This window comes from Adiantum capillus-veneris, chromosome 22, assembly GCF_014529385.1.
Source record: "Adiantum capillus-veneris isolate H3 chromosome 22, ASM1452938v2, whole genome shotgun sequence".
In the NCBI taxonomy this organism is placed as follows: domain Eukaryota; kingdom Viridiplantae; phylum Streptophyta; class Polypodiopsida; order Polypodiales; family Pteridaceae; genus Adiantum; species Adiantum capillus-veneris.
This window is the reverse complement of record NC_140952.1, coordinates 30,626,742-30,698,830: the sequence shown is the minus strand read 5'-3', so window position 1 is coordinate 30,698,830 and position 72,089 is coordinate 30,626,742. Positions and strand designations below refer to the sequence as shown.

General features: G+C 44.3%; 1 protein-coding gene across 1 annotated transcript; it reads left to right on the top strand.

Annotated features, from left to right (window-relative positions):
• Positions 1-35,689: 35,689 nt before the first annotated feature.
• Positions 35,690-42,765, top strand: LOC147429104 (uncharacterized). Its single transcript, XM_086494981.1, has 11 exons — positions 35,690-35,838; positions 35,927-36,312; positions 36,525-37,014; positions 37,229-37,319; positions 37,507-37,672; positions 37,754-37,827; positions 37,940-37,996; positions 41,203-41,253; positions 41,303-41,616; positions 42,184-42,231; positions 42,323-42,765. The coding sequence occupies exons 1-11, from the start codon at positions 35,690-35,692 to the stop codon at positions 42,390-42,392; spliced, it is 1,896 nt and encodes a 631-aa protein (XP_086351107.1). The 3' UTR covers positions 42,393-42,765.
• Positions 42,766-72,089: the final 29,324 nt, after the last annotated feature.

Genomic DNA, 72,089 nt, shown 5'->3' with positions numbered 1-72,089 from the left:
CTCTGTACTGCTTTCAACATATGCGAAGAGAGGGCCTCAAGCTTCGGATGCAATCGCCTACACGTGCAACTTGAAAGGCATCTCGCATCATGCAAGATGTTGGTATGGGCGAGAGAGAGAGAGAGAGAGAGAGAGAGAGAGAGAGAGAGAGAGAGAGAGAGAGAGAGAGAGAGAGAGAGGGATTAAAAAAAATCTCACTTTGAAAAGCTCGCTCCAAGAACTTAGATTCTTAGTCTAGTACTCATAAGACAGATAGTGTAGACATTAATACACAAGAGTACTTCAAATCCTAATCGGTAGCTTAAGTAACTAATTTTCAATTACTATGGGATTGATGGAATGCAAGGTGTAATTAGTGAATCTACCTAATGCTGCTACAAGTGGTGTTTGTAGATGGCCTTGGAAACCCATTGCAGAAATCTAACTGCTTGGGATTTCTTTTGCCTCACACATGGGCTCATGACAAGAACTGCTCTCTCTAAATGCAAATGTAATGCAAACCATATGGTATGAGTGAAGACAGGGTGCAACCACACAAGATCTAGCATAGAAACATCAAAGTCCAAGCCACAATATGCACATCTACATTAGCAAGAATAGAAATTGAAAAGAAGACCTTGCAAAGCTTTGAGACAAGAGAAAGGGCAAAAAAATGTAGCCTTGACTCCTTACTTCCACTATGATGGCTTGTACCATGACTGGGTGCTCAAAGAGTGCAGGTCAATCAAAAGAAAAATTTTGTGTCTACCTTGCAATTTTTGACTAGCTTCTGATGTTTCGATGATTTGACCAATTTTTTGCAATGATTTTCTCATTTTGAGTTGCCGATTTTGGCTACAAAGTGTCATCGTGGTTGATGCTCCTCCCCTCCAAATGTGTCGTCAAAATGGTCAAAGTGCATGCTGAGGGCAGCAAGGCAAGTGTACCAAATTTTGTACAAATGTGTGCAAGTGAGGATGGTCTTACTCGATGTCGGGCAGTGTCTAATCCTTGTATAAATTTTGTCATTTTTGTGAAGCCAAAAGTGATTGTGCCTTATCCAATGAAAATGTGTAAATGCATAGGCTTTTGGTGCAAATGTGAGGACATGTGTGTGCAAATGCATGGTGTGGGTGCTTTTGTTAATTTGGAGATTGAATCAATCATACATTTCAACATATGTACAATGGCTTGTGGTAATCTTAGAATTGGGTATCACATACACATCATATATCAAATACTTGTATACTACTTGGGAATGCTCCCTTTTGATCAACTTTGAAAACCTTGGCAATTTCACAACAATGGGAAGCCCCTCTACTTCAAGGTGTAGCAGCTCAAGTGGTCGTAGGAGCAAGGGACAATTCTGGATTGAGGCTTACTACAAACAAAAATTCAAGACTACACCATGACACACATATAAGGTACAAGAGACCAAACAAAAAAGTCAATAATACTAATATCATCATCATTCTCCTCAGAGTACATCTTCATAATTAGATACAATTACACAAAACACAGAGAACATCTGGCTTTTTAGCTCCACATGGACATAACGGTATCAAAGGGTTGCACTATTTCCAATCAATACCCCTATCAATTCATACATGATTAAGGTTTTTGGTGGCCTAACATTTGGCACGCACAAAGGACCTGATCTCACATACAAAGAAACTAGTCCCCATGAGAAGAATCATGATGTGAAGGGAAAGAGGGAGGCAAGTTAGGTTGGCATATGGTCACAAGTCAACAAAGTATTGATTATTGGAAAACTGCCACCTTAACATGCTAGAAGCTTCATTCCACCAAGGTGGAGCTCGAGGATTATAAAAATTTAGAGAGTTAACACAATGATTGAGGCACAATGCAGTACGTTGGAAAAGAGCTTTATATTTCATCACACTCCTCTTCTACTGAGTCACTTCCTCCCATAGCTACTTCTTCTCCTCCTTGCTCAACATCAATTGGGGGTTTCCAACTCCACGTCCATCGTCTAAAGTTCCATTTACACATTCTACAACCGATTAGTATTCTTGGCATTAGATATAGAGTTTCTAAAAAATGCTTTATGCAAAATTGGGTTAGAACCATGAGCCTTTTGCTTATACCAATCGGTTGAAGCAAAAAACCCACCCGGTTGACCCTCCAGTGTGGGGGAGTGTGGAAACTCTGGGGAAAGGCTGGAGAGACGGTTGCCATTTCTTGATTTCTCCCTCCCAATGCACTTGGATGTCCTCCTTCAACAAGGACACTACTGCATCCAGATCATCTTCAGTAAGGGGAAGTAATTCAAAACTGGCATTCTGGTAAGCTAGTTTGAGAAAGTAGTCATGCCTTGCCAATTCCTCAAAAACACTTTGGGCAAACTTCGCTTGCCATTCCTCCATTGTAGTGTCCGTTTCCATAGCCTCATGAGAATGTTGTTGGGTTTGCTCCTTCCGCTAATATGAAGAAAAGGCATGAGACTCAGCTCAGTATTGTCACTTTTCCATCTCCTCCAATCTCTCCATCAACCACTAATAGCTATTGGTTCTATGCTGTTAGCTCATATATTTGCTACCTTTGTGTCAGTATGACCTGCAATTGTTGGTATTGGTCTTGCTAGTGCCAGTTGCTATAGAACATCAATTGAAGTCACTTCGTAACATGTTGATCTTGTAATGCAGTCCAGACTGTAACCCCAGATAACCCAAAAACTAACCCTAGCCGGTCAGAATCAATTATGACTCCACAAAAGTAGGTATGGGTCCCAAGACCTGTGTCTACTTTTGTGACTAGGCACTGCTACAATTGTAGTCTGTGTAGACATGATCATGGACATCGTGGAGACAACACTTATCGTTATCAACACCGTGACTATAGAAGTCACTACAATAATAGAAGACGAGATGTACACCGTCTGACTTGCAACACTGCTTGCTCCAGCAACTTGGTTTGCCGCCAAGGCTTGCAACTGCCGCTCCTATATTTCCTATTTCTATCTTTTGGTAGGGGGTTGTTGGATTCCATCTTTTAATTGGGAAGTGACTACTGATTGGAAAGTTGTGTCACCATCATAGGGTTCCTAGTGGATGCAACATCGGCAGATCTTGATGCACCACTAGAACCAAAAACAACTTAACTCCCCCTGTTAGGATGCTAAAAGCATAGAAATAACCGAACATCAAGAGCTGGCAATCACACATACATTGTCATAGGGACAAAAGTTCTAAGGGACGGGTCTTCACACCCTTGTTTATGAAACAATAACTACAAAATCTGCCTCACTTTGGTGTTCGCTACCTGTCCCCTGCCCATTGTACTAACCACACATCTAGCTTTCACAAACAGTTGCTTGGTCAAAATTTCTGCCCAATTTACACCTCCTAAAAGCTTTGCAATAGAAAGCATTGCATGAGACGCCCTAGAGATACACCCACACTCGATTGAGAGCCTAAAATTTTCTCTCTCCCCCCCCCTCTCTCTCTCTCTCCTGAATCTAGCGTGTGCCTATCATCGATGATCACCCATTGACTACACATGTGGAACCGACAAGCCCGGCCCATAACTCAATAGAAATAATAATAATAATAAGAATATGCTCAAAGTTAACAAAAGTAGAAACTATTCTATTGATCTTTTGTGGTTTTGGTTGTATGGATTTTTGCATGGGTTGTTGGCTCCCTACAAAGCCAAGGGAATTGTGACTCCTCTGGTTCCGAAGAAAAATTTTCCTTGCATGGGCTAGATTGTATCTTTCTTGTTTTCTTTTTTAGAATATCATTCCACATAACGTGGGAATTGCAAAAAACAAAAAAAGAAGTTGTATAAGGTTAATTTTAAACACTCATGATCGGTTCATAATTCATGTTTCACCCCCAAGAAAAAGATGTATCCAATGCTTTAATGCATGAGTAACATACAACAATTTGAAATCATGTATAACATAATTCACTTCATGTTTTCTTAATTTCTTACAATCGTATGCAACCACTTTCCGCTCTTGCACTTACACACACCCCAATTGCTCTCCACTAGCATCACATGGCACGTTTATTGATTTGCACCACTCAATTGATTCAATACCTCATCAATATGTGGAAGAGGGTACTTGTTCTTGATTGTGTTTTTGTTTAGGCCTCTGCAATAGTACAAAGTAAGTTTTATCTTTCTTTTATTTAAAAGGGACAAGACTACCCCAAGGAGAACAAATATATCATCCAAGAATACAAGAATGAAGACGTCAAGGTATGGATGAAAAATGCTACTCATGAGACACATAAAAGTGGTAGAAGCATTTGCAAGTCCAAAAGCAACCACAATGAATTCATAATGTTAGTACCAAGTTGAAATAGCAATTTTAGGAATGTCTTCAAGTTTAATTCTAATATAATGATGACTTGAACAAAGATCAATCTTGGAAAAAAAAGTTACACCGCTTAATTGACTCAACAGCTTGTTCTTGATGGTATTTTTGTTTAGCCCTCTATAATCAATACACAGTCTGTAAGTTCCACCTTTTTTTTCTTAAAAAAGGATAAGACTACCTCAAGGAGACATAGCTAGTTTAATGAACCCATTTTTTAAAAGATCATTGAGTCGTAATTTTAGTTTTGCTGCTGTTTTTTATGTTGAAGGTGTAAGGTGCTCTTGAGTAAGGTTCCGTTTCACAATAAAGATCTATTCGATACTCTATTGCTCGAGGTGGAGGCATACAAGGTAAATCATCTGAGAAGTCATCCAAAGAAAATTCTACATAGCTAGGATTCTTCTCTTGGCTCTCCTTGTTAGTCATTTTTTTGGCAAATACTAGGAAAGTTTCCCACCATTGTCTCACCCCTCTCATTAGTTTCATTCATAGAAATCAAATGTGATTTCCTTTTTGTTCTTCAATTTTAATTTTATGTTCCTCCCTTATCTTTAAAAATCAATTTCCCTTGTTCATAATCAATCAAAGTACAGCGATAAGATAACCAATTCATTCCCAATATGACATCACTCTCACCCATGTTAATTGGATAGAAATTCCCATAATGTTTTTTAGCTTTCACACAAAAAGGAAAATTTTAAAAATGACCTTGCATATAATGCTTCTTCCTGAATGCGAAATCAATCATTTTTTCAATATTCATTCATATTTGAATTTGAATTTTCAAGCAATTTTTGTGAACAAGGAACAATGTGTATCAAAACCATCTTCCCCAATATTCGTATGGTAGATGCTTTTAAGAAGTGTACCTAAGATGCCACACATTTCAAAGGAGGGTTAGGGTACTTATCTTCTTTGCATGCTTCCTCAATTGTAGTGGTAGCCATGAGGTCCATCCTTTCTTGTGCATGTGATCCATCCTTTTTAGGACACTCATACGTGCAATGTCCTTCCTCCTCACATCAAAAACATAATCCAAGCCATTGTGCACGCAATGAGCTCTGGATTGTTTTGCATCCAAAAGGTTTTCTTTTGTTTGAGTTATTGTTTCCTATAGTCCTCTGATTCATATTTTGCTTGTTTGATCGGTAGTCTTACTCAAATTTTGATTCACATTTTTATTTGTTTGTTGGAAAAATTCATGAGAGCATAATATTTTGCTTGTTTGTTTGATTTGTTCCAAGGTTGGTCCTACCTGGAGGAGGAAAATTTTCCCTTCTTTGCTGCGGCATATGGCCCATCAAAACAATTTAATTCTAGTTTCCATTGTTCACCTGAAACTTTGCCTTCTTTTTGTAGTTTTTGGCCTTTGCTATCGCATCCAAGAAATCCTTACCTTTTGCAACCTTCACTTGGTATTACAACTCTTTGTGCAATCCTCCAATAAATTTACTTTTGAGTGCATCTCCCTCCACTTCAGGTACATACTTGTGTAGCTTGAGTAATTTTCTTAGTATTTGTATATGAATAAAATATCATCGTCTTTTGGATGTTGCTTAAGGGCGTAGAAATCCATCTTCTTATCCATGTTATGATGAGGAGAGACAAACCGTTTTATTGCATTGAATTTGAAATCGTCCCACAAAATGAGGCCTACCTTCTTTCTTTGCTTTAGATACGACTTTCAACGTAGTTTTGCTATGCTACACAAATGCAACACAACAATTTTTGGCTTCTTTCGAGAAAGCATTCAATGTAAAATAATCGTTTAGCTCTTCGACTCACACTTTTAGGTTTGCTATCTTGTTGACTCCATCAAATTCATTCACCTTTGCCTTCTTGAAACCTTTCTTAAGATCTTCTTCTTCTTCTTCATCTCTTCTCCTTCATCTTCTTCCATTTCTATTACCACATCTCCACTTAGATCCACATTGAGATCATTGTTGAGTAGAGATATGGAGAGAGATTTGTGAGGGATCTTTTTTCTTGATTTTTACTTGCAGTAGAAAAAATTAAAAAAAGCTTGCTCAAATGCTCCCTCAGAAAGCTCCCTTAGGGAGAGAAATTTCTCCCTTCTCTCTCTCTCTCTCTCTCTCTCTCTCTCTCTCTCTCTCTCCTTTGCCCTCCATCTCTCTATCTATATATGTCTCTCTCTCTCTATCCCTCCCTCCCCTCCATCTCTCTCTCTCCATCCCCCCCCTCTCATATGTGTGTGTGTGTGTAATATATATATATATTTTTTTTTATTTATTTATTTATATGTACATATATATATGTGTGTGTGTGTATATATCTATATATATCCCTCTCTCTCTCTCTCTCCCTCTCTCTCTCTCTCTAGCTCATGTTCAAGTGATCTCGAGGGCTCACTTGAACATGAGCTATAGAGAGAGAGAGAGAGAGAGAGAGAGAGAGAGAGGGAGGGAGGGAGACATATTCATTATATATATATATATATATATGAGAGGGGGATAGAGAGAGATAGGGAGAGATAGAGAGATGGGGAAGAGAGAGTGAGATGAGAAAGATTCCTCCTAAAGCTCTCTCCACACAAGGGATATTTTTAGGGAGATTTTTTTAAATTTTTTACTGTAAGTAAAAATATAAAAAAAGATCCCTAAAAATCTCCCTCAAAAAGCTCTCTCGATTCCCATTCCCATTATTGCCTGCATCACCACCTTCTGCTCCATGATTTTTGAATCCATACGCAGATGATGACTCAAAATCTTATGGGAAATTAATGTGAAAGCATTTCTCTAATCACCAATGGTCTAACATCTAGCTATGGTGGATGGAGTCTTATCTTAACCACGGTGTGAAGGTTAGGGTTAGAGAAATGGAGATTAGGGCTAGGCTAGATCTTAGGACAAGAGCATAAATGTAGAGTATAGACACTATGATAAGTCTCAAAGTGCAGTTGGTTCATTAGGGAATAGGCTCTTAAATAAGCTCAGTGTTTTACAATCATTGGCTAGAGAAGTTGCATCTTCTATCTATTGGACTATGTCATCTTCTATCCTCTCCTAGGTGTCTAGGAGTATTTCCCACATGGTGTCACAAGCATGGTCTTACCCTAACAATCACCCTCTTAAGCCAAGCTTGTGGCAAAATACAAATGTTTTTTTGTCTTAAAATACTCCTAAACCTCAACTACCCTCATTCAACATAATGGTTCAATATGATTTATCATCGTGGTTCAATGCCTCATGATTCATTATTGTAGTTCTCTTCCAGATTTATCCCTATGGTTCACAAGTGAGACTTAAGATAGGTTCTCTATTGATCTAGCATATTACATCATTCATGTCATGGGTTTTTATTTCATTGATGAAGAAGGGTTGTCAACGTCATCTCCTTCATTGTTGATCTTCATGGCGTGATCTTCATTATGTGTGGTCATCATCTTTGTCTCTATTTGATGTTGAATTCCTTGATCTTCATTGATGTCATTGATCTCATTTTTTGAGGTTGCAACCTTCATGGCTCATGTTGTATAATAAGCATACATTGCAAGTGTGATGCTAAAGTGTGTGCACTCATGTGAAAGAGGTAGGGTGGTCTCATCAATCTTTTGATGGCAGTGTTTTAAACCCTTGTAAGGTGTTAACATAAATGCCTTCATGCATATATATTACATATATGTCATCTGTTAACTCAAACCCCTCCACAATTTGGACATACATTGTCCTTGCATTGTGAGAGAAAAAAGTGTGAATTGAAGAGTATTGAAAAGCCCTCGTGGAAGTAGTCTCCAAGACTGTTAATCCCCATTTGAACAAATGAATAAATTAGACAGATGACATTGATGGCAACATAAACATGGTTTGCAGGTGCCCGAGGCAACCAAATTGAGCCTAGTGTAAGTGAGGATGTGTTTGCATGTTGGCATGTATTGTGTGGGACAGTGAGCTGCATGGTAGATGTCGCACACAAGTGTTTGACACGGGGCTATTGCATATTGATGGTGTGAGCAGGGACCCGATAAATAAGAGCTTTGATACTGTATGATGGGGCTGATGTGAGATGTATTGGCGAGTACTTGAAGCCTTTTGGCTACCTAGTGTGTGTGGCTCGGTACTTCATGATGCGGGCACATGACGACAACTAAAGCATGATGGAGAAACTAGTGCCAGGTGGGGTGAATGAATAGTTGGCGGTGCTAATTTCAAGGCAATACATGGGAATTGCTCGTATAAAGGCGATGAAGCCTCAAAAACTCTAGGTCTCACAGTCTATTCTTTAACTCCGTGCATCTGTCTTTCAAATTCTTCTCATGGTGCTTTGAGAAAGAAAATTCCACAATTATTCTATAAACTGACAATGTGTCAGGTAGTAGCAACGAGGTGGTCTATCTCCTCTTTAAGTGACACGGGCATGGTAGGGAACATGAAGCTTCTTGAGACAAGCCCTTGGATCACAATCCATAGTTTAGGCCTTTACAAGGTGTATCTTCTACCCTTAGATTTGACCATTAGAAAAAGAGAGAAAAGAGAAAAGAAAAAAGAAAAAAGAAAAAAGAAAAATGAAAAAAAGTCTTTTTTTTCAAAACTCACAATATGTGAGTGAGTATTGAATTAAAAACCCAAAAAATACATCATCACAGGCCATGCTCATCCAAGCCATGGCACCCACCATAACCAAGAGATACATCCAAAAACAAAACCATATCATCATGAGACTAGCCCAAACAAGGGGGGCCAACCCCAACCACATAAGACCAACATCAAGAGACACATACTATAGCATGCCGAACAGGCGGGGCCCATTGTCCCCATCACTAGAAGACGTCTTGCTGGGAGCCACCATTACAACGCCGTTGTCACCGAACGCCGCATGCCCACCAAGAATCTCCATATATATTCGAGAAAAGTGAGCCGACACTGGAGCAAAAAGATACGTCACTACAGAGACTCCACCAGTCTCTCCTTCACCTGCCACGATCCAGAGAAACCCGAGAAGGGAGTACCAAAGGAGAGCGACTGCCCATTCTCTTCCCTGAGAGGAGGTGGGAGGGGCGGCCGCTCCCAAGATCCAAAAAAAACATAGGGTTTCGGCATGGGAGAGAAGCACCACCGTAGGTGGAGCTGCCCGACCCCTCACCTTAGAGAACGTTGTGCTCCATGGCCTCGCCACTGCGACTCACCCCCTCTAGCAAGACTCGAACGCCCCCCCGCCCTAATGCAAAACCACCCTCAACCTCCCCATCGTGTGGCCTCGTAGACTGCAAGGAGCAAGGCGAGGAGCCTTGCTCTGCAAAAAAAAGAAAACAAAAAGATTTAACCATCCTACAAAATCATCTCTTATATTTGTTCCCAAGCTAGGGAGCGGGGGGGGGGGGGGAGGGGGGGGCACTCGATCTTGATAAGCGGGGTGCATCTTTGTGTTCACTGCAGGGCACTGCAAAAGGGAGGAAAAGGGCTTCGGATTTGGTTAGTAACACTTCCAATCTGGAGAAGATTGTGAAGCCTTCTTACTTTGGAGCTCGCACAATGGTAAAGGAAATTTTGCATGGGCGATTGGGCTAAGCCAGAATAAACTTGAAGATGGGTATGTCGTGCATGCATAGTTCAGGCTGGATGCAACGCTTCAAAGCCTTCAGGCATGTTGTCCTCACTTGGTGGTGCTTTATTTTATGGGCCACCAAATGTCGGCTCAAGGTCTGTGGGAGTGGGCATCATCGCGGCGACTAAAGACTAATATGTGATTTGCTAGTTCACAGTAGTAGGAAAAGGATTCTATGTGGCAAGCTACGCTTCAGAGCAAACTGGCTAGGAACTGGTGATGAGAGGAGGCATATGGGGAGCTTCTTACGTTTCATATGCTATGCCATGGTCGCCTAAGTTAGCCCTAATGAAGACTTTATGGACTTCTGCCCGCTGTGGGTTATGTTCAAGGGTTTCCCTAATTGGCTTCATAACCATGTGGACTCCATAGTTTCTATGTTGGGCCGGGTGCTCTTCAATCCAAAATTGCAACGGTTAAGATCATGCTTGGACATAAAGGTGTGTATTTTGTGGAATATGAGTAAGCCAATTCCCAAGTATTTGGATTTGAGTATGGGTAGTTTTGGCGCTTTTCAACAAAGTAAGAGTTTTTCTCGTTTTCGAAAGCCCGCTACAAATGCCATAGAATTGGGCACTATACTAGGGATTTCCTTGAGGGTGAAGTTGCTTACAACCCGATGGTCAGGACAATTTGGACACGGGTTGCTAGGAAGGTCAGGCCTTCCGCAAGAGGAACGAGTTGCACCGATCGGACCTTCCAGTGGTGAGAGGAGCAATGAGATTGTGGGCTCATCAGCTTAGTTCCAAGAGAAACTAGAGTCTCTCGTGATTCTTGCTATAGAGATGCCGAGTGAAGCTAGTCACCCTAACTTGCATGCAAGTAAAGTTCAGGACCTAAAGCGAGATCTCATTGGTCATGTTGCTCATGTTTCGGGTGCTACAACCAGTATTGTTAGTTTGCTACAATATTGCTCATGTTTCGGGTGCTACAACCAGTATTGTTAGTTTGCTTAAACAGAAAAAAAAGAAAAAATGATTCTAGCTATCCCTTCTCTTGGTGTTAAGTTTCCAAGCATTGGCTTGGTGATCAAGGGATGTGTTGTGACAGGGCTATCTCCTTGGTGGCAACCCCAAGTCAGTTTTAGACTCTCTTTGCTGTTTGCGGTCATAGGGCGGCACCCTTTATCAACCGATGTATCTAGTAGTATGTGGTTGGAATGTTGGCAGACGTCATGGCTTGGGTGGAGCATAGCTTACCATGTAATTTTTGGTTTTCAATACATTTATCACTCACAATTTGTTAGTTTGGAAAGAAAAAAACTTCAAAACTCAAGTAATGAATGAATTTGATATGTATATGTAATACTACTTTATTGGCTCTCCTTCTATTTTATTCAATAACCAGGAATATGCCATCTCTTTATGAGGGTATTTTCCTCTTATAAACTCCTCTTGTATAAAAGGGAAGAGGACGACTATAGGATTTGAACCCACGCTAATAAACGATGATTGTTCCTACTCTAAGCCATCCAAGCAAATGCCTTGCTCGATCTTGTCTGCCCTGCATAAGTCTGAAGAAAAACCTACTCAAGCATCTCCCCCTTCGCACGAAGCCGGGGTTTGCCCTGCTCTTTTCGCCATCTCTTGGTAGTTGCCCTACGGAGCCCCCCCCCCCCCCAACCCCAAAAAAACCCACATTGCACCATTTGGCTACTCGTGGCACACGTGTTTTCATGGCTATGTTGCCACCTACGACCTCTCCAGACCTCTTGAGAGTAGTACCTTGCGAGATTTCGCTTAATAAGACTTTTTCAAAATGTGTCCTACCTACTACTCTATCTCGACATAAGGACATACACTTTATTTGGCACTCTTGAGCATTCCTTTTCTCTAACTTTTGCCCTTGACAAAAGTCAGAGAAAAGGGTGTTTTTAGGCATAAGTCAAAGAAAAGGAACGCCACGCCCTCCTTATTTCTAAGGATTCCTTTGATAAAACTCTCTTTAACTCACCCCTCTGAAGGGAATTTTTGTCAAGTTTCAAAACTATCCCCCTTTGAAACTCATCGTGTGAAGGTTCTCTTAGATAGGAATACCTAGATCATGCAGCCCGTCGTGTTGGTGGGTCGTGAACACCTTGTGTTAAGCAAATTGGTTCTCACCAAATCAGTGAGGATCGAGACATCCATGTCCAACGCGCTGTTCCAACAGGTTGCCTTAAACCCTACATCTCCCTTGGTCACAACTTAGGTTTCCAAAACCTAGGACTAAAAATTGAAAAGGTAAATTTTAAAATTTGTAGGTGAGATTACACCAAACCTAGGCGTTTATTGAGCACTAGGATTCACTCACAACTTTTACGAGTTTACTTCCCCATTGCCATGTGTAAACACATTGCAAAGGGGGGAAGTAAACTCGGGTACTTTCATGACGAGATCTATGGCGCTCTCTTATGTCAGGGCTCTAGGGTCGGTTCAAACTACCGGATGCATGGAGTGATTTCCAAACCATGTCCAGAATCCCGTAGTTCGTTGCGGACACTAATATCAAATGTAATTGCGAACAGGGCAACATCCAATCGAGCTTGGCCTGGTGGCTAGATCGTGAGCATACTTGGAGATAGGTCATGAGATCAACGCTTGGCCATATTTGATGTTGCAAAAGTGTGCGGATATGTGGATGTCCACAGGAATGAAGTCGCCCACTTTTGCATGGGTCTAGAAGAAGGCTTCACTTTTTCTCAACAGATCACTTTTAGCCACATCGACGAGCTCCTTTGAGCGGGTGGCATTGGGCGCGCAGTCTGACTGCTACCTTAGATTGATGGGGGCCTTTGAGTTTGATTTGTGTTAGATATAGTTGAGGAAGTTCCACCCCCCCCCCCCCCGCCGGCCGCCCCCTGCATTTCTTGTTGCCAAATACCCGAATCATGCAACTATTCGTGCTCGTGGGTCTTGAACACCTTGTGTGAAGTGATTTGGTTCTCGCCACATCAATGAGAATCGAGACAGCCGTGCTCGACATGCTGTTCAAGCCGGCAGGCTGAACCCTGCCTTAAACCCTACATCTCCTATGGTGACAACTTAGATTTAAAAGTTTCAAAATTTGTGAGATAAATCTAAGCTTAGTTTTTTCTCACGAGCTACAACTTAGTGTCAGCTTTTACCCGTCCCGAAAAAAGCGCCCTTTTGTCGTCTCTTGCGAACTCTCGTCGTCTTCTCTGAGTTCTCTAATAGGTACTTCCAAGTTCCAATGTGTGTTTGTTGTGTGCCGCACAGATGAGAGTCTCTCTCCACACACAATGTACGCACGCAGAGAGAGAGAGAGAGAGAGAGAGAGAGAGAGAGAGAGAGAGTTAGTCGTGTGTGTGTGGGTGACGCGTGCGTGTGTTTTGGGGGGGGGGGGGGGGGGGGGGTGTTGGGTTGCAATTTCATGGAGTTTTCTAAAAGGTACTTACAACGTGTGTTTGTTGTGTGGAGCACAGATGAGTCTCTCTCCTCACACAATGTACGCACACACATAGAGAGAGAGAGAGAGAGAGAGAGAGAGAGAGAGAGAGAGAGAGAGTCGTGTGTGTGCGCGCGCGCAGGGGAGGGGGGTGTCAATTTCATGGAGTTGCAATGTTGCATGCTTATATGTGTAGGTGTGCGTATGCATTTGACACTTCCACATTTCCATGCATGACAGTAGGTTGCAATGAGCAACAAGAAACCACGGATTGAGGTCTTTGAGCCGGAGGAGGATGTTGGTAGCAGCGTACCAATTGCGTACAGCAGTCCGGGATTAGTAAGTCAACATACTTATCCCATGCCTTTTGAGGAACAGCTACATGCTCGTATGCCATATATAGGACTACTGAACACATTCCCTGGTTAGGTCAGTGCCAAGGATGCAGCCAGCAGCACACCCATTCCGCAACTCAATGTCTCCGACCAGATCTTGGAGTACTGCAGTGTCTTTGTAATGTCCTGGCACATGCTCTGCACCCCTCTCATGCCCCGTAAACTGGGTGCTTTGTCCTTTCTTTGGCAAACGTGAGAACTGAAGCCAGTCGCCCAAGAGTGCGGACTGGACCCTCTGCCATGGGACATGAGACCGACTACCAACCAAGTGGTCTCTCTGAGTGCTAAACAAGGGGTTGTCTCAAGCGCTCCTCCGTGCAAGTGGGTTGGTGTTGTAGCTCCTCCCAAGGAGCGAAGCAGGCTCGCAGTAAATCGATCCTCCAATCTCTTGCTCAGACCAACTGTGCGCACCTCTATAAAAATTCACCTGACGGGAGGGATCCAATGGCCTATTGCATGAGGGACTCGAGCTCTAAGCCGTTGAAGTAACAACTCTTTTCAAGGCTCCTCCCCTGGAAGTAGTCCTCTGACAACAAACTTCCCAAGAAAGGCTCTGCTCTGCTGTGCTGGGTCTATGATCCCCAACCCCCCCTAAGAACATGGTAGAGTGATGACCTGTTAGACTACTTTGGCCTGGGCTAACTGAGTGTCGCGCCCTGACCAAAGAAAGTTCCTGATCAACCTCTCTAACTGGTTGATACAGGAGCTTGAGAAGATCCAGCAAGACATGATGTACCACATAGTAGCCAACTACACCTGGTTGACCACTACAACTCTGCCTACCAAAGAGAGCCATGCCGAACTCCAGTGCAGCAACTTCCTCCGAATGGACAGTCTACTGCTCAGGGAACAAGTCCAGACCAACGTGACAACCCAAGTAATGAACTACAACCCCTGGGGGAATCCACCGAAAACCCTCACCTGGTGACCAATCAGGCCTAGGAGCACTGTCAGCCAAGAAAGCTACTGTCTTCCTTTAGTTGATCAGTGCGCCTGATGCACAAAAAAAAAACCTCAAGACCCTCTTCACACTTGTGCAAATTGGCCTCCTGGCCCTCCAAGTACAAGGCTGAGTCATCATTAAACTCAGCGTCTAGAAGCTCATCTGCCCTAATAGGGAGCTCAAGACCACGCAAGCCAACCTTTTGAGAAGTCAAAAATCTGCTCGTCGCTTCAATATAGAACAGAGAGAGGAAGGAGGCAAGAGGGCAGCCCTGTCTGAGCGAACGTGTGAGCAAGAAATGCTCCCCTCTTCCCTCTGCCAATAGCACTTGACTATGTGCACACCTGTAGAGAGCTGACACACCCTTGATCCAAGCATCTATGAAGCCCATCCTGCATAGAGTGCCCTCTAGGAAGTCCCGGTCAACTCTGTCGTAGGCCTTCTCAAAATCGAGAAGGAGTATCACCAAATCCTCTCCTCAAGGGCAGACGCCTCTGAGAAAGTGAAGATGTTATCAAGGATACTACGCTCCTTGACAAAACCTGTATGGGTCCCATGTATAATGCTCCCTAGTAGTGGTTGGATTCTCAAGCTCAAAGCCTTCGCTAGAATTTTGTAGGATGAGTTGAGGATGGTAATGGGTCGCCACTGTCGAATCTCATCCAAGAAGTCGCCCTTCTTGGGAATTAGGTAGATCAAGCCCTCACTCACGCTGTTAGGCATCTCGCCAATGTGCAGAACGTACTGGAATGCGCTGCAAAGATCTGAACCAAGCACGTCTCAATACTCCAAGAAAAAACTGGGAGTCAAGCCATCCTCCCCTGGACAGCTACCTCAAGGGAGTACTCTGAGGGCCTCATGAAGCTCTTCTAGCTGGAGGGGAAGTTCAAGTAGTAGTCTCCCCTGGACAGCTACCTTGGAGGAGTGTTCATAGGGCCTCATGGAGCTCCTCTAGTTGGTGGGGAAGCTCAAGTCGCTGTTTCATCTCCTCGGTAACAAGGCAAGCCATCTGCATCCAAACTTGCTCTCTGCATGCATCGTGGCGCTCTGACTGAGGCTCGGTTGACAACAATCGCAGTAGACGTCAGTAGCAACTACACGCATATCCTTAGGCTCTAAAGCAACTGATCCGTCAGGTCTTCTCAATTGACTAACAATGGTGTGCGCATGGCGTGGCTCCACTGTCTCAAAAAACACCCTAGTAATTGTGTCACCCACCTAGGTCCACTAGGATGCCTGTCGATGGAAGGCAAACCCATGACGCCGATCCTCAATGCTAGTCAACTCCAGCCTATCCTGTTGCATTTGCTCCTCCAACCAAGGACTGTCTGGATGCTGCTCCTGCATCCTTTGTAAGGAGACAATGCCCCATCCAAGACGCTTCTCCTCCTCTTTGGGTGCAGCCAAGCGAGCTGCAGGCTCCTGAAGGAAGAAGCGACTAAGCTCTGCAAGTCTAGAGGCCACTCTATCAGCAGGGATGTACTGCGTGTGCGTGTCCAAACTCTCTGTCCAAAGTGCCTCCACTCGCTTTCTAAGCTCCGGATTCAGCAAGATCCTCTCGGGGATGCATAACATCACACCCCCCTCCTCTATCACAGTGAGAATCACTGGCTCGTGGTCAGAAAAGTTAGTCCCTGTCAGGATGCAAATAGAGCGCCCCATGTCACAAATGTGGTCACTGGCATAAAAGCGATCTTTCCGAGATAGATTCACTCCTCCTACCCTACGGTCGGAGCGAGAGAAAGACAGGCTGTTTGGGAGTCTCACAAAACCTGAGTGCTGCCAAACTTCAGAAACCTCATAGTCATACAAGCTGCCAACTCAGCCCCGTGCACCGTAGCATGGCCACCTCCAATCCTGTTCGAGGGGTCCTGCAACATGTTGAAGTCCCCCTCAACACACCATTGCTCTGCATGCGGTAAAGACTCAACAACATGAGACCAAAACTCTAAGGTGCTGCGGAAGTGAATGTTGAACTTTGCTCAAGATGAGTGCTCAGAACTGTGCTCAAGGATTCCTTTTACTTACGGAAGAGAGCCTTCCGTTCCTTTAGTGAGAGAGTGCAATGATCACAAACAAGGTGGTAAACACTGTGAATGAAGGTGCTGATATTGAGAGATAGAGAGAGAAGACCAGAATGTTGTCAAACCCTCCTCCAAAGGCCCTACTCTCTATGGCGAGAGCGGCCTACTATTGATTGCACAAATCTCTACAATGCAATGGACTTGCCGACGATGTCGACGACGAGACAGGCTAAAATCTGAAAACGCTAATGGCTGAAATCTTCAAATCTTTTATCTGCCTAATTCTGACTCTATGTCGATGGCGGCGATGCAACGACGACGCACTGAAAACGCAGATGCTGAAATCTGCGTTTTCCGGGCTGAATCTGCAAACTACGTTGGACTTGACCGTGCGGCGAGGATCTGCGGCGAGAGGGTAAGATCTGCGAGGTTCGGGGGTTGTTTTGCGGGATCTGGCTGCTGAAAACTGAAAACGTTGGTGCTAATCTGAGTCTTGTCGCGATGAATCTGCAAAACGCTGGGAGGTCATGCTGATGCAAAAACGCTAGGGCTGATTCTCGTCCTGTTGTGGAAACGCTAGTGATGTGCTGTGTCTGCCAATGCCGGGGCTGATCTGCAATGCAAAAACGCCAGGCTTGGGGGTGGTTGAAAAACGCTAGGTCTGCTTGGGGGGGTTGGGTTGAGAAGGTGCCTGTTGAACCTTGGTTCCTGCTGCCTCTGCTGCCAGAAAGTGCTTGTGCTAGGGTTTCTTATATACTGGCTTGCTAAATTGCCCTACCGAGTTCCCAACAAAAGTCACTTAAAAATAATAAGTGAAAATTGGTTGAAATAGGAAAAATAGGTCTATGCATTGTAAAAATGCTCCTGATGGGTTCTGACTAAAATCTGATGATCATACTGTGTGCAACCAGAGGATATGCATCTACTCTAAGTGTCTGGATATGCAAGGTCTGCGAACAGACTCACGAAAGTGCCCGATCACTTCCTATTCCTAAGTTCACTGAACTGAACTGAACCCTAGTGTAAGGTGCAGCGGAATGACTGTTGAACTTTGCTCAAGATGAGTGCTCCGAACTGTGCTCAAGGTTCACTTATGGAAGGGAGAGCCTTCCGTTCTTAGTGAGAGAGTGCGATGGACACCAACAAAGTGAATGGACACTGTGAGTGAAAGTGCATGAGACTGAGAGATAGAGAGAGAAGAGAATACGACACCAGACAAGTTGTCAAACCCTCCTCCGAAGGCCCCACTCTCTATGGCGAGAGCGGTCTACTATTGATTGCACAATCTCTACAATGCTTGGACTTGCCGACGATGTCGACGACGATGAGGACGACGACGAGACGGGCTGAAATCTGAAACTGCTAATGGCTGAAATCTGCAAATCTTTATCTGCTGAATTCCGACTCTATGTCGGTGACGATGGTACGACGACGACGCGCTGAAAACGCAGATGCTGAAACTGCGTTTTTCGGGCTGAAACTGTAAACTTTGCTGGATCTGACCGTGTGGCGAGGATCTGCTGCGGGAAGGTGAGATCTGTGGGGTTCCTGACTTGTTCTGTGGGTGCTAAAGGCTGAAAACTGAAAATGCTGGTCCTATGGCGGATTCTGTCACGATGATCTGCAAAAACGCTGAGGTTGTGGTGCAAGCCAAAAACGCTAGGGCTGAAAATTGACCTTGCGGGGAAATCTGCTAACGCTAGGGCTGATCTGCTGTCTACTGTCGCCGTGAATCTGCAAATGCAAAAACGCTGGCTGATCTGATGCAAAAACGCTAGGCCTTCTGTTGAGAGAAAATGCCAGAGTTGTCGTGGGGGTCGATCTTGCTGAGAAGTTGCGTGTTTAGCAAGGTGCTATTGTTGCCTCTTCTGCCAGAAAGTGCTAGCGCTAGGTTTTTATTTATACAAACTTAGCCAAATTGCCCTACCTACTTTCCAACAAAAGTCACTATAAAATAATAAGTGAAAAATGTCAAAAATAGGGCAAATAGGCCTATGCATTGTAAAAATGCTACTGATGGGATCTGAGTGGAATCTGATGGTCATGCTTTGTGCAACCAAAGGATATGCATCTAATCTAAGTGTCTGGACATGCACGATCTGCGAACAGACTCACAAAAGTGCTAGATCACTTCCTATTCTAGACTGACTTGACTGAACTGAACCCTGGTCATGCTATAGCTTGTCCACAGATACATAGGGTTCGATATGTCACGTGACACCTAGTCATGAAGTAGCTTGTCCACGTACACATAGGGTTAGATGTGCACATGACATCCCCTCCTTTTCAAAGTGAGGTACTGGTACCAAACTGTATGGCGTCGAGGGAGATTGCCAACAACGTTTGGAATCCTGGAAAGGACTCTTTGCCAGCCCACTCTAATGCGTGGGTCATGCGATACTTGAACTTCATAAAGGTCTACAATGCTTGCTTCTTTGGGCCATGCCGAAAGCGACACAAAGTCTTCTGAGGCTCCTTCAATGCTTCAACTTCGTCTATAGTCATGCGTCTATCTTCTTCAAAAATCTCCGAAGATGAAAATTCCTAAAACCACTTCCAACACAAAAATATGAACATACCCATTTCATGTAAAGTGACTGGAAAAGTACTATTCCTTCGAAAAAAACTGTGCATACAATGCAGATGAAGAAAGTGATGGAGTGCCAAACCGTTCATCAAACACACGCAAACAATGGGGTCGATGTAAGGTGCAGCGGAAGTGAATGTTGAACTTTGCTCAAGATGAGTGCTCCGAACTGTGCTCAAGGTTCCTTTTACTTACGGAAGGGAGAGCCTTTCGTTATTTAATGAGAGTGCAAGTGATCACAAACAAAGTGGATAAACACTGTGAATGAAGGTGCTGAGACTGAGAGATAGAGAGAGAAGAATACGACACCAGAATGTTGTCAAACCCTCCTCCGAAGGCCCCACTCTCTATGGCGAGAGCGGTCTACTTTTTGATTGCACAATTCTCTACAATGCAATGGACTTGCCGACTATGTCGACGACGATGAGGACGACGACGACGAGACGGGCTGAAATCTGAAAATGCTAATGGCTGAAATCTGCAAATATTTATCTGCTGAATTCTAACTCTATGTCGATGACGACGATGCAACAACGACGCGCTGAAAACACAGATGCTGAAATCTGCGTTTTCCGGGCTGAAACTGCAAACTTCGTGGGATCTGACCGTGTGCGGCGAGGAACTGCTGCGGGAAGGTGAGATTTGCGAGGTTTGGGGGTGCTACCGCCGCAGAGTCTGAATGCTGAAAACTGAAAACGCTGAGTCTACTATGGTTCTATCGCGAAGATCTGCAAAAACGTTAGGTCTCTTGCAGATGCAAAAACGCTAGGCTGATTTGGGATCCTGCTGCAAAAAACGCTGAGTCCCTTGCTGTGCAATCTGCTAACGCTAGGGCTGATCTGTCTTCTGCTGGTTCTGCTACCGCCGGTTTGGATCTGCAAAAGCAAAACGCTGGTTGATCTTTGGTCCTTGGTTGAAAACGCTAGGTTTACCGCCAATGGGGGGTCTTGTTGAGAAGGTGCCTGTTGAACATCGTGTTCCTCCTGCCTCTTCTGCCAGAAAGTGCTAGCGCTAGGTTTCTACTTGCCAAGTCAAATTGCCCTACCCAGTTCCCAACAAAAGTCACTTAAAAATAATAAGTGAAAAATGTCAAAAATAGGGAAAATAGGTCTATGCACTATAAAAATGCTCATGATGGAATCTAACTGAAATCTAATGGTCATGTTGTGTGCAACCAGAGGATATGCATTTACTCTAAGTGCCTGGGCATGCACAGTCTGCGAACAGACTCACAAAAGTGCCAGATCACTTCCTATTCTAGACTGACTGAACTGAACTGAATCCTTGTTATGAAGTAGCTTGTCCATGTACACATAGGGTTAGATGTGCACCTGACAGTCGAATCTTGACTTTCTGATCTAAATCAATCAACTGTGGCAAATCACAATGGAAATGCCGATGCTTGATGCTCAATCCTTCTTGTGCTCTTTCGGATATTGTGTCATGCCAAGGAAGAGACATGGAATGTGAATTCCTTGGGTGCAAACATTTCATTTTTTCATGAGTAATCCGTATACATCTGTGCTCATTCATGAGTGAATCATGCTCATCGTACAATATGTCATGCCTATGAAAAGGGATCACATAAGGACGGCGACTAAAATACAGGAAAGCATCACGAATGAAACACTCGAACAATGCGTGCTGACTAATCATTCGAACACATAGTACTTCCTGTGGGGGTTCTTGGAACCTCGACTCGAGAGCCAAGATCGGTTTGTCGTGATCTATCAAATCTGTAATGAGGTTAGCTTCACTAGACAAAGTATCAACTAAACCATCATCCTTGTGAACAATCACAACATTATCCTGCAAATCATCATGCTTGTGAATAATCACATCTTGACCATGCAAATTATCATGCTTATCATTATCATGCAAATCATGGGTGTCATGCTTTGGAGAAGACAAGACTGAGAGAGTCTCCTTCTCCCGAATCTCTTTAAGTTGCACCTGCACATTAGAAAAAAGTAAGACTAATGCGGCTTTTCTTTCGTTGTGCTCACGCTGCATTTCGGCTCTTCTTTCTTTGGCCTCCAAGCGTGCTTGCTTGCGCTCATGCTCTATGGATGCCCTTCTTTCTTCGCATTCACGTACTATGGCTGCCATTCTTTCTTGGTACTTACGATCAATTGCTGCCTTTCTTTCTGCTGTTCTTTCTTCACGTTCTAACTTCCTATCCATCATCATCTTGTCGAAAACCTCCATAGGAGTTAGTGCAATCCTTGGCGTAGATGGAAAAGGGGGAGGGTCGGAAAAACCTCCTGGTGGGAAAAACTCTTCTTCGCTACTCCCATGCTCACCACCTCCATGCGAAGTATCCATTCCACTTCGGGTGATGACCATCCACTGAAGAGGAGATCAATCTCTCCTCCCACAAGGCAACGCTGAAGCTCCTGCCGCAATCGGCCCCGCTGTCGCTGAAACTGGGGCCCACCTAATCCCTGGACGTTCCATGAGACGATCCTCATGGGGAGCGAGAGAGAATAGATGCTGCCGCAGCAGCAAGACGGGCTATCTTCGAGGCAGGCTTGGATGGGGGGTAATCCGCATCCGAGCGTCCTCTAGATAGGCGAGCCTGTAGTGAGTGCCTGGCCCAAGCCCAAGCAGAGCGAGCCGAGCGTAAAGCAACCTCCTCTGTCCAGGAGTCCTCATGTATGTATACATAGCAAGGCAAACATTGTGTATCAGCAAAAAAGTACACCACAATGTGCCTACATCCTGCTGAGTCTGGGGGTGTCACCGCAAACTTGGACAGTGGCCACAAAGTCTGCAGCAAATCTGTAACTCCAAGTTCTCCCATGTGGTGAGAGAACTCGAGAACCTGTGTATGGATCATAGCACTCTCTCACTTAAGGAACGGAAGGCTCTCCCTTCCGTAAGTAAAAGGAACCCTTGAGCACAATTCGGAGCACTCATCTTGAGCAAAGTTCAACATTCACTTCCGCTGCACCTTACAGATTTTCTTGTGCAAGGCAGGGCATAGTGGGTTACAATGCAATTTCAAGGTAATCTTGGAGGTCGGGATTTACTTCAGGCCTGACTCCTCTCCGATGTGGGCAAGATCACCGATGTCCAGATCCTTGGGACAGGGTATTACTAGATAGAGTTCGAGTCTCCAGAGTCCAGAGATGACGGCCAAGGTGATATCAATGAGCCCACTCGGCATCCGAGCAGCTCGAGCTTACTTCAGACAATGGCATCATGGTTTTGATCCCACTACAAATGTGCTTGAGGAGGAGGCCAACTTGCCTATTTCGATCTGCTTCCCAGGTCTAAGGAGAGAGTCTCCCCTTACTTCCCATGATTGGTTCCATGTTCGGGACGGTTCTGGAGTCACCGTGCACTGCAGCCTCAATTGTGGCTGCAAGTTTGCCTACTGTGCGGGTTCTTGTTCGAGACACACTCCCTCCCGAAGATGATACTGTTGCCTCGGGTGAGTGGAGTTTGGATTAGGTAGACTGTGGAGTATTCAATGTGACGCCGCCGGATGCAGTAGGTTGCAGGCACATTGTAGTGCATTTGTTTGCTGACACCTAGAGCCCCCCTTGCTATGTATTTGTACATAAGGATTCTTGGATAGAGGATGTAGCCCTACGGGCTGCACGCTCAGTATGGGCCTCAGTAGGACAGTCATTTCAGACACACTTGTCTAGACGTCGTTCGGATGCGGATTACTCCCCATCCAAACCGGCTTCAAAGATAGCGAGGTTGGCTGATGTGGCAGCATCTATCTTTTCTCACTGACCCCATGAGGATCGTCTCATGGAATGTACAAGGATTAGGAGGGCCCAGTTTCAGCGTCAGAGGGGTCGGTTGCGTCAAGAGCTTCAGCGATGCCTTGTGGGAGGTGAGATTGATAATCTTATGCTACAGGAGCATCATCGATGTGAGAGCCGCATTAGACGTTGTGGTCAGATTTTGCATGGTCGCTATGAGACGTTTTGGTTAGCTGCATTTGGACCTGAAGGTATCAAGGGAGGGGAATGTATGACTATTGCGGATTCTTTAGAGCAGGCCATTGTGGATAGAGGTATTATTGTGTCAGGCAGAGCTCAGTGGATTACTATGCAGGTTCACGGATGCCTCATGGGTTTCCTGAACATATATGCGCCCAATGTGGTAAGTGCACGAGCAGAGTTTTTGTTACGTGCACATCTAACCCTATGTGTATATGGACAAGCTACTTCATGACTAGGGTTCAGTTCAATTCAGTCAGCTTAGGAATAGGAAGGGATCTGGCACTTTTGTGAGTGTTCGCAGACCGTGCATGTCCAAACACTTAGAATAGATGCATATCCTCTGGTTGCTCACAGCATGATGATCAGATTTCAGTCAGTAAGCCAATTTTCGCTTATTATTTTTAAGTGACTTTTGTTGGGAACTGGGTAGGGCAATTTAGCAAGCCAGTATATAGGAAACCCTAGCGCTAGCACTTTCTGGCAGAAGAGGCAATAGGAATCAAGGTTCAACAGGCACCAACTCAACAAGACCCCCACCCCCAGCAGACCTAGCATTTTGCAACTTGCAGACCTAGCATTTTTCAGCCACCTCCAAGCATGGCGTTTTTGCATTGCAAATCAGCCCCAGCATTGGTAGACACAGTAAATCACTAGCGTTTCCACAGCAGGACAAGAATCAGCCCTAGCGTTTTTGCATCAGCATGACCTCCTAGCGTTTTGCAGATTCATCGCGACAAGATTCAAATTAGCAACAGCGTTTTCAGTTTTCAGTAGTCAGATCCAGCAAAACAACCCCCAAACCTCGCAGATCTTACCTTCCCGTCGCAGATCCTCGTCGCACGATCAGATCCAGCGTAGTTTGCAAATTCAGCCCAGAATGCAAATTTCAGCATCTGCATTTTCAGCTCGTTGTCGTTGCATCGTCGCCATTGACATTGTCATCAACATAGAGGCAAAATTCAGCAGATAAAAGATTTGCAGATTTCAGCCCGTCTCATCGTCGACACCATCGGCAAGTCCATTGCATTGTAGAGATTTGTGCAATCAATGGTAGACCGCTCTCACCATAGAGAGTGGGGCCTTCGGAGGAGGGTTTGACAACATTCTGGTGTCGTATTCTTCTCTATCTCTCAGTCTCAGCACCTTTATTCACAGTGTTTACCACTTTGTTTGTGATCATTGCACTCTCTCACTAAAGGAACGGAAGGATCTCCCTTCTGTAAGAAAAAGGAATCCTTGAGCACAGTTCGGAGCACTCATCTTGAGCAAAGTTCAACATTCACTTCCGCAGCACTTAACATTGGTATCAGAGCTTTGGCAGTGTTCTGTATCACTCAAGGAAAGAACCACATAATTTTTTTTGCTTGTTGCAGTCGAACGTAACCCAAGTCCACTTGGGCGTGTCGATTCGTAATCGTGTTTTTGAAGGGTGACAAGAAACCCAAGAAAGAAGGACTTGTCCAGCCTCCCCTTGTTTCTCTTTTCACTCATTGAGAGCGGAACGTGCACTTAGCGGCCGGCCAATCGACGTGAGGTGGGAAAAAGCAACCTTGGTGTGAGCGCAAGGCTGTCAAGGGGTGCACCTGCGGGAAAGAGAAGAGCTTGGATAAGAGAAGATCTTTCTCTAACACAGATTGCAAGCGAAAGAAGAACCTCAGGAACCTCAAGAACTCAAGAACCTCAAGAACCCAAGACCCACAAGACCCCAAGTTCCTCATGAACTTAAGAACCCACGCTCCAGGAGCACCATTTGTCTGAGAGCCGCATTCGGCGCTGTGGTCAGATTTTGCGTGGACGTTATGATACCTTTTGGTCAGCTACTTTTGGACCTGGAGGCATCCAGGGTGGGGTATGTATGACTATTGCGGACTCATTGTAGCAGGCCATTGTGGGTAGAGGGATTATTGTGCCAGGCAGGGCTCAGTGGATTACTTTGCAGATTCAGGGTGGCCTTGTGGGCTTCCCGAACATCTATGCGCCCAATGTGGCGAGTGCTCGTGCAGAGTTTTGGTCACAGATTGTTGAGTCTTTGCCACAGGTTGACCATTGGTGTGTAGGAGGGGACTTCAACATGTTGGAGGACCCTTCTGACAGGATCGGAGGCAGCCATGCTATTGTACATGGAGTCGAGTTAGCAGCTTGGGAGAGGTTGTGTATGACCTTGAGGGTCTCGGATACATGGCAGCATTCTGGCTTTGTGAGGCCTCCAGAGAGTCTTGCCTTCTCTAGATCAGACCGCAGAGTGGGAGGAGTGAATCTATCGCGGATAGATCGCTTCTACACTAGTGACCACTTCAGTGACTTGGGGGGATCAGTGGGCATCCTAGCAGGGACATCCTTCTCGGACCATGCACCAGTGATCCTCACAGTGGCAGACAGACAGAGGAGTGGGAGCACGATGCTTCGCATCCCAGAGCGGGTCTTGTTGGACACAGCACTCAGAGAGAGGGTAGAGGCTCTTTGGACAGAGGGCATGGACAGCCAGGCTCTACCGGCAGACAGAGTGGCCTTAGGCCTAGCTCAGCTTAGCCACTTTTTTCTCCAGGAGTCTTTGGCTCGACGGGCCGCAACGAGAGAGGAGGAGCAGTGTCTCAGACGAGGCATTGCTTCACTACAGAGGAGAGTTTGCCTTTCACCGACAGGCATCTCAGTGGACTCAGGTAGGTGACAGAGTGACAGGTGCCTTTTTTGAGACAGTAGGACCTCGGCACTCGCATGCCAAGGTCACTCAGCTGAGGAGACCCGATGGGTCGGTTGCTTGTGAGTCTGAGGATATGCGTGCAGTTGCTACTGACTTTTACCGTGAGCTACTGACGGCTGAGCCCCAGTCAGAGAGACAGGATGCATACAGGGAGCAGGTTTGGGCGCAGATGCCTTGTCTTGTGACTGAGGAGATGCGCCAGAGGCTGGAGATACCTCTTCAGCTTGAGGAGCTGCATACGGCTCTTAGGGCCCTTCCTCGTGGTAGCTGTCCAGGTGAGGATGGGCTGACTCCCAGCTTCTTCTTGGAGTACTGGGACTTGCTTGGCCCAGATCTTTGTAGTGCCTTTCAGTACATTCTGCACACAGGAGTGATGCCGGATAGCATGAGTGAGGGCCTGATTTACCTCATTCCAAAGGAGGGTGGCTCCTTGGATGAGATTCGAAAGTGGCGCCCCATCACCATCCTCAACTCAGCCTACAAAATTCTTGCCAAGGCTCTGAGTTTGAGGATTCAGCCACTTTTGGAGAGCCTTATACATGGGACTCAGACAGGTTTTGTCAAGGAACGCAGTATCCTTGACAACATCTTCACTTTCTGGGAGGCTTCTGCCCTGGCACGTCTCCGTGGGGAGGACCTTGTGATTCTTCTTCTCGATTTTGAGAAGGCATACGACAGAGTTGACTGGGACTTTCTAGAGGGCACGCTTCGCAGGATGGGCTTTTCAAATGCTTGGATCAGAGGGGTGTCAGCTTTGTACAGACAGGCTCACAGTCAGGTGCTTTTGGCAGGAGGTAGAGGTGAGCGCTTCATGCTCACACGATCGGTCAGACAGGGTTGTCCTCTTGCCTCCTTTCTCTTTCTGTTCTATGCGGAGACGATGAGCAGATTTTTGGTGTCACAACAGGTTGGTTTGAGGGGCTTAGCACTCCCGATACGGGGAGATGAGCTTCTGGACACTGAGTTTGCCGACGACTCAGCCTTGTACTTAGAGGGCTAGGAGGCCAATTTACACAGGTGTGGGCAGGCTCTTGAGACCTTCTGCTGTGCATCGGGCGCATTGATCAACTGGAGAAAGACAGCGGCTTTCTCGGTTGGCAGTGCTCCTGTGCCAGAGTGGATGCCAGGAGAGGGTTTCAGGTGGATTCCCCCAGGGACTGCAGTTCGATACTTGGGTTGTCAGGTTGGTTTGGATTTGTCCCCCGAGCAGCAGATTGCTCCTCTTCTCCTGTACATCAGGAGAAAGCTGTTACACTGGAGTTCAGCACGACTTTCGCTGGCTGGTAGAGTAGTAGTTGCCAACCAGGTGTTGTTGGCAACTATGTGGTACATCACTTCTTGCTGGATCTTCTCAAGTTCTTGTATCAGCCAGGTAGAGAGGCTGATCAGGAACTTCCTTTGGTCAGGTCGCGACACTCAGGTTGCCCGAGCCAAGGTGGCTTGGTCGGTCATCACACTTCCTTGTTCTCAGGGAGGGCTTGGGATCATTGATCCAGCACAGCAGAGCAGAGCCCTTCTTGGGAAGTTCGTCGTCAGAGGACTTCTTCCAGGCGAGGAGCCCTGGAAAGAGTTCTTGCTGCAGAGGCTTCGTGCCAGGGTGCCTCAGTCAGGAGGCCCTTGGCAACCTTCGACGAGATGGATCTTTACAGAGTTACGCCGAGTTGGTTTGAGCAGGAGACTGGAGGACCGATTCGCTGTGAGTTTGCTTTGCTCTTGGGAGCTCTTACGGCGTGGCCTAGAGTAGAGACAACCGACATGCACGGAGGAGCGCCTACGACAACCCCTCGTCTGGAACCCCATGGTTAGCACTCAGAGAGGCCACTTGGTTGGGAGTAGGCCTCATGTTTCATGGGGTCCCATGGCAGCAGGTCCAACGCGCTCTCTAGGTGACTGGCTAGAGTTCACAGGTTTGTCAGAGGAGGTGCAGGGTGTCCAGCTACAGGGCATGAGAGGGGTTCAGAGCATGTGTCAGGACATCTCAGAGTCAGTTCCAGCTGAGTGGCTCACGCCTCTCGAGCCAGTAGCACCCCGATGGATGGGAGCCTTCACACGACTGGAGGTTCTCATCTCAGTCAGGACTTGTTCAGAGACTGTCCCAGCCCTGTTCTTTGAGCTACAGGGTGGGGGACGTTTACAGCGAGTTACAGTAGAGGCCCCGCAGGTAGCAGAGTGCTGTTTCCAGAGGATCCGAGTTGTGGGCATCTGTGGGAGGACTTGCGTCATAGACCCTGACCCAGCAGCTCTCGAGACAGGACACTGGAGGCTATGGGCTTGGGAGTGTTGTCCACTGGCACGAGTACAGTGGGATCCTGGTGAGTGGCTATGGAGGGACCCCTTCTCTTCTGCAGACCGCCCAGGAGTCCCTTTCTTCCAGTACACTGTTCGGCTTGGACGTCATATACTTGTAGCGCAGAGAGAGGCCCGCCCCGCTACAACACGTCATTGGCAGGAGGAGGGTCTCACAGTTGAGTTCTTGGCAGCTTTTTGGCAGAGGCTGTGGGACTCCAGACAGCCGAGGCGCGTCACTTTGTTCCAGTGGTTGGTTGCACACAGAGCCACAGCAGTAGGGAGCTGGCTTGTGCATAGTGGTCTCTCGGCCGCATGTACAGCCTGTGACCAGTTGGTGGAGAGTCAGCGACACTGTCTTTGGGACTGTCCTTCGGCCCGGCAGGTGTGGCTACGAGTTCTTCGGCTGATGCCTGCCCTCTCCGCGGCTCGACAGTACACTTGGGGGGCAGCGGCTTGGTCCACCCTCACGGGCCCGGCACTACAGTTTGAGCTATCTTTCACCAGCAGGATGATAGTGATACAGGGGGGGCGACCTGCACTCCAGCCTGCTACAGACCTTACTCCACAGGAGTGGTGCAATGAGAGAGAGGAGTGCTGGGAGCTCATCAGCGACCTAGCTCTTTGGTTCATCTGGCGGGCCCGTTGTTTCTGCATCTTTGAGGCTCGCCCTGTGCCACCAGCAGAGACTGTTCGTGACTTTTGGCTAGAGCTGATCCATACTCTCAGAGGACAGCTTGAGGGACTACAGGGCAGCTCCGACCGCATGTGGGAGCGCCGCGAGGCTTTCCTTCGACTCTGGCGCCCTGGGCCTTTCTACACCATGGTCCAGGGGGTGCTTAGATGGCACTACTGTCCACCTGTGTGGCTCTTCCCTCCTCCCATTTCTTGATTTAGCCCCATTGTATATATGCTGTTTTTTCATTGGGAGAGTCTCCCCATCATGCGTGTTGTAGCCCTCTCTTGCAGAGGTGGATGTAGCCCTATGGGCAGTTTTCATTAACTAATAGAAGGATCTTTTTCTTGAAAAAAAAAAAAAAGCATCATTTTTCATCAAGATACCATTTTGGGTCACTTTCCATGCAATTTTGCAATGGTATTTGTTACCTGCTATTTTTGGCAGTTTTTGCCCGCATCACTCTTTATAGGTGAGTGTGCCACCATGAAACACTTGGACTATGTACATTGTCAAACCAAATTAAGCATCTTATCAAGTGGAAAAGCACGCAAATGCGTCACATCCAGGGCCACGACTCCCCGGATAGGTATGTACATTATAGCGACCGCAGTAGCCGCTTCAACATATATCACAATATATACATGATTGATTTTATTTGCATACATCGAGAAAAAGAGTGAGGCGAATGTTTTTATTTCACACTATGTACGTGCTATGGCACGACATCCACCCCCTCTGAACCTGCACAGCCTGCGGTATGTGCCACAACAACATTTGTAAAGCATTAAAACTCATGGTCAGACGCTATATTTCATGGACAAAGGCCGGACACCCAAAAACTCGAAAGTGTGAGACCGAGGGCTTGCGCTCGTAGTAAGCCTGATAACGAGTAATGTCCTGCAAAGCAATGGGTAGGAGAACGGTTTTGGATGTAAACCGCCGCGTTGCACGTCTGTCCTAGTAAACCCGGGGCAAAAAAGCATGCGCAAGCATCGCACGAGCCATCCCCATGATAGTCAATTCTTCCGCTCAACAACTCCGTTCTGGGAAGGAGTGTAAGGAGTAGTTAGCTGGCGCTTGATGCCCTCCGACTTGCACCACTGGGCAAAGTCCTTCGAGGTGAACTCACCCCCTCTGTCTGAGCGAATACATTTGACGTGCAAGTCCTTCTCCTTTTCAACCATTGTCTTCCAATTTCGAATGAAACTGAAAGCCTCCGACTTGAGCTTTAGGAATGAAGCCCAAGTGTACCTGCTGAAATCATCCACAAGCACAAGCAAAAATTGTGAGCCAAAAAATGAAGGAGTGCTCATCGGGCCACATAGATCAATGTGAACCAGTGCAAGTGGTGCCAAAGCTCTGTTGAATGCCTGCTTCGGAAAGGCAACCCTCTGTTGCTTGTCCATCTTGCAAGCCTCGCATATGCTTGATGAGAAGCGTATCACTTGTAAACCCTCCACCATAGAGGTCCTAGCAGCCTGCTGAAGCTGCTGATAACATAGATGTTTAAATCGTGCATGACATAAAGAAGAAGACTCCGTGGTCCGAGACAGAAGAGTAGTGAGGCGGTATAAGGAACCATCGCACTCACCGCGTGCAAGGATAGTACCTGTCGTAGAATCAGAAATGGTGACTGTGCCACTCCCTAAGTGTGCCACTCCCTAAGTGTGTGTCAGCTCCTTGAGAGTCCAAACTCGACACAGAGAGGAGGTTGAAGGCCATGTCCGGAAGGTAAAGCGCCTCCACTGAGCTGAACTTCGGGTCTGAGGTAGAAGGAAAGAGGGTAATCTGGCCTATGCCAGACATTGGAATCTCATGGTTGTCACCCATAGTGACGGTCTGCCCATGAGTCTTCCTGAGAGAGCTAAACCAAGACTGTTGGGGAGTCATGTGAGTGGTGGCTCCATTGTCAACAAAACCCAAGTACCTGGCTGCGATGTAGCAAGAGCGTGGTCCATCGTCGCGACAAGAGCGATCCGCGCCGTCTCATGAGAGGCTACAACTATAGTCGAGGCTATCTGTTTCTCCCTGTTGGCCTCGTCTCGCTTCTTCTTTTTGCATTCTGATTCTCTGTGCCCTTTCTTGTGGCAGTGGTAACATTTGATGTCCTTGTTTTTCTTCTTCTTCTTACCTTTACCTCTCTTGTTGCCTCCTTGAGCTATCAAAGCTCCTTTTGCATCAATAGCACCTCCGGCTCTGAATGCGGAGTGCCCCTCGATCTGTCTAAGCGAAGGGAGAATCTCGTCCTAGGTGGAAAAAGAGGTACGTCCAGATGTGAGCAAACTCTGAAAGTAAGGATCAAAGCGTGGGGGAAGCTTGAATAGTAAGAGGCCAGTCATGCGTGCCAAGGTGATGTTGCCTCCAGCAGAGACAAGGTCGTCCCAGAGTTCCCGAATGCGGCGGGTCAACCCATTGAGTGAGTTGAAATCCTTGAACTGGAGGTTGTACAACTCCCGTTCAAGTGTGATCTGTCTAGCAAACGAGGTCTCCTCAAACTGGTCAAGAATCTGTCTCCACAATGGATGTGCATGCTCCTCTTTGGAAAATTCCTTCGTGATGGGGTCCGAGAGGTTCATCATAAGAAAGGTGAAGACTCGTATGTCCCGATCCACCCACTCGTCGATCTGGGCTTGAGTGGCGGTGGGAAGGGAAGGCTGTGTAGCCGAATGGGTGAAATCATTCAACCATTCCCAGAGTCGATGGTAGGCAATGAGTGTGCGGATGCGTGTCCTCCACACAGAATAGTTGTGTAAATCCAACTTCTTCTTCTCAGCAAACTGTGTGAGGGCATAATTTTTGGATGTAGCGTTGGCAGATGCTGACGTAGGCGCAGAAGTGGAAGTGGCTGTAGTCGCCGAAGACGTAGTGGCCCCCTTCTGGAAATGCTGTTGTTGTCCCTTCTGCTTCGGAGTCGACATGTCGCTGTTGGAATTAGGGTTGCAGAGAAACACACACAGCTTGGAGAAGACGAAGGAAGCTCAAGGCACACAATAGAGAGTATGTTACTTAGTGTGCAATGGAAAGATAGTTAGCCCTAGAGTGATGGGCGTATATACAATGCACGGGGGAAAAAACCTCCTAAAGAGGGAAAAAATGCCCCGGCGGTCCTAGTGTGTTCACACACATCACTACCACATGTATATGGTAACAAATCCCCCCTGGAGTGATGCGGTGAACGAGAGCTGGCACATGAGTAAAGGGAAGTGCCATGCCCTGAGGACAGGATCAGTCCACAAAGGGGAGTAAGCCCAAAGCTTTGCGGAAAGCTCCAAGCTTCTCACGAGACAATGCCTTTGTGAAAAGATCTGCAAGGTTGTCCTGTGTTGGCACATAAGCCAAGCTGATCTCTCCTGCTGAGAGCCTCTCCCTGACATAGTGGTAATGCACCTCAATGTGCTTTGTGCGAGCATGAAAAACTGGGTTCCTCGCAATTGCCAATGCGCTCTGACTGTCAGTGTAGATAGTGTTGGCAGTGTCCTGTCCAACACCCAAGTCAGCCATAAGGCATCTGAGCCATACACACTCAACCGTAGCTGTGAAGACTGCCTTGTACTCAGCCTCACAACTCGAAGTGGCCACAGTAGGTTGCTTCTTGCTCAACCATGATATACATGAACTGCCAAGCATGAAACAAAAACCACTTGTGGACACTCGCGTGTCAAAACAACCAGCCCAATCTGAGTCCGAAAAAGCATGTAAGTCTGGCGGCAATGATCCCCCCTTGGGATAAAACAAGCCAAGATGTAAAGTGCCACTAAGGTAGCGGAAAATCCTCTTGACAGCCTGCCAATGCTTAGACCTTGGGCTATGCATAAATCTGCTGACCTGCGAGACTGCAAACTGAATATCTGGCCTCGTGTTGCATACATAAATGAGGCAGCCAACAGCAGTTTGGTAAAGAGCGACATCAGCAGGATCGCCAGCATCATGTAGACTCAACTTCAAACCTGTTTCCATGGGAGTGGCAATAGGTTTGCAATCCTCAAGTCCAAACTTACATAGCAATGTCTCTATGTAACTTTTCTGACACAAGGCAATACCACCATCACACTGCTTAAACTGTATACCCAAGTAATGATGCAACAGCCCCAAATCTTTCATCTTGAAAGTAGCATTCAAATCAGCCTTAAATTCAGCAATATGTCTCTCATTTGGTCCAGTGATCAGCAAATCATCAACATAAAGAACCACAATGAGAAATACATCATCCTCACGCTTTACATACAATGTGCTTTCTGTTGGACTGTTACGAAAGCCTCGTTTAACCAAATGAGTGTCAGCTTTCTCATACCAAGCACGAGAAGATTGCTTCAACCCATACAAAGCCTTCTTACATTTGCACACTTTGTCCTCTTGTCCTTTTATGACAAAACCGCGAGGCTGCGTTACATAAACTTCCTCAAATATGTCACCATTCAAGAAAGCAGTAACAATGTCTGATTGATGTACATCCCAACCAAAATGAGTTGCCAATGCACATAGAAAACGCACAGTAGTCATACGACAAGTGGGAGCAAAAGTCTCTTCATAATCTATGCCTTTTTGTTGTGCATAACCCTTTGCAACAAGTCGAGCCTTATGGCGATCGATCTCACCATCCGGCTTGCGTTTCAACTTGTAAACCCACTTCGTACCAATGGCCTTTTTGCCAGGAGGCAAATCACATAAAGTCCATGTGTCATTCTCTATAAGTGCATCATATTCTGATTTCATGGCAGCAATCCAATTTTCTGAATTCTGTGCTTCATCAAAAGACAGAGGCTCCTCAACATCATGTAAACTAGACACAGCCAAAGCATAACAATCTGATGCATAAGATGCATGGCGAGAGCCTGAACGAGTACGACTAGATAAAGGTGCATCCAATTTACTGTCACGCAAAGTGTGCACCAGCCATTTTGGCATACCTCTAGCCTGCTCATTTTCAGCCCTTTCCTCATCAAGTACATCATGTACATCTGCATCAGTAATAGGCTGTACATTTGCCTCATTGGAACTTACATTCGTATTTCCACCACTGAAAAGAGGCAACAAAGTGTCATAAATGTCCTGTGAGCTTACATTACTGTCTCTAGTACATGACAGCAAGGGCTGAACAGAGTCTTCCACAAACACTACATCCCGTGAAACCAGAATACGTTTTGTTTGCGGATGATACAACCTGTAACCTTTGCTTTCAGCACTATAACCAACAAAAATACATTTGACAGCCTTATCATCCAATTTTCTGCGCTGCACTTGTGGCACCAAAGCATATGCCAAACAGCCAAAAACACGCATGTGCTCAATAGAAGGTTTTCTATCATGCCATGCTTCATATGGAGTAATAGACTGCAAAGCTTTCGTAGGACACCTGTTAAGTACATAAGTGGCACACATGATGGCCTCAAGCCAAAAAGAATGCGGCAAAGCTTGACTTTTGACCATACATCGTGCCATTTCCGTTAGTGACATGTTTTTCCTCTCAGCAACACCATTTTGTTGAGGTGTATAAGGCACTGTACATTGGTGTTTTATCCCACGACTAGCCAGAAATGCATTAAATTCATGAGACATATACTCCCCCCCTCGATCGGAACGGAGGGTGCCCATAGTACATTTTGAGACATTTTCAGCCATAGCCAAAAATTGTTTGAAGCACATAAAAACTTCGGACTTCGCTTTAAGCGGAAATACCCATGCATGCCTGGAGTAATCATCAATGAAAGTCACGAAGTACAGGTAATTGCCCAAGGACGGAGTTTGCATGGGCCCACAAACATCACTATGCACAAGCTGCAACCTGCATGTGGCCCTAACTGAACCATCCTTTGGAAACTTAGAACGCTGCATTTTACCCAGAATATAGCCTTTACAAACATGTTTGACAGGTGCTTCAAGAGGCGGCAAAGAAGCAACCATATCAGATTTCTGCAAACGCAGCAAACTGACAAAATTCAGATGACCAAAACGTGCATGCCAAAGTTTTGCATTTGAAATAGCCCTTGAATCTACAACAGCATTTGCAAAATTTTGTCCACACTTGTCATACAAAGTGAGCTTATACAGCCCACGGCACAAGAGCCCAGATGCAACAATTTCATCACCAAAACTGAGATCATGAACTGTACATCTGTCATCCACAAATTTGACTACAAGTCCAAGTCTAGCAAGTGCGGATACAGATAAGAGATTCTTCTTGATCCCAGGTACATAAAGTGCATCAACAAGTGTGAAGGAACTGCCATTAGCAGCAGTGAGCACAATCTTTCCAACTCCTTGAACTGGATAAGAGGCGTTGTTGGCACAAGTGACTGAATTCCCATGAGGGACAGACTCGAGAGAGGTAAACAATTCACGATGTGAGGTAATGTGCTTTGTAGCACCACTGTCGAAATACCATACATGTGAATCTGCAGCAACTGACAAGCATGCATCATGGACAGCAGGATTGTAAGTGCACTCTGCGCTAAAAGCCCATTCTGCATCAACATCAGCATCACAATCTCCTTTCACAGAAGACTCAACAATGGCTGCATTTGTAGTGGAACCAGCATTTGCAGTGGAACCACCCTCTTTCTTCTTAGCCTCTTTGGCCTTCAACTTAGGACACGACTTGATCAAGTGATCATTGGCTTTACAATAATGGCAACGCATCTTCTTTTTGCCCTTATCACCAGAATTGCCAGACGAAGTGCTGCCACCAGAAGCATTAGGAACAGAATTTTTGCCACTCGCAGCAGAACCATAAGAAGTGGCTGCATTACTGTTACCACCCTTTCTTTGAGAAGCAATAAAAGCCTGTTCAACTGCACGCTGCCTAGTATGGCAATACAGGTTTGGCCATTTGAACAATGATGCCCTTCGACTTGCTTTTCGAGAACAAGCGCTTCAAGGCTTACCAGATGTTGGGAGTAAGCATGGGAAATGCATTGCCTGCATTCATGGGAAACAACATCGAGAATCCATCCCGAGGCTTTCTACACAGAGCCATTGCCGTGCTCGAGTTGGTTCACACCGACCTTTGTGGACCTATGCAGACCCCTTCCTCCGCAAGGCTGTTTACTTCACATGTTATTGGTGGATGAATTTAGCCGCTTTACTTGGGCATATTTTCTACAGCATAAGCACGAGGCTTTTGGCCTCTTCAAGAATTGGCGTACTCTTGTGGAGAAGGAAAGCAATCATGTATTGAAGACCATTAAATCGGATAAAGGTGGGGAGTTTATCTCCAATGGTTTCATTCAATTTTGTACGGACCATGGTATCAAGCGAGAGCTTGCGAATACCAATACACCTTCAGAGAATGGAGTTGTGGAGCGGAAGAACAAGACAGCAGCAGAGTTGGCCAGTAGCAGAGTTGAGCATCGAATTTTACCTAAGTCCTTGTGGGCTGAGGCAGTTGCAATGGCTGTCCACACCATCAACAGATCTCCGATCTCTTTAGTTCCAAAGATGACACCATTTGAAGCCTATTTTGGTAAGAAGCTCGACGTCTCCCATTTCAGAATTTTTGGGAGCGATGCCTATGTCCATGTACCGAAGGAGCAAAGGGGAAGTCTGACCCCAAGACCCGCAGAATGATCTTTCTCGGCTACAACTCTCTTTCAGTGGGATATTGACTTTATGATCCAAAGAAGAAGGAGATTGTCTTAAGCCGTGATGTTGTCTTCAACGAGACCTTATCTTCAGAGGGGGGCCCCGCTCCCAAGCCTTCCACGACGACTCATGATTTTCTGATTCTTGAAGACCCAGATTTTGACTTGCCCTATGATGAGCCCTCTTCTCCTACCCTTGTCCCTCAGGCCACGGAGGAGGATGCACCCATTTCCGAAGAAGCAGTTGACAGTGGATCTCATCACAATGCCAATGTAGAGACAGATTTGCCAGTGGCTCCCCCCGAGGGGAGCAAGTATGACAAGTTGCCGAAGTGGTTATTGGAGACCTTGCGAGATTCAGCAACCTCAGATTTCCACCCGATTGGCGTGAAGCTGGTACCTCACGACTCTCACCTCGACTTTCGACTTGCCGAGGTAGATGTCCCGTTACTACATGTGAACTATGCATTGATATCTTCAGTGATCCAGGACAGAGTTCCTCTTACAGTTGAGGAGACTTTCACCCTTAGAGGAAATTGGCCATGCAAAAAGAGATTGATTCCATCAAGAAGAACAACACATGGGTGTTGGTTCCACGGCCTGCCAAGCGGAAGTGATCAAGGTCAAGTGGGTCTACAAGACCAAGTACAAAGCTGATGGTTCTATTGGACAAGCACAAGACGAGACTTGCAGAAACCCGGTGTAGACTACGAGGAGACCTTCGCACTGCCCGCACGGATGGTGACCATCCGGAGTGTCTTTGCCCTTGCTGCCCTTCACGTGTGGCCGGTTTTTCAGATGGATGTGGTTTCGTCATTCCTCAATGGATCTAGAGGAGGTTTATGTGGAGCAACCTTCAGGGTTCCAGGATCCAGAATTTGCAGACATGGTTTGTAGGTTGCTCAAAGCCCTCTATGGCCTCAAGCAATCGCCTAGAGCGTGGTACGAGAAGATTGATTCCTCTTTCCTACGACACTCCTTCCAGAGATCTTCTGCTGATCCAAGTTTGTACATTTTTCGTGAGGGAGGGTTAGTGACACTTGTTATCCTCTTCGTCGATGAGCTTGTGATTACAGGTCCATGTTGAGCATATCCGCAATATTATGGAAACCTTGTCTGAGGAGTTTGAGATGACAGATCTTGGCTTGCTTCATCATTTTCTTGGATTGGAGGTTAGGCAGACAGAGGGGGGTATCTTCCTTTCTCAGGAGCAGTACATCCAAGAATTATTGGAAGCATTCGGTATAACCGAGTGCAAATTTATCTCTACTTCCATGGATCCCAATCATAAGTTGTCGTAGTTTGATCTTTCTCTTTTAACAGATGCAATAGAGTATCAGAAACTGGTTGGTTCTCTCATTTTGGTACTCAACACCCGATTTGATGTCAGTTTCCCGGTGAGTCTACTCTGTTTTTTTATGTAGAAACCCGCCAAGTCACACGTGCAGTAGGCCATCAGGGTCCTGCAGTATTTGAAGGCGACCAAGTCATTTAGCATTCACTATGCAGCTGGAGGTTCGGATCCCCAGGTCATTCTACGAGGATAAAGTGATTCAGATTGGGGAGGTGATCCAGACGGCCACAGGTTTTACCTTTTCCTTTGGCTCATGAGCAGTTTCATGGAGCAACAAGAAACAATCAACAGTTGCCTTGTCTTCCACAAAGGCAGAGTACAATGCTGTTTGTAGTGCTACATGTGAGTCAATGTGGATTTGGATGCTACTTTTGGAGATGGGCTTTCCGCAGTAGACGACCATTATGTACTTAGACAACCAAAGTTGTATTGCCATTGCAAGGAATCCGGTGTTTCATGCCCGGACCAAGCATATAGAGATACAGTACCATTTTGTTCGTGAGAAGACACAGGATGGCTCTATCTGACTAGAGTACATCCCGACTTCAGATAACCCTACTGACATCTTCACCAAACCTCTTCCACATGCGACACTATCCTCTCATGCCAGCTCCCTTGGACTCCTTCCACGTCCAGGAGCTGAGAGGGGGTGTTAGAGTTCATCTTCCTGTCCGGTGGTAGCTCCGATATCTCCCAAAAGCAGATTAAGGAGTGAGGGCTGTTTTGTGGCTGTGCCTGGCCGTACTTGAGGTAGACATACCTATTCTCAGTGGTGCACATCATTATATTGCTCACCTGATAGGCTAGCATGAGGCGGGACCACTGTTCCTAGGATTTCCCGGGGTCAGAGTCTCGAGTTATCTGCACTTAGGCCACTAAATACGTGTTCCAGGTCACTTTTATTGAGTTTACATGTTTATTAGCCATTCTAGCCATTTTCCAGAATCGTGGGGTTTTCTGGCTGCGTAGGGCAAACTAGAGTTTGCCCTTTATAAGCAGCCCCCCCCGCCCCCCCCTCCTCTCGTACTTTTGACAAGTTGTTGAATGCAGATTACAAGCGTTTTCTCTCTCTAGCGTTTGCAGTTTCTAGCAAGCACTCTCTCTCTAGGCTTTTTGTACATTCTCTCTCTAGCGTTTTCTGTAGGTGGCGACCTCTGCTTGCTCTCTCTCTCTCTCTCTCTCTCTCTCTCTCTCTCTCTCGCCCTAGCGCTTCTCTTTCTGGCCTATTCCCACCTCTCCATAGCGGTTGTGCATCCCCGGCGAGATCCAGTGCCCGTTCGGTGGGCGGTACGCGCTTGTGCTTGCACGGCGAGGAGATCCATCACGATACATTCGAGATCTATTGGCTGCCCGTCACAGAGAGGTGTCTTGATCACAAGACAAGTTCCTCATCCGATTCACCTTCTTTCCGCTACACCTTTGACAGGTTCATGGGGCGCCTAGATGGCATTACCGCCCACGAGTGTGGTTGTTTTCTCCTCCCATATCCTGATTTATCCGTCATTGTACATATCTTATCGTTTCATTGGGAAAGTCTCCCCACATTTTGATGGAGCCCTCTGTCGTAGGGGCAGTTTTCTTAACTAATGGAAGGATCTTTTTGTTGCAAAAACAAAAAACTAGCTTGATCACATTACGGAATGGGAAACGTGTTGTTGCATTCACATAATATATGAAAACACATCTATGTCGATACGTGTGCAAGCTTATTCCTCATTGGAGATTGATGAGTGAATGAAAGCTGCCCATTGGAGTAACAGTCTAGTCCAAAATTTACGAGAGGGATAATCGAGAAGAGGGTTGGGAGGGGCAGACTGCTAAGTCAAGGTTGATCTTGTGGAGGTGGCTCTCAATGAGAAGGTCACACTTGGAGCTCTTTGAATCTCATGAGCTGGCGGGAGCAAGAGGACAGGCAGAGGGATGAACGTGGGGGAAGATATGGCAGCCTTAGGCGAGGGGAAAGAGGGGGGTGTGGCCAGTTGAGATAATGTACAGGAAAGTGCTTGCCATCAATGTACTCTCGAGCTTTGTTTTATCTAGTAGAACTTCAGAATGATTCCAGACAGGAAGGCATTGAACCTATTGGGGCCACCATAGAAGTTAAAGCTGCCCGATTTATTTTTAACTAAGGTGGCAATAAACTCTCAATTTTGAGCTTGCAGGATAATCAGTCTGACCCTATACTGGTTGCAGTAAAAATGGATCCACTGATTTGTAGTATCGGACTTCTCTGCTTTTGCCCTCCGTTTAAGCTTTCTGTTGCTTTCCTGCATCTTTTGGACTGACTTTTCTGAGTTTGCGCTACCATTATCAACATTGTCTTTGGTATTTCATGCATGATTCAAAATTTCCATCTGTCTTCATGATTTGGTGAGATGAACACACTCGAGCTTCATTTTCTCCTTTATCCACAACGAAAAGTATTTCATCAAAATACTGCTCGTTGTCTTTTCAAGAGAAAACAGAAAGTCAATGTGCTCCTTTGCCCACCACATCTGCCCACATGCAAGGTGCTCCAAGGCGTCTAAATGTGGACCCTTCTCTGAATCCACATGCTTTAAATGACTCAGCGTCAGCTCTTGTTTACCTTAGTAGCATTGTGAAGAAAAGTAACTTTTCAAGATCATCCCCATGTTCTGAGTGTAAAAGAGACGGGAGAAAAATCTGATGTAAGCCTGCATTATGCAGTTTGTGAGCAACTTTTTGTCTCATTCTAAGGGTGCTAGCTTGTTAGGCGGATTAAGTTGTTTGCTTTTGGACCATGTCTAGTTGAATGGCGTCTTTAAAAAGTTTTCATGTGCAAGAGTTCATCTAGTTTCATTTCAAATTGTTGATGGTTGACAAATAAAGTTGATGGAGTTATATCTGGGTTGGTCATGTTGAACCTCACTCTTACATGGACAGTTTCAGCTTACATGCAACCAAAACTATACAAGCATAGTCCATGTAGAGGATTATTGGAGATTATCTATGGTTCTTTCATGTTTGATAAGAACCACATGCTCGAAGCAAGTAGGCTAGCTTTCAATTGAACATGAGCGCATGTTTTGACAGGTATCTTAAAGGAGAATAAGGTAGTCATAGAGGAGGTGTTGCCAATGATAATTTGCGTTGATGCACTCTGCAAAGTGATGCATTGTTTAGATTCTTCCGGAAAATGTCATTTTATGCATTTGTAAATCGATCTCAAATTTCATAATGATATGCATGCAGTACCTCTGTCAGCATTGTGATGGCCTTGTTTGGTTGCCCATGGCTTTGGCACTAACATTTTGTAGAGCCAATGAATTTTCCCATTCGACTTGCGTCATTGTAGCTTGTGTAAAGAAGGCTTCGCATTGACGTGGAACTACGTTTAATGAATATTTTTTGTGAAGCGTTAGAAGGATATACTAATATATGTTTCTTCAATGTTTAGGTCGATAAATTGTTGAAGAAACAGGACATTGTGAAGATGAAATATAATGAGGTGAGTATGATGGTACTACTAGAGATGACGTTTTTAATGTGTAAGAAAGCTTGTTAAATGGAGTCTTTTTTGTTTTCAGCCGATCAGCCGATTTAACATATTGGGTGAGACTAAAGTTTCATCTTGGGTGAGAGAAGTAGAAGAGACTTTATACATGGACTCTTTTATAGGACGTGCGCCATTTGTAAGCTCTTCGAGTGGTAGTGGAAGCTCTCATGCTTTAGACCATTATCACGATTGGGTCATGGGTGTGAGGGATTTTTTGTTTGGACCTAGCCACTTCAGAGTGGGTAAAGTAGTCTCTGATGACTTCTTATACTCTGGGCACTGGGTGTTTTTATGGAAAATTTTATGTAGTCACATGTAAGGATAAATGCAATTTATCACTAGGACACGAGTACACAATCTTCACATTCCACATTGATCGGTGTCATGTCAGGGAGTTGAACTAAAACTTCTTTATCATGTGCACATGTGACTACATAAAATTGCCCATAAGACCACCCAGTGCCGGAGTATGAGAAGTCATCAGAAACTACTCTACCCACCCTGGAAGTGCGTAGGTCCACGCAAAAAATCCTTCACCCATGACCCAATCGTGAAAATGGTTTAAGGCATGAGAGCTTCCACTACCACTCAAAGAGCTTACAAATGGCACATGTCCTACAAAAGAGTTCCAGTATAGAGTCTCCTCTATTTCTCTCACCCAAGATGAAACTTTAGTCTCACCCAATATGCTGAATAAGCTGATCGGTTAAAAACAAAAAAGACTCCATTTAACAAGATTTCCTACATATTAAAATGGTAATCTTTAGTAGTACTATCATACTCACCTCACTATATTTGATCTTCACAATGTCATTGCCATCTTACGAATGAAACAAGTCCATAATTGCATGCCAAGCTCCTTGGATTCCCTTCCAATTGCAGCAATACCAACCGGCGAGCCAATTTGGACCATGAAGTGCGTGACCATAGGTGTGTTGTCTTTAAAGTATGATTGAACTTCTAAAGTTCTCCTTGGAAATGTTGTGTTTATATTGCTGTTTTTTTTGGTTAAAAATTTCAGGTGTTCTTGGAACAGCCTAACACGGCCTCCAAAATATGATAAATGGTGGGAGAGTAGAGTCCTTATGTGAGTGGCTACTACGGTGAGCGCTAGGGCTGACATGGGTTTCTCGGGAGGACCAGTGGTGGATAAAAGCTCAAGGATCATAGGGATGATTCAAGGAGGTCGAGGGTCTGTAATGAAGACTGTGGCCATCATCCCGATAGAGGAAGTAGCGAAGGTCATAGGAGTACTCTCCTTTAGTAGACCTGGATTACCTCAAATATTCCATTCTAAGTACATTACGATGTATGGGAAACTTTGTAACGGTACATGATTACTCTTATGCCTTGTTTTGAGTATGTTGGCCCTCTCTTTATATACTCCATTTTCTATGCCTTCCCAATATTGACTGGTGCTTCCATTATTGAAAGAGGAATTTGGAGATCTTTTTTGTACACAGATTTAGCCATGCAACTTCTCCACTCAGCAATGTGTTTTGAAATTGTGTCTACTATTGGTCTTCCGCCATCTTCATTCCAAACTCTGCAAATCATCCTCTCTACAGGCCCATTGGTGAAACACAAATTTTACATTTGGTCTGGCATGCGAGCTGGCGAATTTTTATTGCCATATAATATTGAAGAGTGTATAGTCGTCCGAGGGTAAGGGTGGCTATCAGACACGTATATGCTGACACATATGCAGACATTGTCAAATGCAGTATTTTTGGAAAACATTATGGGTGATGTCTTATACATTCAAACATAACATGATGAAGGTGATTGTTATTGTGTCTTCTAGATGATTAACTTACCCCTAGATTTTTTCCTTCATGTTTGGATGTGGCCTTTTCTAGGATTCATGTAGCTATAATGAGAGGATTGCTGATCCTCTTATTTTAAATGGGTTTCCTCTGTATATTGCTTTTGCAAGTGCTCGAATCCTGATTTCTTACCACCACGACCATTATATAGAATTCAACATAGCAATAATGATATCAGCATTGTAATGATTCTGTTGCATGTTTCTTTCACAAGTGTCCAAAACTTGATTGCTTTCGAGGAGCATCATATAGAATTCAACATAGCAATAATGATATTAGCATTATGATGATTCTGTTGTATGTTTCTTTTGCAAGTGTTTGAATCTTGATTGCTTATGAAGAGTGAATTCAACATAGCAGTAATGGTGTTAACCTTGTAATGCCAGTGGGATTTGCAAGGTATGATGTATCAGTGTGTTGTTCTGAACAGCAGGCTTCATAAGTGTGTGCATTGTTGGTCCTTCTAACTTGGCAACATAGTAATTTGAAATGATGTGGCCCCTATGGGTCTGGAAAAGAGCTCATTCATTACCCCTCTTGAATATTCGAATAGTGCAATTGCACCAAGCACTTGATCTGACATACATTCATGACACTAGGTCATTGTTGTCTTTTTACTAGTGATTTGATTAGCCGGTAGATTTGGTGAAAGATATATCGATGAACTGACCATTAAGAGATTTACTGGATAATATGTTTTATCAGTGAACTTCAGATGTATCCAACTCAAAACACCTAATAGATATTGAAAGGGCTTTCTAGTACCTGATGTGAGCACTTATAGAAAATGCTATCTCTAAGTCCGATAGTGATAGAGAGTTTTTTCTTCCAAAACAATTTAATGATGGTGTAAGTTATTATTACTTACGAATCAAATGAATTGCATGTAATAACAGGCTCCTAATATGGAGAAATTCAACCTCAAACCAATCAAGAGGTGTTGCATGTACCCTCGTGTCCACTTTGCTAAGGATGAAAATCATTGTTGTACTCAGGCAAAAGCATTTGCTTTTGCCATGCCCTCCTCTCTCACCTCCTTCAACCTCTACTCTCACCCCACCTTTGCCTCTGCCGCTTCAATTGGACAGATTTAAACTATTGTATGTAGAGGAGCTTCAGGAGGCTCTCAGGGCATTGCCCCATGGTAGATGTCTAAAGGAGGATGGTTTGACTCCCATTCTTGGAGTAATGGGAGGCTCTTGGTCAAGACCTATGTAGTGCATACCAACACATTTTGCACATTGCGGAGATGCAAGATAGCATGAGTGAGGGTTTGATTTATCTTATCCCCAAGGAGGGGGGGATCTTTTGACGAGCATTAACAGTCTCAAGTCAGCCTACAAAATTCTATCAAAGATTTCGAGCTCGAGGATTTAGTTGCTACTTGAGAGTTCCATTCATGAGACACAAACGAGTTTTGTCGAGGAGCGTATTATCCTTGACAACATTTTCACCTTTTGGGAGGCGATTGCTCTTGCTCATCTCCGAGGCCTTATCAACTTTCAATTTTGATCCTTCTCAAGACAGAAACAAATTAGATAGTAATGATTGCATGGTTTTTAACGATTTCATAAAATTTCACAAATCAAAATAAAGGAAATTTTTCTTTAAAGGATCAATAAAACTTTTATGTTTTATGAATTGTTAGGTGATTGATACCATGCAAACTTCTTGCATTTTGATTGGAGATATGCAATGGTCTTGTACAAAGATTTTGCTATGGACTTTTGATGGAAAGAGGAGAAATTCCCAACTTTTGTGAGAGATATACATTGATCATGTTGTATGGAGTTATAATGGAAAGTAGATCTTTTTGGTTAACTCAATGCATGTGTAGAATTATGGTTAAATTTTGAATGCAAATTGAATCTAATTCTACTCATTGTATGCTACAATTGGATGGATTTGAACTATTGTATGTGGCTTTTTGACGAATTATGTTAGTCAACTAGATTTTATTCATCACACACACACACACACACACAACTAGACTAAAGTTTGTGGGCTTAGGTGGGAGACAAAAGCTACTTGTGAATTATTTGAGATGGTGGGGCCTCGTCATGCGCACACCAGTGTTTGCCAGTTGAGAGACCATATGGATCTCTTACCATAATGTCGGATGATATATGTGCAATTGCGACTGACTTTTACCATGATACCAGGCGATTCATACCAGGCAAACATCTTGCATTTCGATTGGAGATATGCAATGGTCTTGTACAAAGATTTTGCTATGGACTTTTGATGGAAAGAGGAGAAATTCCCAACTTTTGTGAGAGATATACACTGATCATGTTGTATGGAGTTATAATGGAAAGTAGATCTTTTTGGTTAACTCAAAGCATGTGTAGAATTATGCTAAATTTTGAATGCAAATTGAATCTAATTCTACTCATTGTAAGCTGCAATTGGATGGATTTGAACTAATGTATGTGGCTTTTTGACGAATTATGTTAGTAAACTATATTTTATTTTTCATCATACACTTCCACACACACACACACACACAGTACAATATATATTAAAGTTTGTGGGCTTAGGTGGGAGACAAAAGCTACTTGTGAGTTATTTGAGATGGTGGGGCCTCGTCATGCGCACACCAGTGTTTGCCAGTTGAAGAGACCATATAGGTCTCTTACCATAATGTCGGATGATATATGTGCAATTGCGATTGACTTTTACCATGAGTTACTTTCAGCTAAGCCACAATGAGAGCGCCGTGATACATGCAGAGAGTAGGTGTGGGCATAGATTCCTTGCTTAGTCAGTGAGGAGATGCACCAAAGACTTGGGAGCCCACTCCAACTAGAGGAGCTTCAGGAGGCTTTCCCGGCACTGCCCCATGGTAGATGTCTAAAGGAGGATGGTTTGACTCCCATTCTTGGAGTAACGGGAGGTTCTTGGTCAAGACTTATGTAGTGCATACCAACACATTTTGCACATTGCAAAGATGCAAGATAGCATGCATGACGGTTTGATTTATCTTATCCCCAAGGAGGGGGGCATCTTCGGACGAGATTTGGTACCCATGATCCATTACGAGTCTCAAGTCAGGCTACAAAATTCTAGCAAAGGTTCCGAGTATGAGGATTTAGCGGTGATTGGTACCAGGCAAACTTCTTGCATTTTGATTGGAGATATGCAATGGTCTTGTACAAAGATTTTGCTATGGAGTTTTAATGGAAAGAGGAAAAGTTCCCAAGTGTTATGAGAGATATACACTAATCATGTTGTATGGAGTTTTATGAGAGATATACAATGATCATTCTGTATGGAGTTATAATGGAAAGTAGATATTTTTGGTAAATTTAAAGCATGTGTAGAATCTACAACATTATGGTTAAATTTTGAATGAAAATTGAATCTAATTCTACTCATCGTATGCTACAGCTGGATGGATTTGAACTATTGTATGTGGCTTTTTGACGAATTATATTAGTCAACTAGATTTTATTTTTCATCATACACTTTCAAAGAGGAGATGAGAGAGAGAGAGATAGATAGATAGATAGATAGTTCTATTATCGTCCTGGGAGGTCAAATATGACCTATGGGACCAAATGAACATGTCACGTGGTGTGAGTGGAGTTCATAAGTGACTCTCGATGCTCAAAAATGGCTGAAATGAGCGTCGCAATAGAGAGTCCACATCGTGGTTGGGAGAGGAAGGTATGTAGGGAGAGATCATGGCTGAATATATGGGGGAAAGAGTACCTAATGTGGTCAAAAGCTGAGCACTCAAGTAGTGTGTGATACTCACTCTCTCGCACTTGACGAGGGCATAAGGTGCAAAGTCGATGACACTCCTCGCCAGTGCCCCAACGTCGTGTCTCGCAGCGTAGAGAATGGGAGCTAAGACGAATGGAGGCAATGGTGCGGATCGCACTCAACGGGATGGGCTCAAGGATGTAGGAATGGGTTCGGTTACCTCGTTCCGAGAAGAAGAGAGATTTGTAGTTTGGGGCAATGTGTGTGGTGTAATGGTTGAAGCGAGAACCTCCGGATTTCTCCCAAGCCGTGATACATTGGTGTTGTAAGAAGGCCTCATTAACTTGGGAGTCGATCGACGCATCCTTGACCAAGTGACATGCATCCCATCTTCCAAACCATTTCTTGATATCAAGCATCCACCCCGAACTTAGTATTTTGCTCTTGCATGTCTTTTGAACCATTTGACTTGCTTCATATGCGATTCTAGGAAGTCGATGCAAAGGGCTACGTTGTGTCTTACGCATGTACTCCACAACCCTTTGCATGCCCAAGACCTCAATGGGAAGCAATCCGGACTCAAGAAGTAAGAGCATGTAGGGTGTTTGTGTCTTGACTTGGAGAAAGTTGGTGAGAAAACGCTTTTGGACATTCTCAAACTCTTTCCAAGTAGACTTCCCAATGCTTCCACCCCACACCTCCACTCCATAAAGAAGCACCGGTGTCACCAATTTGTCAAAGAGGTACTTTTTGAGAGCCCAACACTTGATCTCTCCTGCATTGCACATGTTCTCAAATGCATAATAGGCCCTCTTTCCGGCTTCCAAGCGACGCATTGCACAATCCTTCCATTTATGATTGGATGGAACCTCAAGGCTAAGGTACTTGAAGTGATCTACCACTTCAAGTTTCTCATTGTTATATACAATGCATGGATTTTCATCATTGAGGGTCTTTACAAGCATAACCTTGGTTTTGGATCCATTCACGATCAGCCCGCTATGTAGGCAAAAGCGTTCCAAGACACTCATAAGCTTTTGTGCATCTTCTAAGGTATGTGCCAAGAGCACTACATCATCGGCATAAAGCAAAAGCATGATCACCGCATTTCCAATCTTAACCTCTTCTATGCCTTCTTGCTGCATAAAGTCAAGAACCATGCATTCCAATTCATCAATGAGTAGCCCAAAGAGGGTTGGGGAAAGTGGGCATCCTTGTTTGACACCAATAGTGCTTGCAAAAAATTCTGAAATTCCATCTCCCATATGTAATCGACATATCACTTTTTGGTAGATGTGAAAGACTGCATGCATAAATTCTCTCGGCACTTGAAGGCTTTGCATACGTCTCAAAAGATTTCCTCGCGGTACCATGTCAAAAGCTTCTTGAAATCCACAAAGCAACAATACAACTTTTTTCCTTTCAATCGAGACGCTTCCATAAGAACTCGAAGAGTGACAAGGTGATCAATAGTGCTATGATGCTTTCGAAAACCTGCTTGGCCAAGTGTACGTTTGCCATTGTTTTCAGCCCATTCACTTATCTTCATCTCCATGATACATCCAAATAACTTTGCCATTAAAGAACCAACCATTATAGTGCGATAGTTGTTCACATTGTTTACATCTCCTCCTTTGTGCAAAGGTTTGATCCAATTTGCACTCCAATCATGAGGCATGCCATACTGAAGTGCAAGGTTAAACATATTGCATATCCAATATCGTGTTTTCTTGCTTGTCCATTTAATCATTTCAGCCTTGATACCTTGAAGGTCAGCTGCCTTACGAGTAGCAAGTTTCTCAAGCGCGCGACATACATCTTCAATGGTAAAGAAGGGAGACATAAACGGAAGGGAGCTACAACACTCCATCTTATCAACATTGGGTTGCTCATAGAGATTCTTACAATGCATATACATATCCTCAAGAGTCACCAAAGCTCTCAACGCGCTTGCCTTTTAGATTTTGCCAAAACTTGTCACATGCATGTGCTTTCTCTTGTGCTAAAAGAAGTTGTTTTTCGACTTCCCACCTTCTCCTCTTCTTTTGAACAAGTGCTTTGTATGTGTGTGAACATTCCAAGTAAACTTCCTTGTCTTTGATTGCATCCAATCTTAGCAAGTGTTTTCAGGCTTGACTACATTCCATGTCAAACCATTTCTTCTTGGTGCTACCCTTCTTAGACCTTTTGCAAGACATGTGTTTCACCGAAAAGCATTCCTTCGCACAAGAGAAAATTACTTCTTTGAAAACTTTCCACTTGCATTCTAATGTTGGGCTCTCTTGATGCTCTATCATGCTTAACATTTGGTCCACCATATCAGCATATATAAGTGCTCGTTTGAAGTCTAGACGTAGGTACAAATGATTCACATCATGATTGGAGGCTACATGCTCGGGCCGTTTACCACACTTGAGGTCAATAAATAGCATCCTATGATCCGATTCCGGATTCCATTCACCAAGTGTAAAGCTTTGTATGCATTCTAGAGTGGCTTTCGAGAACAACATATAGTCAATCACGCTAGCACCGTTGTGCTTTCTACATGTAAAGTCATTGGTGCCTTGCCATAGAGATACACCATTTGCAATGAGCATTCCGGTACTATTGCACATATGTAGAAGTGACTTTCCATAGTGATCCACTTCTTTTGCATCATTAGAACTTCGATTATACATGTATGAGTCATCCATTCTTCTTGAGACATGCGGCATGTCTACTTGTTGTGTTGTAGCATATTTGTGCGAGCGTTCATGTCTCCAAAAACAATGACTTCACCTTGATCCTTGTAATGAGCAATGTCTTCCTCTAGTTCAACAAAGGGCTGATCTCTATCCATATTCAAGCAAGCATAAAAGTTGGAGTCATAGTGAGGAATGTAGCAACCGGCCACAAACATGACTTGACCATTTGGTGGGCTGATTTTCAGCCATAAGTAGCGTTTATACTTATCTTCTTTGACAATGGAAACATCTTTCAAACCCTTTTTGGTCATACATGCTACGCCTCCTTGGCCTCTTCGTTGCTTTGCATTTTTGGCCCACATCAAAGAATGCACATCGTATTTGTCAAATCCAAGAATTCATTGCGCATCATGCTTCCATGTTTCGACAAGAAGTATCACATCGGAGTCATTGGTAAGCTCATCAATGCCAATTCCCGCATTCCATGGATACCCGTTACAATTCCAAAAGCTTATTCGCAAGCGTGAGTTGGTCTCAGAGAGAGAGAGAGAGAGAGAGAGAGAGAGAGAGAGAGAGAGAGAGAGAGAGAGAGAGAGAGAGAGAGAGAGAGAGTACAATATATACTAAAGCTTGTGGGTTTATGTGGGAGACAAAAGCTAATTTTTTGAGATGGTGGGGCCTCGTCATGTACACACTAGTGTTTGCTAGTTGAAGAGACCAGATGGGTCTTTTACCACAATGTTAGATGATATATGTGCAATTGCAACTAAATTTTCCAATGAGTTACTTTCAGGTGAGCCACAGTCAGAGCACCGTGATACATGCAGAGCAGGTGTGGGCACATATTCCATGCTTAGTCATTGAGGAGATGCACCAAATACTTGAGAGCACACTCCAACTAACCGAGCTTCAAGAGGCTCTCAGGGCACTGCCCCATGGCAACTACCTAATGGAGGATGGTTTGACTCCCAGCTTCTTCTTGGAGTAATGGGAGGTTCTTGGTAAAGACCTATGTAGTGCATACCAACACATTTTGCACATTGTGGAGATGAAAGATAACATGAGTGAGGGCTTATCCCTAAGGAGGGGGGATCTTTGGACGAGATTTGGTAGCAGTGATTTATTACCACTCTCAATTCAGCCTACAAAATTCTAGCAACGGTCCCGTGTTTGATTTAGTTGCTACTTGAGAGCATCATTCATGAGACACCGATGAGTTTTGTCAAGGAGTGTAGTATCCTTGACAACATTTTCACCTTTTGGGAGGCGATTGCTCGTCTCAAAGGCCTTATCAAATTTCAATTTTGATCCTTCTCAAGACAGAAACAAATCAGATAGTAATGATTGCATTATTTTTAACGATTTCATAAAATTTCGTAAATCAAAATAAAGGTAAATTTTCTTTACTCTCTTTGAAAGAATCAATAAACTCTAACATTTATGTTTTATTAATTTCTAGGTGATTGATACCAGGCAAACTTCTTGCGTTGCGATTGAAGATATGCAATGGTCTTGTACAAAGATTTTTCTATGGAGTTTTGATGGAAAGAGGAAAAGTTTCCAAGTTTTGTGAGAGATATACAATGATCATGTTGTATGGAGTTACAATGGAAAGGAGATCTTTTTTGCTTAACTCAAAGCATGTACAAAATCTACAACATTATGGTTAAGGTTTGAATGAAAATTTAATCTAATTCTAGTCATTGTGTGCTACAATTGGATGAATTTGAACTATTGTATGTGACTTTTTGACGAATCATATTAGTCAACTAGATTTTCTTTTTCATCATACACTTCCAAAGAGGAGAGACAGAGAGAAAGAGAGAGAGTACAATATATATTAGAGCTTGTGGGTCTAGGTGATCTTGTTCAAGACAGAAACAAATCAGATACTAATGATTGCGTGATTTTTAACGAATAAATCAAATTAAAGGTAATTTTTCTTTATTGTCTTTTGAAAGAAACAGTAAACTCTAACTTTTATGTTTTACGAATTTTTAGGTGATTGATACCAGGCAAACTTCTTGCATTTTGATTGGATATATGCAATGGTCTTGTACAAAGATTTTGCTATGGAGTTTTGATGGAAAGAGGATAAATTTTCAAGTTCTGTGAGAGATATACAATGATCATGTTGTATAGAGTTATAATGGAAAGAAGATCTTTTTGGTTAACTCAAAGCTGTGCAAAATCTACAACATTATGGTTAAGTTTGAATGCAAATTGAATCTACTTATACTCATCGTATGCTACAATTAGATGGATTTGAACTATTGTATGTGGTTTTTTTGATGAATTATATTAGTCAACTAGATTTTATTTTTCATCATACACTTAGAGAGAGAGAGAGAGAGAGAGAGAGAGAGAGAGAGAGAGAGAGAGAGAGAGAGAGAGAGAGAGAGAGAGAGAGAGAGAGAGAGAGAGAGAGAGTACAATATATATTAAAGCTTGTGGGCTTAGGTGGGAGCCTTCCCCACTGAGCAAGATGAACTCATCCACCAAGCCTACCTCCAGCACCAGGCGGCTCCCTCGACGCAAAATGACGGGCAAGCAAAGTCGCATCAGAGCTATGGTGAAGGAATCAGGGACCCAAATCTTGCTGGTCCCATCCCAGTTCTCCACCCCAACGGCCATTGTCACTCTCAAGCAGCTAATATCGGCAACAATGGAGGTAAGCCTTCTGTCATACTCCCTGCCTCACAAATAGCCAAGCTTGAAAAGGATATGGAAGCCAGAGCTGTCATAGGATTGTTGGCCGGTCCTAGACCACCTGCAGAGACCCTCAAAGGTTGGATCAAACACCAGTGGGGGTCTCGAGGGGTAGTACTAGAAACTATCCAATCCCTTCCTAAGAACCATTACCTATTTGTCTTTCAAACTGCTGAGATGGCTTTTGACATCATCAACATGGGTCCTTTGCTGATCAGAATCTCCCCCTTGCTGCTGTCTCGATGGAACAAGCATTTTAATCCAAAAGTTTCGGCCCAGAAACATTACCATGTCTGGGTAGAACTCCCTAATCTCCCTCTCCACTATCATCAACACTTGAAACTGATAGCTGCTAAGCTTGGTAATGTCCTGAGGGGAAGAGCCAGAAGGGAGTTCAACCCCTCTTGGCACCCTCAAGTGCTGGTAGAAATGGATATATCTGCCCCTTTTCCCCCTGTGATTGACATTATCACTGATGATGGTTAGGGATTTGAACAACCTTTGGTTTACAAATACCTCCCCAAAGCTTGCTTCTTATGCGGTATCGAGGGCCATTTCGTTAGAAACTGTCCGGTAAAGAACCCTCCCCCTGCTCCCCAACCGACTCCTGCCCAACCCGCTGCTCCACCTTCTGCTCAGGATTGACCTCATCCTAACCCCTTTACTTATCCTGCTACCCTTGCTAAACCTCCTTCACCCCCTGTCCGCTCTACTGCCCAAAGGCCCCTTCCCAGACCTAATAAATTTGTAGTTCTAGCATCTCTAGTTGAGTTTGTTGATTATTCCGATTCTGACAATGAAGAATGTGTCCTTCCAAATCCTACAGCCACCTCTTCCACTCTTGAACAATAGGTTAATGACCTTGATAGTATGGCCAGCAAGGGCCACAACAAAGAGAACGCCGCTCCATCCTTAGCGCTTGTCCCCGTATCTAGCTCCACCCCCATGGACATTCTCAAAGATAACAAACGCAATCACACAAATGTCTCTCAGATCCCCCCTAGGTTTGACGTTGCAGGGAACGACCTTAACGTAGTCATAGATGAGAGCCATCTCATGGAACATAAAGGGGTTTTCAATATTGTTGAGACGATAGAAGATCGATTCCTCAACAAAGGGATAACTATATCAGGACCGGAAAAAGAAGAATGGGAAGGCCTAAAGGACTCCCTTCAGCTTTGGGATGCAGGGACTCCCGGGGAATTCACCTGGCAGAATTATAGCAAGGGCGATTTGGCCAGAAAAGCACGCCTAGACTGGTGTTATGTGATCCTCCCAATTGCTAATTTGTATGACAGGATCAAGGTTAAAATTGAGTTCACTAGTTGCCTTTCTGATAATTACCCTCTAAGCATTACCCTTGATGACAAGGCCAACAAGGTAATGAATCATTGGTTCCACACAGACCCAGAGCTATTCAAGCTTCAGGCAGTCCAGGAGCAGGTTTCCCAAATTTGGAATGGATGGTTTCATCCTCAGCCTCCCCTGCAAAAGCTTGGTCCTCGGAAGTCAAGAACACTCAACAAATGCTGCTCAAAACCAAGAAAGAGGTCACCATCATTAGGAGGAAAAGAAAAGAAGTTGTTGGGGTATAAAGCCCAATGTGGTCGCCCAGGTAAGTGGGCGGGCCGCTAGGTATGTACACATATTCTTTTGTAAAAACCTAATAAGAACTCACTATGCTCTACACATTACAGTAGAGCGAGTTCACCATATCGTCGTGCTCTTCTTCTCGCACTCTCTCTCGCATCGCACTTCCGCTCGTACTCCTTCAACTGGTATCAGAGCTCAGATCGAGGCTCGGGGCAGCACTGCAGGAGGCTAGAGTCACCAGCTCAGATTGGAGTGAAATTCGACAGGCAAAGACACGGCCCAAATCTCGTGGGAGAGGCCGAAGGGCTTTGTGTGCTCATAATTTCATTCTGAGATCATCTCGGCCACCGTTCGGCTTCGACAAAGGTCTACGCAGGCCATTTTCGACTACGTGGTCTCGACAGGTGCAGATCTGACTTTGCAAATTTGGGGTTTTCGGCCTACGATTGTAGGTGCTGAGGATATCGACACTCCCAGAGTGTTGATTTGTGGCTGTCTACACATCGAAGGACGGCTCACAGTTCTTGGAGGCGTGTCACATAAGACACGGGCGCATCTACACACAGACTGTAGGCGACATCCACTAGTTCATCAGGTAGCTTGTGTTTGCTGCTTGAGATTCCAGATTTCATCCTGACATTGCAGGTACTTCCACATTGGATGTATTGTCAAAGAGGATGTATGTCTGTTGAGGGTTTGCTGGCTGTGAGTCACGCAGCAAACAACCGCCGCAGCGGTTATAGCATACAGTGGGAAATTTGTGGATGTATGACTTTGTGGGAAGTCTATGTACTGTCAGATTTACTGCAGCCTTTGTTGAGGGTCGAGTGAGGTTTTATTGAGCTGGGGGATTCTTGAATGTTGAGATCCTTTCGGTGATACAGGTCTTGGAGCGATCCCTCGAGCACCCTTAGATAGGCAGCTAGGATGTATTGACTGTGAGTTAGACAGTTGGGATTGCATCTTTGCTTTACTGCCGTTGAGGCATTGTCGTAGTCTATGCTTACAGGACAGTGACAGGACAGTCAAAGACAGTACAGGTGCAGGACAGGTTTACCCACAGCTTACAGTGTCAGACAGACAGTGTTTTTTTTTTGAGCTGTTTTTTGGTCTGTTTTTGAGTACACCAGAGCCATTTTACAAATGAGACTCTGCCAAAATTTCTGCAGAATCTGAAGCTTTCTTGGTTCATTTGACAGGTTGATATTCGTTCAGAGGTCAGTTTACAAGGGAAACTCTGCCGAATTTTTCCCACGAAAGTAAACTACTGTGAAGCGTAGCTATGGCTGGATCACAGGACATTGCTCTTTACAATATCAAGAAGCTGGATGGAACCAATTTCCCATTGTGGAAGAAGCAGATTTGGCACGTGTTGGTACAAAAGAAGCAGATAAAACCTATAAAGCTCAAGGGGATAAAACCAGAAGATATGGACGAAGATGAATGGAGCGAAATGGATGAATTGGCACTTTCTACCATTATGCTGACTTTGGCAGAAAGCGTTTACTTCAATGTAGCAGATGAGATGTCGGCTTATCAAGCATGGTTAAAGTTGAGTGATCTTTATGAGAAGCAGAGTGCAGCTTCACAGGTATACTGGCTTAAGAAGCTTGTTGACTTGAAGATGAAAGAAGGGACACCTATGTCCAATCATCTGACTGAATTCAACACAATCTATAGTCAGTTGTCAGCTCAAGGTGTCAAGTTTGATGAACCTGTTAGAGCTATGTTCCTCTTGATCACATTCCGGAAAGTTGGGACACTTTTCGCACAGCTTTGAGTAATTCTGCACCTCCAGATGATTTGAACATGGCAGGTGTAGAAGGAAGTCTGCTTACTGAAGAAACCAATAGAAAGACAAAGGTAAAGGAACAGCCTTAGTTGTCAGGGGAAGGACCAAAGAAAAGTACAAAGGTGGAAAGAGGAATCAGTCTCGTAGCAAGTCCCGCAGCGCTAAAGGCTAGAATGCTACCATTGTGGCAAGAAGGGTCACATGAAAAGAGACTGCAGAGAATGGAAAGCAGAAAAAGGCAAAGAGAAAGCTGAAGACCATGGTGAGAAGAACAAGTCCTCAGTGAAGATTCAAGAAATAAATGTGACAAACACTGTTGCAGAGGATGACAGTCTAGTGTCAGCAGACATCTACTTCTTGAAAAATACAATGGACTCAGCTCTTCTTAAATCATCTGATGGAAATGCACTGAGTGACTGGATTATAGACTCAGGGGCATCACTTCATGTGTCTCCAAACAAGGAGTGGTTTACCTCTTATGTGACCACTAAAGACCATGTTCGGCTAGGCAATGGGCAGAAATGTGAGATCTTAGGTGTTGGAGATGTTCAATTGAAGTTTCAGAATGGCTCTTCTTTCACGCTGAAGAATGTGAGACATGTTCCCGCAATTACAAAGAGCTTGATCAGCACAGGTTTACTTGATGCTGGCTACGTCACCACTTTTGGACAAAACATGTGGAAGATATCCAAGGGTTCTATGACAGTAGCACATGGAGTAAAGTCTGGAGGACTTTACATGATTTATGTATCAAATGTCTCTAAAAATGTAATCAATGTAACCGAGCAGCCGAACGTTTCTTTGTGGCATTGCCGGTTAGGACATATGTCCAAGAAGGGAATGGAAATCTTGTCTCGTTCTAGTTATTTGCCTGGCTTTTCATTTAATGATTTTGAATTCTGTGAACATTGTTTGTATGGTAAGCAAACACAGCAGCCACATAAGCATAAAAGCAGTAGAAGAGATACACAGTTGGCACTTGTTCATAGTGATTTGTGTGGACCTATGCCTAACCTATCTCTAGGGGGAGCTTCTTACTTTATGACATTTATAGATGATTACTCGAGGAAAGTATGGTTTTACTTTCTCAAGCACAAGGATGAAGCGTTTAGTGTTTTCAAAACGTTTGTGACACTTGTGGAGAATCAGAGTGGCAAGAAGCTTAAATGCTTACGCACTGACAATGGTGGAGAGTATGTTTCAAAGGCCTTTCAGGACTTTTGTGAGTCAAAAGGTATAAAACATAAGTTGCTGATCCTTACAATTCTCCTCAAAATGGTGTTGCTGAGAGGATGAATAGGACCATACAAGAGAAGGTCAGAAGTATGTTGTCTAATGCACAACTGCCAAATGGGTTTTGGGCTGAAGCTGTATCAACAGCTGTTCATCTTGTAAATAGATCTCCTAGCAAGGTTTTGCAGAAGGATTCAGTGCCAGAGATGGTATGGTCAGGCAAAATGCCCTCATACAAGCATCTCAGAGTCTTTGGCTGTGAGGCATATACTCACGTTCCAAAGGAATTTAGGAACAAACTTGAGCCAAAGAGTAGAAAGTGCATCTTTCTAGGCTATGGTAATTCTGGTGAGATGGGGTACAGACTTTGGGATCTCGAATCCAGAAAGGTTGTCCGCAGCAATGATGTTCACTTTAATGAATCCAAATATCATTCTAAACCAGAGAGGTTTGAGGAGATTAGAAGAGTTGTCTTCCAAGAAGATGGACCTGCACGTGCAAGACAAAATGTCAAGGCTCAAGAGGAGCAAGGACAGGATAGAGTGGAACCACAGGTTGTGGCTGAGCCTGAGCCACCTATTGTCCGTAGATCTGGACATATCACGCGACCTCCTGATAGGTTTGTTCCATCTATGAACTATGTCATGTTGACTGATTGCAATGAGCCTTCATGTTACAAGGAAGCAGTGCAAATGAAGAACTCCGGGAATTGGCAATTGGCCATGTAGTCAGAGATGACAGCTCTGCATAAAAACAAGACATGGAAGCTAGTTAAATTACCACAGGGCAAAAAGGCTCTACCTTGTAAATGGGTTTACAAGTATAAGATCACCGCTCATGATAGTCAGCCAAAGTACAAAGCAAGGCTTGTTGCCAAGGGCTTTAAGCAATAACAAGGCATTGAATTTGATGAAGTCTTCTCTCCGGTGGTCAAGATGACTACATTGAGATGCTTTCTTGCATTGGTTGCCATATTAGATTTGGTGTTGCACCAAATGGATGTCAAGACAACGTTCTTGCATGGTGATTTAGATGTGGAAATTTACATGCAGCAGCCAAAAGGGTTTGTTGAGAAAGGCAAGGAAGATTGGGTATGCCAGTTGTTAAAGAGTCTTTATGGCTTAAAACAATCACCGAGGGCATGGTACCATAAATTCCACAAGTTTATGCTTTCTCAAGGCTACAAACGTAGTGAGTTCGATCACTGTCTATATACAAAGAAGGCTAAGGATGGTAGTTGGCTGATCCTTATTTTGTATGTGGATGACATGTTGATTGTTGGCAAGCACTTGGAAGAAATTTCAGCTATGAATTCAAAGATGACAAAATCGTTTGACATGAAAGACATGGGTGAGGCAAGTCATATACTTGGTATGCGCATTGAGAGAGACAGATCAAAGAAGTTGATTTGGTTATCTCAAACAGAGTATATTGACAAGGTTTTGCAACATTTCAATATGGAGAAGGGAAAGGCACTGAGTATTCCATTGCCACCATATGTGAAACTTAGCAAACAAGATTGTCCTGTGTCTGAGGAAGAACAGGCTGAAATGGATAAGATTCCATATGCGTCTGCAGTGGGTAGTTTGATGTATACAATGATTGCTACTCGCCCAGACATTGCATTTGCAGTGGGAGTAGTAAGTCGATACATGTCAAACCCAGGCAAGAAACATTGGGAGGCAGTGAAAGGAATATTGAGATACATGAAAGCTACAAAGAGTATGCGTATATGCTATGGGAGTCAGGAGCTAAGTGTAAAGGGTTTTACAGACTCAGATTATGCAGGTGACTTAGACAACCAAAGGTCTACGTCAGGGTATGTCTTTACATTGGCTGGTGGAGCAGTATCATGGCGTTCTAGATTACAAGATTGTGTTACTCAGTCTACTACAGAGGCTGAATATGTTGCAGCATCAGAGGCATGCAAAGAATCAATTTGGCTTAATCGACTAGTAAAAGATTTGGGAATCAAAGAAGGGATGCCTGTGTTATATTGTGATAGTCAAAGTGCTATACAATTGGCTCGCAATCCAGTTTATCACTCAAAGACAAAGCATGTGGATGTGAATTATCATTTCATCAGGGAAATGCTCGAGGATAAGCAACTTCAGCTTGTCAAAGTTCACACCACAAAAAATCCTGCTGATCTACTTACAAAAGGACTTCCCTCAGAGAGCTTTGCGCATTTTCGCAAGCAGTTAGGTGTAGGGTAGTACATCACTTCTCTACATCTCTTGTATATTAGCTTGTATAGTAGCTTCTCTCACTTAAAGTACCACATTGGACTTTAAGTGGGAGGTTGTTGGGGTATAAAGCCCAATGTGGTCGCCTAGGTAAGTGGGCGGGCCGCCAGGTATGTACATATGCTTTTGTAAAAACCTAATAAGAACTCACTATGCTCTACACATTATAGTAGAGCGAGTTCACCATATCGTCGTGCTCTTCTTCTCGCACTCTCTCTCGCATCGCACTTCCGCTCGTACTCCTTCAGAAGTAATGTATGCAAAGCTTATTCACCTTGAAAACTCCTAACCTGATCAGATCAACAATCCATGATCTCTGTCCTAAGAGCTCAAATCAGAGCTGAAGAGGATTTAGCTCTTAAACATGCCTCCCTTTTTTTTTAAAGAATGGTGGGCTGGCAAGGTGGACAGGCCCTTCGAAAGCATGTTTAAAGCCCTAAGAAGGAAAAAATCCCGTGAAACCGTCCCCCTCTTTGTTGACCCCATAAAGAAGGTCTCTAACGATCAAGAAAATCTTGAATATGTTAGATCTCATTTTGAGGACATGTTCAGTCTAAAGGAAGTTATATCACCAGAAATTGAGGCAACTAGGAAACAACTTTTTGTTGCCCGCAAGAGAGTTATCCCGCTTGAAGACTCTGTCAGGATGGACTCTCCTCTGTCTATCAATGAAATTCAGATGGCAATTGAATCTCTCAAGGTAAACAAGACCCCTGGTCTGGACGGTTTTCCTGCTGAGTTCTTCCAAACTTTCAAAGAATTGATGGCTCCTTTCATTTTAAAAGTCCTGGAGGAATCACTTTCTCATAAATCTCTTCTCTTCTCCATCAACACTGCTCTACAAAAGGGGCCCTAGGGAATCCCTGTCTAACTGGCGCCCCCTCACCATGATCAATTCTGTGTACAAAATCTTTGTCTGAGCTGTTGCAAATAGAATCACTCATGCTCTAATGAAATGGATTTCCTCTGAACAGAAAGTTTTTATAAAAGGTCGTAACATCTTGGAGGCAGTAATCGCGATGTGGGAAGGCAGTGAGTATGCCCAAGAATCCAATCAGGATTATGTCTTTGTAAAAATCGATTTTAACAAAGCCTATGACAGGCTGGAATGGTCTTTCATTCTTCTAAGTTTGGAAATGATGGGTTTTGGCCCCACACTGTTAAGTTTTGTTCAAACCCTATTCGGACACGCCTGGGCAAGGGTTGCATTTAATGGGCTCCTCTCCAACTTTTTTACCCTAAACATGTCAGTTAGACAGGGATGCCCCCTCGCTCCCCTATTGTTTGCAGTAGCTGCTGATGGTCTGAGTTGCTTGGTAAAATCCAAGTTGCTTGAAGGGAAAATTAAAGGCATAAACTTGCCAAACTCTGGTGGGCAACAACGCCTCTCTCAATTTGCGGATGACACCAATGGTTTACTTGCTAATGAAGAAGAGACTCTGTGGGAATTCTGGCAATGCTTGCATATATTCTGCACTGCCTCTGGCTCCAGAATCAATCGCACAAAGAGTGGAATCAAACAAGGCTCCTCTAAACTCCCTCAATGGCTTTTGGCTTCAGGCTGCAAACTGATCCTCCCTCACCAGCCCTTTCGGCTGCTTGGTATCCCCATGGGTTTTGAAATTTCGCTGAAAGATAGGTGGAAGTGGGTCTTAGAAATATTTCATACCAAACTAGAAAGGTGGAAAGGATTCCAAAGTTCCCTAATCGGTAGAGTCATCGTCGTCAATCATTTATTGATAGCCTATGTGGTCTTCTTCCTCTCATGTTGGAGACCCCCTGACTGTCACCTCAAGGAACTTGTCAAAGTCTGCTGTAACTTCCTTTGGTCTAGGGACCCCTTCACTAAAGGTAGAGCTAAGGTCAAATGGGACATTTTCTGTTTACCAAAAGATAAGGGAGGTTTAGGCATCATCAACATCCTCACCTTTGTTGATAAACTAGCCATAAATCTAGTGGTCAAAGCTATCCATCAGCCCAGTGACGAGTGGTCAATACTCCTGCTGAGAAACACTCTCAAATTCAGAGCCTCCAGCTCAAAAAGATGGAAGAACTTGCCTTTTCTCACTTTGTTGTTTAGCCCTCACTCATCTGCTCCAGCAGGCTCTGATCTTCTTCGTTCAATCTGGGGAGCTTGGAACAGGCACATGTCTCTGTTCTCCCCTAATTGGAAGTCCAACCATAGTCAACCTCTGCTGCTTAATGAATCCATCTGGTGGCCCTGGGTCACCCTAAAGTATCTTCCAGTAGACAGTGCGAGACTAGCTCTCACCATCCACAACAAAGGTGTTAAAACTTGGCAAGATGCTTGGTCTCCTTCAACATTTGACTGGCTCCCTGATATGGAGCTTTCCCTAAAGTTTTAGCTACGACCTTGGGAGTTGTCCTATCTCAGGTGTAGACTGGCCCTCCTCCCTAAATCTCTTAGATGGCTCTTGAACTGCTCCCCCTCCCTCTCTCTCAAAGGGATAGTGTGGCTAGGAGGTTTCTGTCTCCTTCACCCTCAAGTCTACCCCAAACCCATCTCCCCGCCCATTCACATCATTCTCAATAAGAGATGGGGGCTTTCTTTGGATAGGAAACAATGGATGTTCAAATTCAAAACTCTGTGGGACCAAACCTGCTCTCCCAAGAAATCTACTCTTCTTTGGCTCCTTATCTACAAAGCTATATGGTCAGGTCAAAGGCTAGCGCGGGTCGGGCTCTTATCGGGGGATTGTGCCCAAGATGCAATAACACTATTGAGGACCTTCCTCATCTGTTCATGAACTGTCCGCTTAATATACCTTTCTGGAAACCAGTCTGCTTTGTCTTGGTCGTGTCATCACTTGGAAACACGTGCTTCTAGGAGACTACATAGGCTATCCTTCTATTATCTGGAATCACATTAGGGCAGAATTCACATGGGCTATTTGGAGACAGAGGAACTGTGTGATGTATGAGGAGGCTTACCAGGTCTCAAACCTAAGAATATTCTTTGATGAATTTTTTTTGCAAGAAGAAAGCTAGCCCTTGAAGGATGCCGCATATATAGAAAGAAGAAGAAGATGCTATGCATTGTTGGAAACCTGTTTCAACTCACTGGAGTGGACCCAGATATTTGCTACACTAGGGATGCGATGGAGGAATACATCCAAAAGGACCTGGATCTGCTCACCAATAGCTGGAATGAAGCTCGAGCCCTTCTTGTTAAGATCAGAGTTGAGCTTGATGCTCTTAAAAACTGAATCTCCCCTTGTAATTACTGACCCTGGTAATGCTCATGCTCCTTCCTTGAACATTTTGATGTAAAGTGTGTCCTTTACTAATATAACCACCACCTTCTTTTGGTTTAAAAAAAGGAGTTTTTTGAGATGGTGGGGCCTCGTCATGCTCACACCAGTGTTTTCCAGTTGAAGAGACTAGATGGGTCTCTTACCACAATGTCGGATGATATATGTGTAATTGAGACTAACTTTTACCATGAGTTACTTTCAGCTGAGCCACACTCAGAGCGTCGTGATACATGTAGAGAGCAGGTGTGGGCACAAATTCCCTGCTTAGCCACTAAGGAGATACATCAAAGACTTGAGAGCACACTCCAACTAGAGGAGCTTTAGGAGGCTCTCACGGCACTGCCCCGTGGTGGCTTCCTCAAGGAGGATGGTTTGACTCCTAGCTTCTTCTTGGAGTAATGGGAGGTTCTTGGTCAAGACTTATGTAGTGCATACCAACACATTTTGTACATTGCGGAGATGCAAGATAGCATAAGTGAGGGTTTGATTTATCTTATCCCCAAGGACGGTGGATCTTTGAATGAGATTTGGTAGCGGTGATCCATTACCACTCTCAGGTCAGCCTACAAAATTCTAGCGAAGGTTCCAAGTTTGAGGATTTAGTTGCTAGTTGAGAGCAATCATTCATGAGACACATACGAGTTCTGTCAAGGATGAGTATCATGCTCCCAAGTCTCAACCAGTGTATTTTTTTTGAACACTGACCTTGAAATATTACTCAAGTCTTTGGCGAGAAAATGAATCTAAATTTATGAGTTTGGCGAGCAAAATTATTTTAAATTAAATTTATCATTTTTTAACAAAAAATTTAATTTAGATCTTAATTGGTCATTTTTTTCAATATTGCATGTAAGGACAAAAGGAACATCTCTTACAACTTTTTATATAATAGGAAGAAGTGATTTAAGTAGTGCCACCTAGACTTTTCAAATAAGTATCAATGTCACAACACACCTTATATGTACTAGGGTTTTTCTAGGAGACAACATCTTGTTGAGTAGGCTAAGGTCTTTGAAATCTAGAGTAAGGTCTTTGACAAGGCTAAGGTCACTTGTAACTCGGCCTCATTGGTCACACATTCCTATTTTCTCGAGGGACTTGCCTCCTCCTTGGGCACATTTTCTTCGTGAGAGATCTCCTTGTTTTTCTTATTCCTTTCCTTATATGCCTTGCGATGCATATTTTTTTGCTTAATAGTGCGATCTTCACATGCAAAACATTTTGAATCCCTAGAATAGATCCAACTATTATCAAGGATAATATTTCATTTGGTCTTATCCGGCATGGTGCATACAATTGCCCGTTCTCCCGAGTGAGGAGCTCCTTGCTTACCCACTCTATGTGCTCCATAGATCATAACTCCGCACATGCCAAAGTGGGTTTTGAAGAAATCTTCGATAACAATGGCAAGAGAAGGAGGAGTCTCTAACTTCTCTTCAGGAATTCCACGAATAATAATGTTCTTGGAACGTCACTCTCGTTTCTTCAACTCCTCCACATCCATATTCTCAACATTGTTTATTTGAGCCATAGCTTGCATGAGTGAGGAATTGGGAACCACATTGTTATCTCATGCATCAGTTCAAGACTTGTTTGTACATACATTTTTCATGTTGCATACATCCCGGCTCATGGTGTCAAATTTCTCCTCTTTCAATACATGGTCATGCTCTACTTTGCTCATACGCTTCTTCAAAGCATTCAAATCCACAAGAGAGCATTTACATTCCTTGAATTCCTCTTCAAGTTGCATCAAACGTGTTGTTTGCATCTCAAGTGTCCTCTTGAGATTCTCATTCTCAACCACAAGTACCCTTAGTGTGCCTTTCTCCATTGTAAGTGCCCGTAAGTCTTCACCTTGTTTGTTTACGGTCTCTTGAAACGATACCAAGTATGCCATGATCATGGTTTTGATGTCGTTGGTTGAGTGGTTGCGTTGTTATCTCGACACTTAGGAGATATTGGATCATTTTCTACCATGGATGTGGATCTTCTTGAAGAAGGACCCTTGCGAGTGCCGGAAGACATCGTATGTAAATTAAGAGATGAGTGTCAACTTTTATGAACCTATTCACTTCAAAAATGCTTCTACAAATATGCCTTCCATAACTTTGAAAATTTATGTCTTACATCAATGCATAGAGGGACCTGTGCTCTTTGATTGAGGCTATAGATCACCCAAATCGGAGTTCGGATGAAGAAGTTATGATCAAAAGAGTGAATTTTTATCTGCTAGGTCAAAAAACGGATACACTAAGCGAGAGAGAGAGAGAGAGAGAGAGAGAGAGAGAGAGAGAGAGAGAGAGAGAGTTTGCCACATGACCTGTTTTGATCCTACCTTCTCAATCCCTCAAGAGAAGCTTCCCCTCCAACCCTTCCCTACCACTTGCAAAACGGTTGCCGCCCACGCAAGCACTCTACTTCTTGTTTTTTAGCATTGCAATGGTTGGCCCATCATGCATTATGTGACCTTGTGTACATCAATCATTGATGGAACTCGGTGTGCATTTTGAGTAATACTAAATATCCTTGTGGGGCCGGCCCATGTTGCTCTCGTACTGGTGAAGCACATCAAGGAGCTTCACCAACACCACAAAAGGTAGTTTGCGTGCGTGTGGGGGGTTTGCATGGCGATCGGACAGGGCAACATACAACGTTTTTGTCGATGTTGTGGAAGAGAGAGAGAGAGAGAGAGAGAGAGAGAGAGAGAGAGAGAGAGAGAGAGAGAGAGAGAGAGAGAGAGAGAGAGAGAGAGAGAGAGAGAGAGAGAGAGAGAGAGAGAGAGAGAGAGAGACATCATAGCTCATCAACTTTGTAATTGTAGCTCTGCATACTAACCGACCCACAATAGAGAGAGAGACACGCCATAGCTCGTCAAATTTTCAATTGGAGCTTACCACAGAGAGAGAAATTGACTGCAGCTCCTCACATCTCATTGATGTTGCAACTGCAACCCGCCACTATAATTGCTAATCGGACAAGCAGATCTCTCTCTCTCTCTCTCTCTCGCTCTCTCTCTCTCTCTCACTCTCCTCTCTCTCTCTCTCTAGACCTGCCTATTTGCTTCTTCTCCCTAGTGTCTGTTCCCCTCCCTCCATCCCCCCCGATCCTGGAGGGCAACTTCCTGGCATGCTACGATCCCACCATCTTGTATTGTGCCATGTGGCACCACCTAAAAAGGTTGTTGTAGGTGATGGATGGTTGTGACCTTTGCCTTTCTCTCACGGCCTTCCCCGCCTTCTCTCTCTCTCTCTCTCTCTCTCTCTCTCTCTCTCTCTATCTCTCTCTCTCTCTCTCTCTCACACACACACACACACACACACACACACACACACACGTGACTTCGAGCCAAGGTTCAATCCTTCATCTTCATCAATATTTGGGAGTTAGTGGCGATTGGACTCCCATATAATAAGGCATATGAAGGATTTTTTCCAAGATGGCAGAATCTCTCTCTCTCTCTCTCTCTCTCTCTCTCACACACACACACACACACACACACAATTCAACTTTCATATCTCTCTTTGTTCGCCTCGCGTATCATCCACTAGGGTCGAGACAGATTAATTCAGTGGGCTGAGTATAGTAGTTGGCAAGGTTGAGGAACACGATTCTTGGGATAAGTGATTGATTGTGAGCATGCATTCAAAAGATCATAACCATAGTAGTTTGATTGAGGCAGCTTCCTATATTGTCGTGGAGTGTCTTTAGCTTCTCATTCATTCCCCAACGCTGGCCTCCTGTCCACCATATAGCAACGAACTCATGTAGGATGGCGCAAGCCTCATTTTAGGCCATGTGCTTTCTTGAATCCCCTTTCATAATAGAGTAGTATGGACGTCAAAAGCTGTCCGTGCAAGGTTCTGAGCTTCTAGTTACCAATTGCACATGGCAAAGTGGGGTCCAAAATGTATCTATATATATAGGAATTTGATGATGGTGGTGAAGCATTTGTTGACATAGCTACAATAGTAGCTCATGTTGCAATTTCCTAGACCTGCACTTTTGTAGCTGCCTCTTGATCTGCGATTGCAAGCTGCATATATACCATTGCTATTATTTTAAGTAAGTCGGATGGGGTGACGCATTGTTAGCCAGCATTCCATCACTCTGCCAACACAACCCACAGCATCTTACCGCATACAAAGAACCCTCACAGTAATTTATATTCCATACCATTCACCAAACTAAATGCTGCGGATCTTCCAGAGAATCTTCCAGAGAATCATAAGTTACGTGGTGGTTTTTTGTGGAAAGAGAGCCACTGAGGATGTCTACACAAGCATGGTTAGACTAGAAGGAGATGTGTGATGACGGTTTGCCCCCAGGGATGAAGAGACTCTCTCTATGGTACGAATTACCATATTGGCCCAGACTCATGATCAGTCACTTGTTCGATCCAATGCACATATTCAAGAATGTGGGTAATCTGCTGTGGGACCATCTGACCGGCAAGAAAGATACTTTGGGAGCCACGGTTGACCTTAGAAATGTGGATTGCATGACAGCACCTGATGGATCTATAAAACTCCCTAAAGTGCCATGGATTTTGATAGGAGCCCAAGAATGCAAAGTAAAGACACCATTCGATCTGTGCAGACCCCCACTGGCGTAATGCACTCGCTCCGAACGTGTTTCACCAAAGAAGGGAAGCTTACTGGTTTGAAGTCACACGACTGGCATAAACTGTGTCAAGTATGTTTGAAGTGGAATATATCATAGTGGGAATTGTGTAACAAATTCATGTGTGGACTTTAATATCATTTCTAGACGTGTTTTCCTGTTTATTTTACCAGTGGCCATTGAGGGATGTTTGTCTCCTGACGTTCGTAACACAATCTACAAACTTTCTAAGTTGGTGCAATGGATCTCACAAAAGGAGATCAATGTTGACTCCATACCATTCACCAAACTAAATGTTGTGGAGGTTGTGTGCATTTTTGAGAAACACTTTCCCACTACCATGCTTACAAATGTACAAACATATACAAATACTTCAATACGAGAGTATTCTCCAGAGAGGGAGCTGGAAACTCTCGATGCATCATAGCAATAACATAATCCTTGGAGGCTTTATCCTGAGCAGTTTCACAAGCAGGGACACTCCTTGATGTGTCATGAAAGTCTGATATGAGCCGACTACGTCGGCTCAAGGCCGATGCAGCACTGCACTCCGAGTGCGATGGATACTAAGGGTACAATCGCAAAGTAGGTGGTCCCTCTCTGCTCATAGATGTTGCTCGTCCCTCCACTAGATCTAGTTGGTCGGGTGAAAGAGACGCTAAGAAGCACTCTATCTCCGCCTTGTTGAGGGCGAGTACTACTGCTGCCATGAGCACTCATACTGATGAAGTCCGATAACCTGCAACTCATAGATTAGACATACCACACTCTCTCTCTCTCTTGTGATAGATAAAGCTCTATGGCAAGTAATCAAGAAAACTATGGCAAATAGAAAAGAAATTTAATTTAGGACCAGAGTGTTTTGTCATAGCTACATATAAAAGGCATGTTGTTCAAGACATAGCTTTTAGATGGGAGACAAATTCACAAGAACTTCACAGGAATCTCTCTACACAAGAATTTCTCCCCCTTTATAAGTGCTCTCTCTCTCTCTCTCTCTCTCTCTCTCTCTCTCTCTCTACACAGGAATCCCTCTCCCTATTATCTATAGTATAGATTATAACTTGTCCATGTTTTCTTCTCCATTCAATATTAAGATTAAATGTTCATGTGTTTAATGCAGGTATGAATGATGATGAGTTTCTTTCTTCTTTGTCACCCCAGTAGAGGAGGTGGTACGAGGAGCATCATCGCTCTGGAGCACCATCACGTTGTTCCACTCCTTCAGTGTCTCCCTTTGTTTTGGAGCATTCAGCACGCTCCGAAGCTTCAGTGTTGACGAGACGATATTCACACTCGTCTAGGCACCGACACTCTAGTGGTGGCGGTGGCGGTGGCGGTTGCTGTGGGATGCCGTCGCTGATGCTTCAACACCACCTGGTGTTTGACGAGGCTCTTTACCTTCCCCTTCTTTACCCGCCCCCACACTAGCCATGACATTGCCATCTATGCTAGGTTTTGTGCGGCTATCAGTCGTTCTTGGTGGCTATACACCACTAGCTACTCCTCCGGGAGTCGCCCCAGTCGACACTCCTCGCTTCGAGGCCCAGACTCTAGTGGAGACACATGACGTATGTACCCCCATAAAAATGCCGCTAGAGGCCCCTACCGTGACACCCAAGTTCACACGTCACAGATGAGAGGGCTTGCCGTACTCGATTGACATCAACGGCGGCATCATCTTGGATGACGAAGGCAAGAAGATGATCTCGCATGCGCGGTCTTTTCTCTCAGGTATTTTGACACTACATACTAAACACCTGGAGTGAAGTGCCAAATGAGATAAAAGACAGAGTCATCAGCATGCTGCATGACGAGTTTGTCGTGTCAAGTTGGGATGAGTGCTTCAATGAAGAGCTGATAAAGGTTCGAATGCGCGAATATTGCAAGCACAAGAGTTCTGAAGTACAAAAAGCAATAAAGCATGGCTGGAATAGACCAGATTGGCTGGCCAAAGAAGATTGGAAGAATGCAAAGCGAGTAGCACACAAGAATCCTGACAAGTGGAAGCAACAAAAGGAGACAGCCAAAGCGCGAGTAGAGGCAGAGAGCTCGCACCACTTGGGGAGCGACGGGTGGGCATCATTTGAGGCCGATTTTGTAAGTGTTTTTACATTGCTCTTTAGGTTTGGTAGTTATGTCTATTGTACTTTTAAATTTTAACATAATGGATTCTTTGTATGTTTTGAATAGTGGTCGATGACAGGACGTGACGCCACACTATACGAGCGCGAGTATGCAGGCAGAAAGGGCTTAAACGTCCTGATGGAAATTCTTAGTTCTTGCAGTGGCATGGTTAGTATTTCACTTTATTCTTTTAAATTTTTTGTATTTTAATGGTAAGCTAAGAAAATAGATTGTTTTGTAATTATATGTTTATACTTACAGAAAGTCTTATTGTTTTTTTCTGCAAAATCCAACAGATACGCCACTTGGATGGGATGAGACGTCTGATTAGACGATGTCAGTCTAGCCGTAGCCAGATAGCATTAGTTTTATTTTGTCATAGCATGTATAATGAGATGACGTGTATACGTCTTTTTGTAACTATGGAAAAACCATGTATTTTCTCAATAATGACAATTGTGTTGTAACTATTACATTTTCAAAGCTTAACAATCAAGTGATTTTGCCTATGATGTGTATAATTGTCATTGATTTACTTTCGTCAATTTACTTTTGTCATTTTTGTATCTTTATTCTACAAACAATACTATACATGATGGAGGTAATGGTTATATTGGCTAACTACTTTTGGTCTATACATTGCACTTTCTTTCAAAGGTGAATATGTGCTTATCTTGGATTCATTTAGGTATACTTTATTTTGAAAACATTCAATATGGTTGATGGGTGAATGCCCTGCCACCCAGAAAATTTTACTCTCGGGCGTCGCTATAAGCGTCTCTATATAAGGTTCTACGTCGCTATAGGCGTTGCTACAGAAGGACTGCAATCATCGCTATATGCGTTGCAATATGCCTCGCTATATAGCGGCACGTATGGTGATGGTTATAGCGACGTTCCCGTAGTGATGCTTTTAATGACGGTCTTAACGACGGTCTAAGCGACGTCGGGGAGTATAAAAACCCACCCAATGTATTTCCGTACCTAAAAGCATCACAAGTGGACATAACCTCTTGTAGTGGGTGAGCTGGGAAGTGGACGGGTGTGGTTAGCGAAGAGATGTGTAGGAAAAAAAGCACCAAAGAGGGAGACAACGGTTGCAAGAGAGAGAGAGAGAGAGAGAGAGAGAGAGAGAGAGAGAGAGAGAGAGAAAGAAGATAGTCTTCATAAAACACACATGCCATACAACTCCTCCACTGATGTGTATCCTTTTGCGCCCATACCTCTCCTCCACAAATATGATGGCTGCTACAAGCAGAAGGTGACAAACCATAGCAGGTAGAGATTGTTGGAGGTTGGCAATGTGGGTAGAAGCTGACAAACCACAACAGGTAGAGACTGGTGGGAGGTCGACATGACATGTAGAGGTTGTGGGGTAGCATGCACAACCAACAAACAAAGTGCTCAACATGATATTGTGTGTGAGGTGTTGTTGTTTCAAGGTGACAAATAGAGGAGGAGGAGAAGGCAAACCACACAGTCTCACTATTGGTTTCAATCATCAATCACAAAGGTCCCATTTTGAGAGGGTGGTGTATTTACATAGTCCACCCTTCATCACTTGAGCGTTCAAGTTCGTGGTGCATATAGTCATAGCACAAGTGTTTGCCAATAAAAAAGCTGTATTTCTCTTTGGCAAGTTGGAATGGCTAGCTGTCAAATTAGCTATAGCATCTACTTAGTCTCTTGCCCTCATCGTTCGTTTTTGATAGGCCAATTATCACATCTTTTTTAGGGTGCTTTGATATGTATCCTCGATGATGGCGTTTGGAGCTACAAACAAATTATGCACCTATGGCCAATAGGAGAAGGTGGAATAGTGACATTTATAAAAAAATTGAAGCCTACATGCATCCAACGGCTCAGATCCTGGTATTGAATTGCTTTTAAGGCAAGGAAGGTTTTTCTATGACGGTTCTTTGTATGTGGTAGGATGCCGTGGGTTGTGTTGGCAGAATGATGGAATGCTGGCTAACAATGCGCCCCCCATCCAGCTGACTGAAAATAATAGCAATGATATATATGTAGCTTGCAGTCGCAGATCAAGCGGTAGCTTCAAAAGTGCAGGTCTAGGAAATTGCAACATGAGCTACTATTGTAGCTATGTCAACAAGTGCTTCACCACCATCATCAAATTCCTATATATGTAGATACATTTTGGACCCCACTTTGCCATCTACAATTGGTAACTAGAAGCTCAGAACCTTGCGCGGCCAGCTTCGGACGTCTATACTACTCTATTATGGAAAAGGTGATTCAAGGAAGCCACATGACCTAAAATGAGGCTTGCGCCATCCTACATGAGTTGGTTGCTAAACGGTGTACAAGAGGCCGTGGACAAGAGGCCGGCGTTGGGGCACAAATGAGAAGCTAAAGAGACTCCTCGACAATATAGTAAGGTGCCTCAATCAAACTACTATGTTTCTAACCTTTTGACTGCCTGCTCACAATCAATCGCTCATCCCAAGAAGCCCGTTGCTCAGCCTTGCCAACTACTATACTCAACCCACCGTACTAATCTGTCTTGCCCCTAGCGGAGGAGACGCGAGGCGAACAAAGACAGATATGAAAGTTCAAGTGTGTGTGTGCGTGTGTGTGTGTGTGTGTGTGTGTGTGTGTGTGTGTGTGTGTGTGTGTGTGTGTGTGTGTGTGTGTGTGTGTGTGTGTGTGTGTGTGTGTGTGTGTGTGTGTGTGTGTGTGTGTGTGTGAGAGAGAGAGAGAGAGAGAGAGAGAGATAGAGAGATTCTGCTAGCTTGGAAAAAATCCTTCATACGAGAGTAACATGGGCTGGCCCCACAAGAATATTTAGCAATGCTCAAAATGCACATTGAGTTCCATCAATGATTGATGTACACAAGGTCACATAATGCATGATGGGCCAACCATTGCAATGCTAAACAACAAGAAGTAGAGCGCTTGCGTGGGCATATGAAGAATTTTTTCCCAGCTGGCAGAATCTCTCTCTCTCTCTC

What these genes read in the sequence shown, in the direction of transcription:
- LOC147429104 (XM_086494981.1), top strand. Translation starts at nt 35,690, where the DNA reads ATGCCCTTCGACTTGCTTTTCGAGAACAAGCGCTTCAAGGCTTACCAG. An exon ending in AGAGCCATTGCCGTGCTCGA is followed by an intron (nt 35,839 to 35,926) that starts GTTGGTTCACAC and finishes GGATGAATTTAG; the next exon opens with CCGCTTTACTTGGGCATATT. An exon ending in ATCCAGAATTTGCAGACATG is followed by an intron (nt 37,320 to 37,506) that starts GTTTGTAGGTTG and finishes TTGTGATTACAG; the next exon opens with GTCCATGTTGAGCATATCCG.